The sequence below is a fragment of the Lissotriton helveticus genome, chromosome 11 (genome assembly GCF_964261635.1).
Source record: "Lissotriton helveticus chromosome 11, aLisHel1.1, whole genome shotgun sequence".
NCBI lineage: Eukaryota > Metazoa > Chordata > Amphibia > Caudata > Salamandridae > Lissotriton > Lissotriton helveticus.
The window spans coordinates 714751168-714823256 of record NC_136072.1 but is presented as its reverse complement, the minus strand read 5'-3'; the positions used below and the strand labels follow the sequence as shown (position 1 = coordinate 714823256).

The following is a 72089-nucleotide window of genomic DNA, read 5'->3' as shown; positions in this document are numbered from 1 at the left end:
GCGTGCAAAGACATAGTAGTTCTATAGTTCCATATATTACTTTCGGGGTGACTCAACTAGTCTTGATTGTTCAGCCAATAGCTCTCAGCATTCTGAGACTTGCTGACCACTGCTTACAATGGGTAATGTAAAAACGCACGTCCCAGTATGCCTTGCGCTGTTTGCTGAAGAAACTGGATTTTACGATGAGGTGGGGCCAGTATGCAATCATGCACTAAAAACACAGCGCAGACTGGACCACCAAGGGTTGATATGGGCAAACAGAAATCTCTTCTCTTTCATGTAATTTATCATGTACTGGACAGAACTTGAGCATAGACTGAGAGCTCTTGTATTCTCATATTGGGTATGAGTGGTGTACACAGTTATTTTTTGTAATGTTTGCATTATGACATTAGTAAGCTTACTGTTATGAAGGTATGCTTGTTTGCTCTCTGCAAAAGTGTACTGTTTAACCCATTTGTATGATGCTGTTGCTCTTTTGAAACCTGAGCACACTCTACTTTTCCACTGTCACCTTAAAGATTTTGGGGGCTTGGACAAAAAATATTTAGGGGACCCCTGTTTAGAACAATTTTAAATTGTATTACCCATTTTTTGCTAATTCCAGCCCTGTGTTGGCTAATAATATTGAATGATGTGTTAAAAAATAAGATAAAAAATACATAAAAGTGAGCTAGAGACAAAGCACTTTCATAGGGGGGCCCTTGGAATGTGGGGGTCCTGGGCAATTGCCCACTTTACCCATTCCTTAAAACATCTTTGTACTGTTCTGGGGTGCTCATTGACTGCAGTCAAAGTAGTTTGTTTGCATTATATTTGGCTGTACTTCCTATTGTTTGGTGGTCAACCATGTTGGTTAGTGGCATGTGGAGGTTAAAATACACTACATTGTTGTTTATTGATGGATTATGGTGGATGGCGGCAAATTACACACTGTTGTGTATCTGCTTTTCCTGTTATAATTAAATCCACATCTACTAAATGAGGTATTGGGAGCGGCTGCATACTGCTTTGATTTTGTACCAGCAATTTCATTACTTTGATTCAGGTTCTGGGTCCAAGCCTGTGTACTCGTTGATATGCGTCCGCACTTTCAGATAGGGTGCCTATTCCAAAACATGTTATTGTAAGCTCCTGTAAAAGATGACATCCATCCAGGATCATAGTCTTGTAGTAATTAATTAAGAAAAAGAGTGGAGCAATAAATACACGTGTAAAGGGCCCAGAGGAAGTGCTCCAACTGTCCCACATTCAAAGGCAAAGATTACAATATTTCAAATAGTGCATAGGATTAACCAATGGCAAGCATCCCCAACTATTACATCACGCTAACAGAGATACCCAACCATGACATAGAAACCCAAGTCACCACACCTCCCCTATCCTGTCAAATCGGAGAAAGCCTACAAAGGACCATCTATCCCACAACATATCCTGGGTGGACAAGCCAGAATTCGATCATTCTATGAGAAAGCCATAAACTGGATTATACGCGTCACCCATGTCCAATGTGACATGTGTGTGGGAGTTTTCCTTGTTGTCGTCCTGCATATGAGGGATATCATAAGCTTCGATGAAGGCAGTTTTCCACATCTCTGTTCTGCCGTAAACTGAGCACTGGAGTTCCGTTTGGGTCCAATTACATGCCACAGATTTGTGTTTATGAACCAGGACTACCAAGCATGCTGGGAGTTGCAGTCCTGTTGCAGTCCAGTTATAGGGTTGGCTGTGCAAGCCTCAGCTTTCTTAGTATATATGGCTGATAAAAACAGGAACTCAAGGAAAGGCACGACCTAGAGCCAGTTCACATCTAAGTAAGTCCTACTATACCTCATTCTTCTATATATATTTACATTAATCCAGGCCCAAATGAGACACAAAATTATTTCCACCCCCCCCCCCATCTCCAGAATAGGATAAGCGGCCATATCCCACAGATATCCATGGGCTAGACTGGGGCACCTTCCACTTTAGGGACTTGTGTTACATCCCTGGTACAAACAAGTGTTCTGCAGTTGTCTCTGGTGCTGGCCTAACCTAACGAAAGTAGCTATTGGATGTACAAATGCAAGTCATTGGAGAATGAGGAAAGCACTAGCGCACACCTGTTCGTGATTTAGAAAGCAGCAATCCAAGTTAGCGGTGGTTCATATGGATGTGTTCAGTGTGCAGCTCTGGCTCTTTAAATCCTCTCATTTTGCACATGTTCCGGTGCACAGCCAACCACACTGCAGGCATCTCTCAACGTTTAGTTCAGAAGGGATGTGGCAGCGTGCAAAATGCTTATCCCCAGCTTCAGCTTTTTGATAAATGCCTGTATAGCGCAGCTTATCACCCTAAAGGGTACCCAGGTGCTAAGCCGCAGGCATCAGTCAAAAAGCAAGGTCTTGAGTCCCTTCCTGAAGTGGGTCAGGGAGGGTGCGGTGTGGAGGTGAAAGTGGATGGCATTACAGGCTTTGGCAGCAAGATGGGAGAAGGAGCATTCTCCGGAGCGGCAGTGACGAATACATGGTATCTATGCGAGATGTGTGGAGTGGGGATTCCTGGTGGGTCAATGGAAATGTAGGCAGTAGTTCATGTCGGCAGGTCCTTGGTTGTGGGGCGCTTTGTAGGCATAGGTTAGAAGCTTGAAATTGCATCTCTTCTGGACCCTTTTCTATTTTACACATCGTTGAAATTTTCTTTTTTAACAGAGTCAAAATTGTAAGGGCCTCTTTCTTTTTGAATTCCAATATCGGGTGATATTGATAGGGTGGATTGATATATAGACACATTGGCTGGACTTTTGATGCCCTTTTTTGTTCACAGAAAGTATTGTGTTGTTGAAAGTTTCAAAGAGAATTTTCTTAATAGTGTGGTCAATCCCCTATGAAAAAACTTGTACATATTTATATATATTTTTTTCCAAAGGACCACCGTTTGAAGACGCACTCACAAGCGGTATAATCGTGGGACCCAGTGCTTCCTTTATTCAATTAACTTTAAAGTAGTCCTATACGTTTCGGATCATTGCGGCTCCTTGATCACAGGCAGTTCAGCATGTAAGAGTAAAAATTGTTCTTTAGAAACGCCCTCCATATATACTTGAAGTTGTAGTACATTCCCTTGGTAGGTTACATGCCTCCTTTGTTCCCCATTAAATACTTTAGTAAGTTTCGCTGCTCAATGATATTGTCGATATTGTTCATAGCCCTCCAGTCGGTTTTTTATCAAAGGAACACCGTATTGCGGTATAAGCCATTCGCCGCTTTTGCCAACAGGAGACTGTGCCAAGTTCTGTGTCTCCATGGTCCCCTTTATTTTCCAATGGGGTGTTGCAGTCTTCACGGCTCGGTCTGCTGCATAAAATGCTTTTTTTCCAAAGGACCAGCGTTTAAAGACGCACTCACAAGCGGTAAATTCACGGCACCCAGCGCCTCCTTTATTCAATTAACTTTAAAGTAGCCTTACGTGATTCGGAGCATTGCGGCTCCTTGATCACAGGCAGTTCAACATGGAAGAGCAAAAAAGTCAAAGGAGGCGTCGCACAGCATGATCTTTAGTAACGCCCTGCATTAGGCAGCAGGTGTTAGCAGCTTGTATAGCATGCTGGTACTTGAAGTTGTAGTACATTCCCTTGGTAGGATACATGCCTCCTTTGTTCCCATTAAATACGTTAGTAAGTTTCACTGCTCCATGATATTGTCGATATTGTTCATAGCCCTCCAGTCGGTTTTTGATCAAAGGAATGCCGTATTGCGGTATAAGCCATTTGCCGCTTTTGCCAACAGGAGACTGCGCCAAGTTCTGTGTCTCCATGGTCCCCTTTATTTTCCAACGGGGCGGTGCAGTCTTCGCTGCTCGGTCTGCTGCATAAAAAGATTTTTTCCAAAGGACCACCATTTGAAGACGCACTCACAAGCGGTCTCTTCACGGCACGCAGCACTTTCTTTATTCAATTAACTTTAAAGTAGCCTTACGCGTTTCGGAGCATTGCGGCTTCATGATCACAGGCGGTTCAGCATGGAAGAAGAAAAAAGTCAAAGGAGGTGTCGACCAGAATGTACTTTAGTAATACCCTCCATTATGCAGCAGGTGTTAGCAGCTTGTATAGCATGTTGGTTCTTGAAGCTGTAGTACATTGCCTTGGTAGGTTACATGCCTCCTTTGTTCCCATTAAATACTTTAGTAAGTTTCACTGCTACATGATACTGTCGATATTGTTCATGGCCCTCCAGTGGGTTTTTGATTAAAGGAACGCCGCATTGTGGCATAAGCCATTCGCCGCTTTTGCCAACAGGAGATGGCGCCAAGTTCTGTGTCTCCATGGTCCCCTTTATTTTCCAATGGGCCATGCAGTCTTCGCAGCTCAGTCTGCCGCATACATTTATTTTTTTTCAAAGGACCACCGTTTGAAGATTCACTCACAAGCGGTATAATCACGGCACCCAGCGCTTCCTTTATTCAATTAACCTTAAAGTAGCCTTATGCGTTTCGGACCATTGCGGCTCCTTGATCACAGGCAGTTCAGCATGGAAGAGCAAAAAAGTCAAAGTAGGCGTCGCCCAGCATGTTCTTTAGTAATGCCTCCATTAGGTAGCAGGTGTTAGCAACTTGTATAGCATTCTGGTACTTGAAGTTGTAGTACATTCCCTTCGTAGGTTACATGCCTCCTTTTTTCCCATTAAATACTTTAGTACGTTTTGCTGCTCCATGACATTGTCGATATTGTTCATAGCCCTCCAGAGGGTTTTTGATGAAAGGAACGCCGTATTGCCGTATAAGCCATTCGCCGCTTTTGGGGAGCTTTGTAGACATAGGTTAGAAGCTTGAAATTGCATCTCTTCTGGACCCTTTTCTAATTTACACGTTGTTGAAATTTTCTTTTTTATCAGAGTCAAAATTGTAAAGGCTTCTTTCTTTTTGAATTCCACTATCGGGTGATATTGATAGGGTGGATTAATATATGGACACATTGGCTGGACTTTTGATGCCCTTTGTTTTTCACAGAAAGTACTGTGTTGCAGTAAGTTTCAAAGATAATTTTCTCAATAGTGTCGTCAATCACCTATGAAAAAACTTGTATATATTTGTATACCTGCATTTTACTTTTATCATTAGTAATACAAGCATAGCCTTTTTAGATGTACAGGTCAACATAATTAATAACAAAATGACCACTTCATTACATCGGAAGGAAATGGCAGGGAACACATTATCACATGCGTCAAGCGTCACCCTCCGCACCTAATACAAAGCAACCCCTGATGGGAGCTGCTTCGTAGTCACAGGATTTGCAGTGAGGAACAGGATATGATTGATAAACAGATGGAATGCAAACAGCTGTTTTTAGATAGAGGTTATACCAGCTCCTCTATTGAAACAGCAATTGTCAAATCTAGAAAACGCTGTAGAAAGGAAATCATGCAGGACAGAAATAAATCTCGAAAAAACCTCACAAAACTAACGAGGTTAGAAGTGATGGACATACTGAGCCTACAAGACTGATCCTCACTTATTCTAGACAGGAAAAGCAGTTGAGAGCCTTTATAAGAAAAAATTGGCCAATTGTGCATGATGACCCAGTTATTGGGGCACTGCTCCTGAAACAACCAGCAATAACATACAGAAGAGCAGCTTCTATGGCCAATGCTTTAGTTAAAAAGAACCCGGAAGAACAAAGGAAAGCGGGATGGCTGGTAGCAAGGAAGGGTTTCTTTAAATGCTCCAGCTGCAAAGCATGCCATTATGGCTCCAACAGAACCACATATCAGTCTGCTTTTAGTGAGAGGACCCTAGACATAAAACAGCACTTGAAATGCAGAACTGATTATGCTGTTTATGTCTTACAGTGTAGCTGCAATTTGTTATACATAGGCAGCACCAAACTTTCTGTCCACAAGCGCATATTACAGCAGATTAGGGCTATCAACAATAGTGACCTTAGTTATCCCGTGGCGAGACATTTTAAAACTCATCATGAGAATAGTTTGCAACACTTGCAATACTTTGTCATTGATGCAGTTCCGCCCCAGAAAAGAGGTGGGGATCGGGAACTAAAGTTGAGGCGCTTGGAAACGAAGTATATTCTGGAGCTTGACAGTAAACAACTAGGAGGGCTTAACACAAGGGAAGATTTATACACTTATTTTGATATGGTGTGTGTCAATCCACTCCTGGTATAATACTTGTCTCTCTGTTACTGTCTGTTCTTACTCATTTAATCTGAGATACCATTAAGCATTAACCAATTTTATTATCTTAAGGTGAAATGCTTTTAATTACATGTATTTATGGATTTTATAAAAACTTTTATTAGATTTATGATACTATAGGAATTTCATTTACATTGTTTTATGTTGAACGTTTAGGAATTGAATTGTAATTATTGATAATCAAAGTGTATTTATATATATAATATTTAAATACAAGTCTTACAGTTCAAAACGTCTTTATTTCGAAATTTCTTCATAAAAGACAACAATAAAATATATACATGGTACAGCATAGTAGATATTAATAGCACAATACATTCATTACACAGTATAAATACAATTAAATGGTATCGAAAGACGTTTCGTGGATCATAAAAAAGAAAAGAAGTTTCCATATCAGTCATAACTCATGGTAGTTTAAAACAATTAGTTCCTACAATTGACTTATTTATCATTTTCCACCAGGTAGTTGTCTTGCTCTAATGATCCAAGCCCATCCAAGGAATTTCGCCATACCTATGGATACCCACTCTGCACTGTTAGATCTTAACACTACCAAGGCTTCCTCACACTCGCGTAGATTGATCCTTCTGCAAATGGGTTGAAGCCATTTGCGATGGGGCGCGGAATAGGCTGGACAAGCGAAGAGCAGGTGGCCAACTGTTTCTTTTAGCTCACTACACCAGGGACAAAACATAGTAGATTGGTTACACCATTTGTTTGTTAATACCCTTACCGGTAATGTGCCAACTCTAAACTGGTGGTAAAGTTTCCTGTCTGCGCTTTTGGTAATATTGTCCCAGTAAGTCTCGGTATGAGGGGTCAGTTTATGAAGCAGAAAAAGTCCAGTCAAACTGGATGTCTGCGAAAGCAAAACGAAGTCCTCTATTACAGTTGTCCAAAAGAGTAGTTTGAATTCTTTTTTCGACGGGAATATCGGATTTCCGGGATCTGACCACTGTAAGTGAAGACCCATTTTATAAAGTGTGGCCTTCATAGTCTTGAACCAAAGTAGGTTACCTGACCCCATTATCGATCTTACATCCAGGATCTCATTGGCAAACATGGAGAGTTCTGGTGTAGACCAAATACGTCTCCACAGGGCAATCATCCTATATCGAGCCTGATTTTTAATCGAATGGCAGCCCATGTCTAACATAAGGGGGAGTGACGGTGTAGATTTTGGGAGCCCTATCAGGCTATGGAAAAACTTGTTTTGGATTTTATCTAAAGGGACAAGATCTACACTACCCCATAAATCTGAGCCATTGAGGATGGCTGAGCTAATTTTAGCATTATAGATTTTAAGTGCTGGCAAAACCCTTTTGGTTTGGGAGCTTCGCTGTTCCTTAACTAAGCATCCCGACAAATGGGCAAATTTTAGACAAAGTGCCTCGATCTGCTCCTTCCAGGGCAGCCTGTAGTCTATAACTACCCCTAGGTAAGTCATCACCTCTACTTGCTCCAATATAGTACCGTTCATTGTAACTTGACCCCTTATTGGTTTATTCTTAGTTAGGACCATAATTTTGGTTTTCGAAACATTAATTTCGAGGTCATTTATATTACAAAACTCCACAAATGTATTTATTGCAGTCTGGAGTCCCACCTGTGTTTTAGCCAGAATCAAAGTGTCGTCTGCAAAAATTAGGAGGGGAAACTTAGTCCCACCAAGAGCTGGCGCATCGGTCGGGGTAGCTGCTAAAAACTGCACTACTTGATTAATAAAAAGTAAGAACAAAGTAGGTGCCAAGACACACCCTTGTCTTACACCACGTGACACTGGGAAGGACTCAGTCACCTGGCCCTGGCTACCCCATCTAACTCTGGTGAAATTTTGATCGTGCAGTCTAATAGTTAGTTCGAGGAGTTCCAGTGGCATTCCCATTCGACTTAGGGCCATCCACATCTTCTCTCTTGGGACCAAATCGAACGCGGATTTGAGGTCCACGAACGCTGCGTATATGGTGCCCTCACCTAAGTACACTGTCTTCCAGTAAATCAAATTAAATCTTAGTACTTGGTCGACAGTGCTTGTACTTGCCCTGAAGCCAGCTTGCATCGGGGACAGGATGTTTTCGTCATTCATCCAAGTCTGGATTCGAACTACCAGCATTCTAGCCATGACTTTCTGCAGGGCATCTATGAGGCTTATTGGGCGATAGTTCCCTGGAATGGTCTTATCGCCTATTTTGAATACGGGAAGGATTTCGGCCCCTTTCCAGGAATCGGGTACCCTAGCACCTCTGGTGATGGCATTAGCCAGAGTAGTTATGTAGGGTACCCAATTATCCAGATCATATTTAAAGAGATCCGCTGGGACGCAGTCCATACCGGGTGCCTTGCCAGCTTGGACCAGCCTTAGTGCATTCACCGCCTCGTTTTCATTAAAAACTAGGGGCCCACTAATTGCAACCGGACAAAGTAACATATTATGCGCCCCTGTATTGTTACTTTCCATTGCCGTGCCGCTGAACTGGGAAGAGAAATACTCGACCCAGTCTTCAGCTGTTACATGGTTTGCTGGGATTTGCAGGTCTCCTGACCCACCCCACTTCACTACCTGCCAGAATTTAATCTGGTTAGAGGACATACTGGCCTCATAAAGATCCCACCACCGTAAATCGTCCCATGAGGTCTTTGCACACTTTAAGGCCTTTTTGTAGTTCAGCCTTTCCTCTTGGAAATCCACAGTTACTCTAGATTTAATAGCAGCAATCAGGGCACTATGGGCTTTACGGCAGGTTTTATCATACCAATTGGCCCCTGTGGGTTTTCCACCTTTCTTCACTACAACACCAGTTTTTGTAAAAAAAGGTTTTTAGTTTAGCAAAAAGGGACTCGTGGATTGTACTAATTTGCTCCAGTGAACCCGATTCGTCAAATATTGACCTTACTTTTATAACCGCCTCCGACACCTCATGAGAAATTTTACCAATGGTGTCTGGGGCTACCAGGATCCTGCACCAGCGAACCCTGCGACAGTCATTTGTAAGGACAGTCTCTGCTGTAATGCAATTTGTTGCATTTTTATTAAACAGATCCCCATCAATTTTCAGATTAATTGCCAAGGGGTTATGATCACTTACAGGTCTCCCAATGATTTCCATATCCCCTAATGGTGACCAAAACTCCATTTTGATTAAAAAATAATCAATCCGACTAGAACTATAGCCATTATCAAAGGTAACATTTCCTGCTAAGTCGGATTTTGACCGTCCGTTTGCTGCCCTTAGACCCCACTCCAAACACAAACCAAGCCACTGCAGAATGGCCTCAGTAATCTTTTTGACTGGTGGTATGACAAGGCTGGGAATATTCCATAACTCATCTACCTCTCCATAGCAACCGTCATCCAAGCAGGACAGAGGTTCAAATGTACAGTTTAAGTCCCCTGCCACTATAACACACTTGTCTCTGCCAATCGTGTTCATTGGGATCTCTAGGTCCACTAATATTGCAGGGCTCTTTCCTCCAGGTAGTCCCCTTGCATAAATATTAATTATATACAGGTCCTCACAATTTGCTCTACTAAGTTTGAGCCCCATAATGTCAACATTTGGGGTAAACAGCATGAGGGGCCCAAAGCAAAGTGATTGTCTAATCCAAACAACTAACCCACCTGACGGACGTCCCTTTGTCCCCTTAAGGGCTGGTTTGAAAAAGTTTAGATATCCTAAACGAAAAACTGCCTCAGTTGACCAACTTTCTTTGAATATTAGGATATCGTATTGCTCTATGAAATCACCCCATTCAGCCCCATTCAATTTCCCTTTCAACCCCGCAATGTTCCAGGAGGCTATCTTAAGAGAGTGTGTCTGAGCAGCTAGTTTGTTTACGATAGAGGCAATATGCCCCCTGCTACTCTCTTTTAGTAAAAAGTTATTTACACAGCCATCCACCAGGTTAATGACGGAGGGCCCTCTCCTTCTAATTCCCCTGACGAAACTTCTGCAACAGTTAAAATGCCTCCATAGGGGCCAGTCATCTTATTACCAACCTCTAAAGTCAATACCTCTTCTTGAACCTCAACCTCATCTATTTCCAATCCCACATCCCAGTCACCACCAGAAAAATCAGACTTCCCATTCCCACAATGAGATGACTTTTAATTCAGTACTTCATCATAAAAGGGAACTTTGTCTGGGGTAGCAAACATACCCGTACAATCTTGATTGGCCTCTAGATCAGGGAACTGAAAGACGAGTCAATCATTACAATCCAACCCCGAATAGGGGTCATACAGGTTTTGCAACGGGATGTTCCAATACTCGTTGTAGTTGGTGTAATTGGTATGATTATTTGGTGTGGGGAGGTAACTAGGAGGAAGACAACGTGGAGAGAGGGGGAAAGGAATGTTAAAATTATTTACTGGGCGGGAAAAGAGTGGTGTACAATTAGCCAAATTCTGAGAGTGTGTGTTTCTACTAGATCTGGTATAGGAAGGGGGTCTAAGCAAAGCCTCTGGATAAAAATAGCTTAGGTTTCGAGTTGAGACACCTCCTTTATTGTTTCCTGGATACCAGTCACTAATGTGTGAAACAACTCTGTGGTCCTTAAAATTAACGATCACAATGTCTTCATCGATATCTTTCGGACGAAGACCCACCCAATTACATCTTCTTACCGAGATAATATCTCCGTTTAAATGGGCCGGGAGGGGTCTATTAGATCTCAACCAAAAGATAACTTTATTTTTCAGATTTGCATTGAGTTCGCGATTTCCACCTGAAAGCGGCGGTACACCGGTTAAAAGGATCACGAAGTTTGCCGACTCTGGCGGTAAGTCCACTGTGGACCTACGGTTTGCTCTTTGGGTTATGGTGTTTGTTTTAGTTACCCCTGAGAACAATAGTTGACTTGGTCGTAGGAGGAGGCGGTTTATTGGGAACCAACGGTGACTTCTTTTTAACTGGCTTGTGTACTGTTGTACGCTTAGTTGAGGTTGGGGGGGCACTTGTGTTATTAGGGGTTGCCTTTTCATTGGTTTTATAGGGTCTATTAGAGATCAAATTATTTGTGCTGGGCTGGCTATTTGAACAGGGCTGGTCTTTAGATTTCACAGGATCAGAATGTGTGTTCAAATCGGCAGCTGCCAAAAGGCACTCCATTTTTTCCCCCAAAATCCTCACTCTCTCCATGAGTGGGAGCATATACGATTTTAGAAGCTGGTCAAAGAGTTCGATTGTCTCTTTATTGGACTTAGGTGGTAATTCTTCGGGGAGGGATGGTAAGGAGTGGGTTCCCAATGAAACCACACTCACAGGTGGATCGATTAATTTGATTTTGGGACTTACTAAAAGGGGTGGGGAACTCAAGAAATTTAGGCTTTTTCTTTTTACCCGCCTTTACTCCTTTTTTTCCTTGGCGGCGAACGGAATGCCCTTTGTAGATTCAAGGACTTAGTTTTAATCTTGCTAGAAGTGTGTTTTAGAGTTGTCTCAATGGGTGCAACTATATCAGTTTGATGATTAGTCAATGTTGAATGGAGTTGCGGAACTATAGTCGGGGCAACTGGAGTATTTAAGTCAATAAGACTATTAGAGACAATGGGAGGGCTATTTATATTGTCGTCGCTATTAATAGCAGAGTGGGCAGGAGTTATGTTATAGTTTCGAAAAAATATTAGGGATGTGGTCGGTACTAAATAAATCGACATCTGAGACCGACCTACCAATACTGCCCGAATCTTGGGTAATAATTATATCTTGTTGGGAAGTCATTGGTTTCTTTTTAAATTTTTCAATAGAGCGACGACGCTCTGCACGTTTCTCCGCTAATAAGAGTTCTTTATCTATTTCCTTATTTGCCTTCACGAAGTATTTGTCAAGAGGTCCGAGAATCGAAACCCCGACACAAGAAGGTAAAGAATTAGACATAACTAAAGATGACCTTATCATGTGAGGCTCCCCGGAGATCGACTGACCTGAAACAGCAGTGAGCAGGGTATGAATGGTATGGATGCTAGAGACTAGGCCCAGCCCAGCCTCCTTCGGCCCCTGACGGCCACAGACGGCCCGCCCTTGTCCCAGGGCTTCTCCCGGTACGCTCCCGCGCCGCAGGAAAAGATGATTGTAGATGTAGGCAGTTGGTGGTGGGTGGGGCGGGGCGAGCAGGGAGAGCGGCCAGGTGACACAGGCTCGGGTTACCAGGGCTCCTGGGATATGGAGTCCCGGTCCCGACGCTCGCAGCCCTGCACACGGTTACGCATCCACAACAGCTTTCAGAGGTCCAGGGAGGATGCACACGGCGCTGCGGGACCCGCGGAGCGGGTTCCGCGAGGTTTAGAGTTTAGAACTGGAGTGCACCAATAGCAACAAGAACCACAGGTCCCAACAGGTTAGAAATAGCGTCCCGTATCCTATCGGCAAGCAAGGGCTTTTGAAGTTGGTGGTGGTGGGGCGGGGCGAGCAGGGAGAGCGGCCAGGTGACTCAGGCTCGGGTTACCAGGGCTCCTGGGATATGGAGTCCCGGTTCCGACGCTCGCAGCCCTGCACACGGTTACGCATCCACAACAGCTTTCAGAGGTCCAGGGAGGATGCACACGGCGCTGCGGGACCCACGGAGCGAGTTCCGCGAGGTTTAGAGTTTTAGAACTGGAGTGCACCAATAGCAACAAGAACCACAGGTCCCAACAGGTTAGAAATAGCGTCCCGTATCCTATCAGCAAGGAAGGGCTTTTGAAGTTGGTGGTGGTGGGGCGGGGCGAGCAGGGAGAGCGGCCAGGTGACACAGGCTCGAGTTACCAGGGCTCCTGGGATATGGAGTCCCGGTCCCGACGCTCGCAGCCCTGCACACGGTCACGCACCCACAACAGCTTTCAGAGGTCCAGGGAGGATGCACACGGCGCTGCGGGACCCGCGGAGCGGGTTCCGCGAGGTTTAGAGTTTTAGAACTAGAGTGCACCAATAGCAACAAGAACCACAGGTCCCAACAGGTTAGAAATAGCGCCCCGTATCCTATCGGCAAGCAAGGGCTTTTGAAGTTGGTGGTGGTGGGGTGGGGCGAGCAGGGAGAGCGGCCAGGTGACACAGGCTCGGGTTACCAGGGCTCCTGGGATATGGAGTCCCGGTCCCGACGCTCGCAGCCCTGCACACGGTCACGCATCCACAACAGCTTTCAGAGGTCCAGGGAGGATGCACACGGCGCTGCGGGACCCGCGGAGCGGGTTCCGCGAGGTTTAGAGTTTAGAACTGGACTGCACCAATAGCAACAAGAACCACAGGTCCCAACAGGTTAGAAATAGCGTCTTATCGAATTTTTATACAATAGTGGGTATCAAGTACCTCTTTAAAGTTCAACCTACCACTACGTCTGATCCAATATGTAAAAAAAATATTTTTGCCTAGTAGCCTTGATGACAATATGTATTGGAACATCCATTCGTTTTTGTACCTGGGACCATACTAGATATACCCATGATCATGATTACTTGGTCCTGGTCAATGATATAAAGTAATTTAGAAAAAATATAGTTTTTTAACACGGTTTATAATATTTTCTTGCACATGCATTTTATATATTTTAGCACCATTTTTTAACATCTTCCACTTTTAGGGCATACGTTTGGTCTACTTTTTTGAATATCTAGCATCCATCATATGGAAAAGACTATGTAATTGTTGTAGGGTCTCTTTTTTTCTGCATGGAAGTTATTATTAGTTAGGGATGTATTAATCAACTATTATATGGATATGAGGGTATCAGTGGCTTACAGTGTTACAAATAATTGAATTTTAAGATGTAATGAAGCCATGAAGATTGAGAAGATGTATTTGGAGTTGGGTTACAAGTTTAATAAGCATGTATGCATTGATTGACAAATTAATGACCTCCAACTGCTAACTTTTTTAAGCAACTATTAATTTGTGTTTAACTCATACCAATCCAGCATTTACGCATTTACTACCTAGGTCCTTTACATGTATTCTTTTTAATATTATGAATAAAGTTCACCATGTATTACAAACATTGTATTTTTTCTATGTCCATTATATCATGTGATTGGGCACTAGCACTTTAAATATGGTGACTCACAATGTAAATGCTGTCATGTGATCAGGGCAGAAGGAGCTGCCGAAACACGTCATGGCGGAGTGTTTTTACTTGCAATAAAGAAAAACAGCACTCACTTGGGTCCACTCTCGTTTGTCCACAAAACAGGATCAGAAGAGCGAGGATTCTTCATATTTGTATATATGTGTATGTGTAAATACAAAGGATTGCATTTTTCTTTTATTTTGTTTTAGGTTACCTTTGTGCCCCTAGTCCTGATGATGCCCAGAGAAAATGGGCTGAAACGCGTAGACCTTAGAAAGAAGCCCTTATGATTTTGACTCTGATAAAAAAGAAAATTTCAACACAGTGTAAAATAGAAAAGGGTTGAGACTCATTTTTCCCCTAATTGGTGTTGACAGAAGGACTATCTTGTTGATACGGGCTGCGAACCATATTTGTGTACATAATTGCTTAGCACAGCCCCCTAAGAAATTTGGGCAATAAGGTATCTGTGAATGAGACAGAAGATACTACACGATTGTTGATGTATGTTAAATGTATATGTATATATCTTTTCGTAATTTTTTGTATTTTTATACTTTTTTGCACTACTTTTTTGTATGTTAATGTAGATATTTGATCTTTTGTTGACAAATATATGCATAGAGATAAACATCTTGATCTCAGTCTAGTGTGAGTGCCTTTTCAATAAGATATATGTTTAGAGAGAATATTTCTCCCCTGAGGGAATAATTAAGGTTTTCTTTCAGGTACATCAATTATCTGTTGTTGTTTGATCAATTCCGCTACATCAATTTTGTTTTTTGCTGTTTATATTTCCCAGGTGTGTGTGAAGTAGTAGGGCAAACCCCCTTTTTTATTGAAACAAGTGTGTAGAAGCAGGCTGAGGAAACGGTGTTGACCTGAAGTTTCATGGAGAGTTTTCTGTCAAGGATGATTCTGAGGTTACGGGAGTGGTCTTTTTGCATGGTGAAGGGTCCCAGCTCCACTGGCCACCAAGGAGTCATTCCAGAGGGTGATGTGTCTTCCAAAGATCAGAACTTCAGTTTTGTCCGTGTTGAGCTTTAGGCAGTTGCCCTTCATCCAGGCAGAGACATTCTTCATACATTTGTGGAAGTTCATCAAAGGTGGAGTCCACTGAGAGTGAGAGGATGAGCTGGGTATCTTCTGCAAAGGAGACTATGTTGATGTGTGTGAATGGTGTCATGTAGATTTCGAAGAGGGTAGGACTGAGGGATGAGTCCTGAGGGATGCAGCAGATTGTGTACTTGGGTTGCAAGGTAAGGGGAGGGAGGCTCACTCTCTGCGTGCATCCTGTGAGGAAGGATGCCATCCATCTGAGTGCATCATCTGTGATTCCAATCTGGCATAGTTGATTGATTAGTGTGTGATGGGATACAGTGTTGAAAGCTGCTGGTAGTTCAGGGAGGATCAGGGCACCTGATTGTCCTCTGTCGTGTAGGGTGCGGATGTCATCTGTTGCAGCGATCAGGGCTGACTCAGTGCTGTGGTTGGCGCTGAAACCTGATTGGGAAGGATCCAATAGGTTGTTTCTCTCCAGGTGTTTGGTGAGTTGGAGCTTGAGGGCCTCCTCCAGGATTATGGCATGAAATGGGAACAGGGCGATGGACATATACAATCGACGCCCCCCCCCCCTTCCTACAAAGTTAAAAATGTGCATTAAATAAAAAAAGAATAGTTGATGTTCGTTGTTTGTTATTCGTATACTTATAGTTTGTCGTTTCCAGTTTAAATGCAATGCTGCAAGAAACAGAACTGCAAAGTTGTTCCAGGTCAAAAGCGCTGAGAGACTGAAAGTTTCACACTAGGTGGGGTGCATTCTTTCTGTGCAACTGAGATCTTGTTTCGGGTGCTTTCTCTGCTACCACCAGTGCTTTAAATGGAAAAATATAAGTGCAGGTAACTCATTAAATTGAGTTAGTGGTGTGGCTAGTGGGAGGGGTTAGAGGCGGAGCACGACATGATGATACAAAGACAATTCTATTGAGTATTCATTTTGGTGTGGTGTGAAGACTTGTTTGGAAAAAGCCCTAAATCATAATGGAAGGGGTTTGTAAACTGAGTGCAGCCAAGCCATCTATAGTACTATTAGCACTTTCATGCTAATAATCAGTGCGACCCAGGACCACCGAGACACTGGCATAGCATCATTAATAATGAGTTTTACACCACTTGCATGACAAACCAAAACATGTGTGAAATGTATCAATATACATAAAGGGGTTCACTCGTTACTTGAAATGAAGGACAAACACGAAATGTTAATGCTTCCTTGTTTTTGTAATATTTGCAGCTTCCTAATGTCATACTCTTCATACTTGCTTGCCTTAAGTACAATCCTTATATATTGTAGAGTGTGCACACATACACGCAGAAGCGAACATCCCACGCATTTCCTTTCAAACATCCCCTGAGTGTCCCAAATCTCTTCCTCTCTGATCTAATTTCTCCTCAAACATACACAATATCAGGCAAACATGAACACATAAGCAGACAAATACACAAAAGGCTCACTTCGGATTATTCCTTAGAAACTTCGCAGAACCAGCGACAGTGCAACTGTGAACCAGCGACAGTGCAACTGTGAACCAGCGACAGTGCAACTGTGAACCAGCAACAGTGCAACTGTGATTGACATAGCATAACCTGGATGGGGTCTACTCTGCACACACAGAAGGACGGTGAAATTCCCAACACCTGGGCATCCCGTGCATAATGGAAATGAGCCGCTGATGAATGGTTCAGCGGTGGCTCAGCTAAGGGCTAGAGAGGCGCTTTGGGTGTCAGAGTGCCCGACAGATCTGCTCTGACTGCCTCGAGCTCAGCAGCCCTAGCAGAAATGAGCTTACATTTCTTGAGTACTGGTACTCTCCTTGGTAGTGGAGAAGTGCCGGTACTCAGCTCGGTAGAAATGAGAAGTGCCGGCACTGTACACCTGTGAGCACCGGACCATTTAAAGCACTGGCTACCACCAAATGCATACTTCATGCTGTCATAGATATCAAATGACCTCATGTCAGGTGTCACATTTGCAGTCACACCTGATACCGTTAGGTGTGACAGCACTTCTGGCTTTAACACCAAATGAGATTTTGCATGCTGGGATTTTTAAACTATTAGAATATGTAATTGAAAACGGGATGTGCAAGAATGCAACGTGATGTTGGCAAAAAATTACCAGGACTGACTGAAGGTGTCAAATATGGTTTCGGAACTACTTTTCAGCTCTTGTACTGTTGCCGTAGTACCCTAATACAACCTTTTACTATCCCTAATTTGCACAAATCTTTTGACTGTCAGTAATCTCTTCGCATCTCCTCACTAAACGAGCAGTAACTAGCAATGTTAGCACACCCAGCAACAACTAGGTCCTAGGCTACAAATAACATAAAACCGCCGACATTCAGAGGATTTAACTCGCAAATTGTGCAGTACACATAACTCCAACCCTTACGTTTCAGGTCGGTGGGGGGGGGGGGGGGGGTGTTCAGTCCTACATGCACAGAAAGCATTCTGTTTTACAAAATCCACCCAAAAGTCAAGCGTCAAACTAGCTAGTTGAAACGCATGCATGTCCTATCTCCTCATTTCACCATAAAAACGGAAATAGGGCACCTTGAAATCTTTATTTGCTCGGATTAAACTGTTCCCGTGGGGATGGGCCATTAATTAATGCCTATGATTGGCGACGAGGCATGATCTCCGGTTCTCTACACCTTGTTGGGGAAGTGCAGTTTATCTGCCAGACCTACTTTAATTAATATATTTGTTAGAAGCTGGCGATTATCACGTGCATGGGAGAAATGGGACGGGTCCCACCACTTGCAGCTCGATTAGCCCCAGGATGTGTTTTTTTTTCAATTTGCGGCTCAGTGGAGAGTGAAGTTTTTGGGGTAGGTATTCTTGCAGCGCATGAATGAGACTAGCAGCTGATTGGCCAGGCTTCTGATGGGTGTGATACGTGCTGGGTACATAAGGGCGGACTGGAAAGGAGATCGGTCTTCAAACCCCGGGCAGCTTTAGAACTACTAGCAGGAGAGCTGTGCAGCTTCCCAGAAGAGACCGGGAACTCACAGGAAACATCTAGAACCACCCTCAGGGACCCTGCCAGAGAATGCTCCACAAGTGTGCCCTGCTCCTGCTGCTGGTGGTTGTGTGTACCTGCGCGGCCCAGGACTTCGAGCAGGATGTGTCCGTGAGCGGCCGCAGGTCGAGGGGAGGCGCAGCCCAAAGCTCAGGTAGGGGGCGAGGGGGGCACCCGCACGGTTCAGGGGAGGGGGATAAGGAGCAGCAGCAAACAGAGCAACTGAGAGAACAGAGCTCGGACAGGCGGCGGTGGAAGCAGCCGTCACGTCTCGCATGAGGGTGGAGGGGTAGCTGCAGCAGCAGCTAGAGGGGGGTGGGACAGAAAATGGACAGGGAGAACCGAGCCCGGGGGTCTAGCTTGGTTCTAAGGACTATGACGTGAGCTGAGTCATTCACATATTTCTTCATTTAAAATTGTGCATCGAAAGCCATTCAAAAGTATAACAGTGACGTAACAATTTTATGAAGCTATGTTTTAACCTGCAGAAGTGTTTCCCTTTAGAGAATTAGTTTGCATTGAATGCCATTTATTGCAAGTGATGATTTGCAAACATTATCTTGGAAACATGTATGCCCCCTAGCATAGGGCGATGCCGCTGGTGATTTCAGGTAAGACAGTTGTCGTCTGTAACCTATATATTTTCTAGGTAGTTGATATATAGGGTCTCTTAAAACAAATACTGGAAGGTTTTCTACAATGCACATCCTTAACGGGTGCATTTCAAAGTGCTCTCTATAACGTGATAATGGAATAGGAGGAAATGTGAAATAAGATAATTGCCTCGGATCACACATTTTAGTAAAGGAAGGAAGCCGGGATTGGTCTCTAGATAACTGCTTGTGCAATTAAGCCACCAGAAGGGTATCTCTCTATTGCTTTACATCAAAGTTTCGTGCGGTTTTTTTTTTCTTATTATTTTCTCGAGGAGCTACACCTGGACATTTATTTTGATAAACATACACATTCTTTTTTATATCGAGTTGAAATAAGACGACTTTGTCGTAAAGTTATCGACGAGGGAGGGTGGCAGTAACTACGTGAAAGCTCGGCTTGGTTTAGGCTCGCAGTTCCAAGAAGTCCTCGAGCTGAACCAGAGTTAGGCACCCCTCTCTAGTCTTCAGCGCCTCGCCCGCCTCTAAGCGCTTGTATGGGGCGAGGAGTAACACCGCACAACTCGGGGAGGAGGGGAACAGTAGCACACAGCTTCTGTAAGGTCAGGTGCAGCAATACACAGCGTGGGTGAGAGCCAAGGGATTAGCAACACACAGCTCGGGTGCCGAGACATGGCTGCACACAGCTCAGATAAACGGGCAGGATGGAGCAGCAGCGCTCAGGAAAGTGGCCACGGAGTGGCAGCGCACAGCTCAGGGGAGAGGAAGAGCAGCTCTGGAAGGGGCAAGAGGAGTAGCACGCAGCCCCGTGAGAGGAGGTTCCATACAGCACAGGTCGAGACAGGGGACTGCAGCACCGGCGTAAGTAGCTTGGTGGTTCAACAGTAACAGATGCTTATTGTTAGCCAACTCAATGGTACTCATGTTATGGACTTCAGAAGGATGAAAGGCTGAGCCTACCCGCCGGGATTTCAACCTGGGAGCATGAGGTCGAACACACGCCCCTAAGGTGGACGCCTTAGTCCACTGAAGACACCAGACCCGGCTGCCAGTTCCATAGAAAGACGGAATGAGATCCGAGCACCCTTGAAACCAGTAGTAGAGTTGGGGGGACGTTGTATGGATCAAGTGTTTGGCTTCATATGATCCATATTTAAGCGGTGACCATCGGCGACAGTCCAGGGTCTGGTGGGCAGGCGCGAGAGGTGTTGGGGAGTGGAGCAACCAATTGAGGGTTTCGGAAACAAGGCTTAGTACTCTGACCTCTAGGGACAAGACGCTGTGCGGGAGAATTAAGGGAGAATAACTCACGGCTCGCCCGGGCAGCGTCATTCATTGCCGAGATGTGACGGGGCACAGACAGTGCTATCGGTGTGTCTCCAAAGGGCGCAGGGTAACCAGGGTGTCCAACAATGAGATTCCTACGCCTGTTGCCAAATAAAGCTGTTGGAGAATCACCAGAGGTGCCCACCAGTCGATTCACACGCCTATGTTTGTAAAACACCCGGCAGCACCGAGGCGCTGTCCAGCACCGGAAGTACCCGGGTCACGTGCGGCAGAGGGCTATAGTGAAAGCACGTGTGTTGGCCGCACCCTCTGACACGCCCCGGCTCAAGTGCATGCTCATTACTGCAAGATGTTTCGGTGGCTTCAAAAGTATTTACTTTGGCAAGTGCAGCGTAGAGCTTGTCATGCTCTTGCTGTGCGGGAGGGGGGGGGGGAGCGTAGAGCTTGAGTCATGCTCTTGCAGCTGTAACTGTACATGATGGTGCACTTATCAGCTGGAAGCTCTTTTGGGTGGACAGTTACGAGGGGATCGTCATTTTCACTTCAACAAAATGCAACAATTTCACTCGCAGAAATTCAAACTGTCCATCATGGGAGGAAGCATTGATTGGCATGGGACATCCTTGGCGTGATTGGTCCACTATCCGGAGGGTAATTGGCCTTCAACATCCAACTGGCTAGATATGTACTCGTTGTGCATTGAGTAGAGCTTGTTCTTGAGAGAGCGCAAACTGATATAAATATATGAGTACATCACACTTACCTATAGAGAGCATAATTCATGAAGAGAAATGCCATGAGTGCTAATAGTATCTGAAATTATATTCTAAATGTATAGCTAATATAGAGATTTAAGTAGAAGTGGAATTAATACAGAAATGTGTGACATTATATGATTTTAGTAGACGTGATTATTTTGAATCTATGTCGTGTAGCTGTTAACATATAAGATGGTCTGTGGTAAAACGCAGAACGTGGTAGGCCACAGGGCCAGAGCTGGAGCTAAAAGGGAAGGTGTTTCTTTTCACGACACAGATTGTTTAACGTTTTTGGTCATTGCATTAATGGGCCATGATTTAGAGTAATGTTTCCTAAATAATAGAATAAGAGTTTTAACATGCTTTAATTAAATGAAGAAATTGAATGCTATAATCATAATGTGAAATATTGTAGGCCTGAAATGTTTTAGCATTGATTTACACGTACATGTCTGGGCTGAGAAATGTTGCAAGCTTTTTAGAAGTCTATGAGAGTTGGGTTCTTGGCGGCAGATATCTGTCTGCAACAGGAAAGGGGGGATCCAATTATAAGTGAATGAATAGAGGTCTGTTCAGTAGACGGCCCAGACATGGAGGAGGGTTCTGGAATGTTTAAGGGGTATCAGCGGGCCGGAGAAGAGACTGAGAAGCAAGGTCAACTCTAACGTCTGAGGCCCAATACAAAGCATCATGGAAAAAGCCTGAAGTTGCACCACGTGAGAGGCGTTTCGCAAGGGGCGTCTCAAATGTTGTTGACTATTTTGTATTAGGGACAGCACCCCTGGGTGGAGTTAGAGCAGAGACCTGAGGACCCTTTAGAGAGCGGATGGGTAGGCAGTGAGGGGTCATGACTGGAGAACTTTAGGTTTTCACCAAGAGACTTAGAGTGGGTGACTTCCCTTGGGGGTCATTCATTGCTGACACCTTTGTTAGGTTGGGATTTGGTTAAGTAGGGATACCATCTAGAACCGGGTAGGGACGCCTAACCTGTGTTTGTTTTCCTCCAACCTAAATGAAGGAGAGATATGCGTCTATGCTGATAGCTTTGCTATTTTTAGAACTTGTGTTAGTGATTTCTGTTGCTCGTCTGAGGGCTTTTCGAGAGCACATGTATGTAATTGGACCTGTGTATCTCGTGAATCTCATTCTGAGATGCTTGTATTTGCAGCTCATTATATCTTTACAATAAACTTTTGAAACCTAGAAGTTGTCCGTGATCTTTGAGAGTAGAGTCCTTTATTGGGTGAACTAACTTGCAGATAGGTGTACTGTTTCCTTCCAAGACAGGCAATAAAGGTTCAGTCGACCAGATCGAGGTTTGGATCAATAGATATAAGGTATCGATCAAAATCTCGCCCTTTCAGTTGGTAGCTATAGAGGATGGTTGCCTTCTTGAGGACGGTGACCTAGGCCAGGTTAGCTTACCCCAAGGCCCCTAGAAATCGATGATCGGAAGAACAGCCCGCAGATGAAGATCCGGATGACGTGAGACAGAAAAAGCAGCAGTATCGGTTGAGAGTGAGTATAAAGGGTTATGCGTGTTAGATTGCGGTGTTTTTGTATTGTATCTATGTTGTAATGTCTGGCGGAGTTGAATGTTTGTAGAGTGACTGTGGAACAGGTTGTGAGCGCGCGCAACCGGTGGAAATCTTAAGTTCAAGGAGAGCTTAAGTGGTTCGGGTGTATCGGACACCCAGAGTAATTGTCAACTAGTGTGAAGGGGGTCATGAGGTACCATTGATCACCCGAGAGACCGAGATAGGGGGAACGTAAGAGTGAGTGCGTGAGTAACGGACGCTGGTCGGAAGTTACTGTGTGTGTAAGTAACCTATCAGAGAGACGATAGACATCTCGTCAGTTGTGTTGACAATTACAGATAGACTGTGGACGTACAGTCGAGAGAAGTGACCGCTTGGTCGGAAGTAGTCATTTTTTCAGTGTATGAATGGGACGCATGCATAACCGGGAGACGAGTTGAGAAAGGAGGGGTGCTGCTGCGAAGCGGAGAAAAGAGACGTCAGGTGGTGTCGCGCAGTGATTGGCTGACAGGAGAAAGACCGCGCTGTGATAGGCCAAGCTAGCAAAGCCGCGACAGGATTGGTGGATTGTCATCAGGAAGTAAACAGAGTAGCGAGGCTGGATTTTGTGCGCATAATTATGAAGTGTTTTAAATGGTTGAAAGCGCTGTTTAAAAAAGAGAGGCGAGGATCGTATGAAGGGGAAGAAGCCCCGCCGGAGGGTACGCCAGCTCGTTATATGGCAGTAAATGTTGGGTTGCATACGATCCTTTGGATATCAGAGTGGAGTAAGATTACTGAAGGAAACGAGGAACTGACGTTCCCGAAGTACGGGACGTTCAGATTAGAGGTGTTACATCGATTGAAATCAGTCATGACCTCAAAGAGACCCTTGCCTAGACCAACCCAGTTTGAAGCCCTTGAAGCATGGCTTAGGGCAGCGCATGAAAGGAATATGAACAGACGACAAGAAAGGGTGAAACGCTCGGTAAGGGCAGTACAGGATGCCAGGTGGGATGCGGATGCTAAAAGATGGAGAGTGCATAATTTGGAAATAAATAAACTGTACCCAGTGTTAGAGGCGCCAGTAAATAAAAGCCCCCTAGAAGAAGATGATGAGAGCGAAACAGAGGACAGCCTGATAAACAGATTACTGACAGACAGGCCACCCCCGTATAATAGAGCAGGGGGAGAGGTCGAGAATACTGAAGGAGAAAAGGGGGGCAATGCAGGAGAGCATAGACCGCTTCCCAGTTCAGAGTGGGATCCTGAGCCAAAGAAAGAGTTGCTCCAGCCTAGTCAGGTGCAACAGGTAGTCGGTAGGTTTGTGGTACAAAGAGCGCCGGAAACGGAAAGCGCCACATCCTACCCATTACCAGATGCACTACAGGTACCTGTTACCATAGGTCCTATAATATCGATATATGACCAAGAGAGAGCAAAAGGGGAAGAACGGAAACGGAAAGACAGAGAAAGAGCAGAGCAGGCAAGGAGGAACGATACCACTAATTCCCCAAGTCAGATGCCGATACCCAGAGAGTGGAGCACCCCGATGCACACAGCAGGGGACCCAGGGGGAGATCCTGGGGGCCCCAGATGGCCAATGGATCTGAGGGGATCTGGACGAAAGTCCTTGCAAGAACTAAATGAGTACATGAAGCAGTGGGATGAGGCAGTGAAGGCTCAAAAGTGCATCAATGCTGCAGAAGCAGAAAGGGAAAGTCAGGACAGCAGAGCACGAACTCACTGCGGGGCTGGGGAGAGTAGCCCGGAGTGGGACTGTAGAGGGAGTAGGGGAGTCACCCATTGGGCCCGGAATGGAGGTAGAACAGACCTGGAAAACGGGGGCCCCGGGAGTGGAGGGGTGGCGTGCCCGATACTCAGTGAAGGGGAGAGGAGAGCGCAAGAGTACAGGAACAGCTTTAAGTGTCCACACTGTGTGCCTGGCACCAGAGAACAGAATGGGAGTTGTGAGAGGTCGCACCATAGTCCCTGTGATGACAGAAATGAGCGCAGCCCAGGGAATATGGGGAACCAGGAAGGATCGTATCGGATACTGAGCGATACGAGGCAAAGGGAGTGTAGCGACCAGAGGGAAAATAACAGAGAGATGTGCGGTGAGAGGAGAGAAGAAGACGAGAGTGGGCAGAGAGAGAGTAGGGATAAAAGGCCCGTGTTCCATCACCTTCCAAGATTGGATGGCCGAGCATGGGACCTGGAGAGATGGGAGCAAGGGAGGCCACCCATTAATTCTCCTGAGCCCAAACGCAGAGCTCGAAGTTGGGATGGGAGGGAGACCAGTGAGCCCCCTTCAAAAGACATATTGCGAGCTGAGATAAAAGCCAAAAGACTCGATGTCTCCAGCTTAAGGTCAGATCTGGATGACATGGTAGATGGTACCCTGCCTTTAGAAAGAATGGAAATGTATGAACAGGATGAAATACTGTATATGGCAAAGGACATCACACGAAAGGCGAGAGCAGTCCATGAGAAGTTAGTCGAACTAGCAGGCAAATATATGGTGGACTTGTCAAGAACCAAAGCATTACAGGGTAACCACAGGCTACATTACTCAGATCGAGATCTAGATGAGAGGAGAACGATTGGGCTGAAAACACACATAAGGGAACTGATTACTGGAATAAGGACATGGAGGGCACTAGATAAATGGGAAGAGAGGTGGTCCAAGAAAGGGACCGGCAGAAGAAGCATGATTGGTATAACACCAGGACAGCAGGGAATAGAAGCTTACCCTTTGCGTGAAGTTGCCAATGGGAGCTATGTACATGTCCCTTGGAGTAGGGGAGATTTAGCTGCTTTTACCACATCTTTCCCCAAGTTACGAGAGAGCCCCGTGGAGTGGTACAAGCAAGTCGAGAGGTTTGTAAAGATCTCAAAAGTCCTATGGATAGATCTGAACACGCTGTTTGACATTGTAGTACCAGGAGATCTGTGGACAGCATGCAAGGTTAGCGCTGAGTGGCCCACAACGGAGCCAGAGAGAGATGCTAGGACTAATGGGCCGTCCGAGATCGTGATGGCAAAATTCGAGAGAGTGATGACTTGGCTGAAAGAAAAAGTGCCAATGCAAGACATAGATTGGGTCAGAATAGACAGAACGAGACAGGAACCCAAAGAGACAGTCCATGAATATTACGAGAGATTGCTGAAGGCGTTTAAACAGTATAGCGGCTTGGATGTAATGGATCCAAAGGACATAGGGCAATTCGTGTCCAAGTTCGTCCTGGGACTGAGACCGGATATTAGTTTAATGATTCAGCAACACTCGATTTGTTGGCAAAGTAGACCCCTAGATGAAATACTGAGATATGCTAGGTACTGCTGCGATGAGGTAGACTCCAAGGCTAAGAAACTAAAAGAGAAGCTGATGGTGGTACAATTGCAGGCAGCAGGAAAGGGGGGACAGCAACAACAGCAGCAAGGGACAGGTACAGGAGGTAAGAAGCAGTACAGTCAGAACAAGGGTAATGAGGAGAGTACTACCTTCAGACCCAGAGTAGACATAGCTACCTTGAAGAAAACGACTAGGTGCCACCAGTGCAACGAGTTGGGGCATTGGAAACGCGAGTGCCCTTACAATGTGGAGATCGGAGAGCAAGAGATAGAGGAGGAAGAGGTTCAGAGCGCACCTATGAGAGGGGCGACGCCATACCAAGGAAAGGTGCTCAAAGGGGGGGGGGCTCCTCCCCGAGCCCAGTTCCCGCAACCTCCTCGAGTAGGGAGTATGGGTAAGACCTATAGACAAATGCCCCTGTTTGTGGAAGGTGAAGAATGCTATTATGTGGACCCATTAACCGGACAGAGAGTGGAAAGAGAAGACTGCACCCTTGGGGCAGCCTTAGAGGTAGATCAGAGGGGACCCTATGTGGAAGCAGAAGTAGCAGGGTGCCCTACGACATTTCTGGTGGACACAGGAGCCACTAGATCCACGATCAGATCAGCTGCAGTTCCAGACCTGCCCATGTCTGGAGAGACCATACAGGTGGTAGGGGTCGCAAACAGGAGAATAACCAGCCAATTGACAGAACCGGTACAGGTGAAAATAGGGAAGTACAGAGATGAGCACCAATTTGTGGTTTGCGATTCAAGTCCTGTGTGTCTGCTAGGAAGAGACCTGTTGTGCAAATTGAATTGTACTATATATTGTACACCCCAGGGAGTGGAGGTATTGACTAATGATGATGATGCAGATTTCAAAGTTGCAAACTCAAGAATATGTGTGGAGCTGTACCCTACTTTGACAGTGGACGAGCTTCCCTGGGATTTGAGAGAGACAGTGGCATCAGAGGTATGGGATTTCACTGGGGAAGAGATTGGATTAGTCAAAGGGGTGGACCCAGTGAAAATTGTAGTGAAACCGCATGCTGAGTTCCCAAGAACACCCCAGTATAAATTGACTCCAGAAACGATTGCAGGCATAAAACCCGTGATCGAGTCCATGATTAAACAGGGAATACTGAAAGAAATCGTGGGTAGTCCATGCAACTCCCCGATTATGGGTCTGCAGAAACCCAATGGGAAATTTCGGATAGTGCAGGACCTTCGAAAGATTAATAACATAGTCGTTTCATGTTGTCCAGTGGTACCGAATCCATCAGTGATACTGTTTCAGATTCCATTCCAAGCTGAGTGGTTCACTGTGATAGATCTTTGTCAGGCTTTCTTTTCGATCCCTTTGGACGAAGATAGCCATTTTCTTTTCGCATTTAAGCTGGAAAATCGCGTCCTAACATGGTGTCGTATCCCTCAGGGGTATACAGAGAGTCCATCGATCTTTAACCAGCTTCTGAAGAAAAATCTTGAAAGTCTAGTGCTGCCCCAGAAGTCAGTTCTGGTCCAGTACATAGACGACCTCCTTGTGGCGTCAGAAACAGAAGAAGCTTGCAGGGAAGACTCCATTGCTTTGTTAAATCACCTAGCTGCCAATGGGCATAAGGTATCCCCGGGAAAATTGCAGTACTGCCTGACAGAAGTACAGTACTTGGGACACAGAATTGAGAAAGGCAAACGAAAGGTGTCACCAGACAGGATAGAGGCGATCATGAAAATGAACGCGCCTCAGACACAGAGAGAGGTCAGGATGTTCCTAGGGATGGTGGGTTATTGCCGACAGTGGATCGTGAACTTTTCACTGAAAGCAAAGCCCTTGCAAAAACTGACGCACAAAGAGGTGAGTGATCCGGTACCATGGGACAAAGACTGTTTGATGGCATTCTTACAGCTGAGAGAGGACCTGTGTCGTGCTCCGGCATTGGGAATGCCTGATTACAATAAACAATTCTTTCTTTACTGTTGTGAGAGAGAAGGTTGTGCGTTGTCTGTGTTGGTCCAAATCCATGGGAATGCCCGTAGACCAGTTGCTTATTTCTCGGCTACTTTAGACCCAGTAGCCGCAGCGTTGCCCGGATGTCTCAAATCCGTTGCTGCAACGGGTGTCAGCATTGAGAGATGTGAAAATATTGTTATGGGGCACCCGTTAGAGGTGTGCGTGCCACATTCTGTTGAACTGTTGATGACCAGGACCAAAACACAGCATCTGACCAATAGCAGGCTCACGCGCTATGAGCAAGTTATTCTTGCTGCAGAGAACGTGACCCTCAAGAGATGCTCTGTTTTGAACCCTGCTACCTTAATGCCACTTCCAAATGATATTGATGATGATGATGAATATACAGACCATGACTGTCTCGATGTGACTGAACTATGCACCAAACCCAGACCCGACATCGTAGATGAGCCACTGACGGACCCAGATGAAGTTTTCTTTGTCGATGGCTCATGTGTAAGAGACGAAGTTGGGCAGTTGAGAGCAGCTTATGCTGTTTGTACAATTGAAGGAGTTGTGGAAGCTGGGTGCCTGGAAGGAGTAAACTCCGCTCAGGTAGCCGAGATTATTGCCCTAACACGTGCTTGCTTAGCAGGCAATCAAATTCGAGTTACCATCTACACCGACAGCCAATACGGGTTTGGGGTAGTTCATGATTACGGGCAGTTATGGTCTCAAAGAGGGTTCATGACTTCTTCAGGCTCTCCCATTCGCAATGGAGAGTTTGTGCGCTTGTTGTTAGAAGCATTGCAATGTCCAGCAAGTATCGCAGTTGTAAAGTGCATCGCACATACCAAAAATGAGGACTTTGTTTCGAAAGGCAATAGATATGCTGATGAAGTTGCGCGGTATTGCGCAGAACAAGGTTACTCTTTCACAGAGGTGGATGTGGGTGGAATAAATGTAAGAACTGAATTAACCATGATACTGGAAACTGTTGATACTTGGGATGAATTGTCAACCATGCAAGAAAATGCTCCTGATTCTGAGAAAGAAACATGGGAAAAGGCAGGATGTGTAATGGGTGAGACGCATTTTTGGGTCTCAGCAGACGGCAGAGCAGTGTTGCCCAATGAGATGGTGAGTCCAATGGCTAGACTCATACATGGTCCCGTACACTTAGGGAGAGATGCTATGCTGAGAGTGTTTAGACAGACTTGGTACAATCCTAAGTTTAGAATAGCAGCAGAAGCAGTGTGCCAGCGTTGTGTGACCTGCCAGCAGCTGAATGTAGGGAAAAGAACACCAGTTGCACTAAGTCACATAGGAAGGTCTGGAGGTCCATTCAACAGAATGCAGATAGATTTCATTGAAATGCCAAGATGCAACCGCCTCCGCTATGTCCTGGTGGTTGTTTGTGTGTTCTCCAGATGGGTTGAGGCATACCCTACACGTAGGTGCGACACCCTCACAGTGGCTAAGTTACTGCTTAGAGAACTTATCCCTCGGTTCGGGGTGCCGGCCTTTTTGGAATCAGATAGGGGAACACATTTCAACAGCGAGCTTGTGAAGATGATTTGTGTTGCACTGAATATAGACCAAAAGCTCCATTGCAGTTACCGACCAGAAGCCTCAGGAATTGTGGAACAAATTAATGGCACGATCAAGTCCAGAATAGCGAAAGTTTGCTCCTCAACGACCCTGAGTTGGCCTGATGCCCTGCCATTGGTACTCATGAGCCTTCGTAGTACCCCAGACAGAAGAACAGGGTTGTCACCACATGAGGTGTTAATGGGGAGAGCAATGAGACTGCCATCTATTCCAGCTACTGCACTGTTAAATATCACAGATGATATGATCCTGGACTATTGTAAGGGGCTGTCTGACGCCATGCGTTCTGTGTCCCTTCAGGTGCAGGCTGCAGAGGTTCCAGCGTGCCAGGGCCCTTGCCATGACCTGTATCCTGGGGACTGGGTCCTGGTGAAGAAACATGTGAGAAGAAGCTGCTTGGATATTCGTTGGCGTGGGCCCTACCAGGTCATCCTGATCACAAGTACAGCTGTAAAGGTGGGAGGCCTGCCCAACTGGATACACGCGTCGCATACGAAAAGGGTTCCAGCACCTCTGGAAACAGCTCCTCTCTCGGATGGACGTCCAGCTGAGGACCAAGAAGCCATAGAGGGGGCTAGCCTAGCTGTAGAGGTGCCAGTGGAAGCAGGGAACGAGTCTGACCAAGCTGAGGACGGTCAGTACAACAGCGAAACAGAAGACGCTACAGAAGGAGAAGACAGCTGGGAGTACGAGTCTGACCCTGACAGGTCTGAAAGAGAGCGAGAACAGACCAGAAGGAGAAGGAGTAGAAGGGCACGTGGAGAAGCAAATTGGCCGCAAAGAAGAAGTTCTAGCCTGAGGTCAACTCCAGAAGCAACCCTTCCTCCGATATCAGAAGACTCAGACCCAGAAGAAGGTGCTCAGGGCGCTGAAGCATCAGACCGAAGAAGGTCAAGAAGAGTGCGTGTGCCTAACAGAAGATACTCCACACCTGAGTGGACATATCTGGCGACAAATGTCTGTGAAACCGGAGACAGGGAGGATCCGAGCGGTGGTGGTGTCCAGTTCTGAGCCCATTATCACCGTGGAAATACAACTGTTGGTACCCGGTGTCGAACAAGAAGGGTCACTAACATTCGTGCTCCCCAGACCTCCCCGCCTCAGCAAGTTAAAACACATGTTTCTTACAGAATTGAAATTCCCCGACTTTGGTACCACGATAACAGCACATGAAGAGCATACTCTTCGCATGGAAATATTGAACTATGCTATTGAAGCTGCAACCACAAATCTAATAGTCGATTGTTAAAGGACTTTGTAAATAAAGCAAGCAGAAGAAAAGAAGATTACCTAGCGCCCAGGAAGCAGAGAATTTTAGGGAACCCCTTGAGTGGATGGAGAAGGGCTAGGGTTGTCTTTTGAACTGTGAAAGGACTTTTTTGCGAAAAAGGCTGTCAGCCTCCAGCTGTGTGGATTCTAAAGACAAAAAAGGATTGAAAGAGACTGTAAAGGAACGAGAGGAAAAGAACTTTTTTGCAAAGAGAAAGGGAAAAGCTAGATTGTCTGACGAAATGGAGGCCGGCACCCCGAACCGCAGAGCTAAATGTATAATAGGTACACTAATAGTAGGAGTGATAATATTAATAGCTTTAGTGGTAACAATTTCTTATGTAAAGGGACATGAGGAAGAGGTAAAGGTAACTGATGCGAATTCTGTAGTAACACTTACACCCACTGTTGCAGGTGAGAAAAGGGAAAACACTCAAGAGAAAGCGTTATTGGCTGCAGAAGCCCGCAGGTTACATGTAGACGAGTCCCAAGGAGACTTTAGGTCAAATGCTTATGCTAAACTTTTGTATGAATACGTGGATGCCATGGAGGTTAAGGATTGCTACGTCTGCATGCAGTTGCCTGCGTCTGTAGATGAAGGAATTCGATATCATCACCTCCCTCTGACATATGGCATTACATGTAGCTTATTGCTTAGTATATTTTATGAGAGAGATAGTTTTGAATACTATTTCTCCAATTATGATTCTGTGTTGCCAGAAGTCCCGAATTATAAGCAGATGAATAAATGGGATTACTGGAAGAGTGAAGACAGATTGGCCAAGTTCTTCATTCCTTGGATTACCTTAGATACTTCACATGCCCGTAGAAATAATCTGACATGCAAGGTGTCCGAAGTCGAGAAAAAGTTCATAGGGCAGGTGGATGATCGTTACAGGAGACAAAAGATTTTGAAAAAATCAGGACAAGGGAAATTAGATTGGACCGAGGAAGAGAAGTCACATAAGAGAAAGGGTAGTAGTGGTCCAATAGCTTTAGATAAAGCGCAGAAAGGAAAGTTATGTCCTCACCGAGCCAAAACGTATTATGAAAATGTATACGTGGGTGAAGTTGACTGTGAACATGCTTTTAATTTAGAGTACTACACTAAGGATTTCCTGAAGGGAATGCAAGTGATTCCAAATGTGTATTTTGTATGTGGAAGAAATGCTTACGTGAGACTACCTGACAACTGGTATGGATCATGTTACTTGGCAATTGTCTTCCCCAAAATATATCATGCACAAGACTTATTGATCATTGAGGGCCAGACATCATCGAGGGGAAGGAGGGATTTAGGTGATGCAGAAATGGTTGGAGATGTCTTTGGAGCTATGTTCCCTCTTTTGGGAATAATCCTTAATGATGTTAAAATTAGACGACTGGCAACAGTTGTCGACAGGTTGTCTGCCAGCACTGCTCAGTCCTTAATGCTGGTAGAAGGAGAGATGCAATCGATAAGGGCTATGGTTCTTCAAAATCGGCTTGCATTAGATGTCTTATTAGCAAAAGAGGGCGGAGTCTGTAAGGCTTTGAAGGTTCAGGAATGTTGCACTTACATTCCAGACCTTTCAAAACCCCTTGAGAAAGTTATTAAGAACATAACTAATATACACAAAGAGATCGAAGACTTGAGTAGAGAAAATGTCTGGGAAAAGGTGGGCCACGGAATGAGTACAGTTGGAGGGTGGTTTTCCACCTTAGGCAAAAGCTTTATTTGGTATATCCTAAAGCCTATCATCATAATATTGATCTGTGGGATAATATTGTGGGGATTGGTGAGGGTATTCAAATGGTACAGAGCAAGAAGGTCAGAAAGGGCCCAAAGAGAACAGTTGCAGAGATTGGCTGCCATACAAGATAATCAGTACAGGAGCCTGAGAGCTCTGGAAGCGCAGAGAATGCCAGCAATAACTGCAGTTTAAATGTTAGTGATGACCCCGAGAGGTCATCAAAGGGGGGAACTGAGAGAGCGCAAACTGATATAAATATATGAGTACATCACACTTACCTATAGAGAGCATAATTCATGAAGAGAAATGCCATGAGTGCTAATAGTATCTGAAATTATATTCTAAATGTATAGCTAATATAGAGATTTAAGTAGAAGTGGAATTAATACAGAAATGTGTGACATTATATGATTTTAGTAGACGTGATTATTTTGAATCTATGTCGTGTAGCTGTTAACATATAAGATGGTCTGTGGTAAAACGCAGAACGTGGTAGGCCACAGGGCCAGAGCTGGAGCTAAAAGGGAAGGTGTTTCTTTTCACGACACAGATTGTTTAACGTTTTTGGTCATTGCATTAATGGGCCATGATTTAGAGTAATGTTTCCTAAATAATAGAATAAGAGTTTTAACATGCTTTAATTAAATGAAGAAATTGAATGCTATAATCATAATGTGAAATATTGTAGGCCTGAAATGTTTTAGCATTGATTTACACGTACATGTCTGGGCTGAGAAATGTTGCAAGCTTTTTAGAAGTCTATGAGAGTTGGGTTCTTGGCGGCAGATATCTGTCTGCAACAGGAAAGGGGGGATCCAATTATAAGTGAATGAATAGAGGTCTGTTCAGTAGACGGCCCAGACATGGAGGAGGGTTCTGGAATGTTTAAGGGGTATCAGCGGGCCGGAGAAGAGACTGAGAAGCAAGGTCAACTCTAACGTCTGAGGCCCAATACAAAGCATCATGGAAAAAGCCTGAAGTTGCACCACGTGAGAGGCGTTTCGCAAGGGGCGTCTCAAATGTTGTTGACTATTTTGTATTAGGGACAGCACCCCTGGGTGGAGTTAGAGCAGAGACCTGAGGACCCTTTAGAGAGCGGATGGGTAGGCAGTGAGGGGTCATGACTGGAGAACTTTAGGTTTTCACCAAGAGACTTAGAGTGGGTGACTTCCCTTGGGGGTCATTCATTGCTGACACCTTTGTTAGGTTGGGATTTGGTTAAGTAGGGATACCATCTAGAACCGGGTAGGGACGCCTAACCTGTGTTTGTTTTCCTCCAACCTAAATGAAGGAGAGATATGCGTCTATGCTGATAGCTTTGCTATTTTTAGAACTTGTGTTAGTGATTTCTGTTGCTCGTCTGAGGGCTTTTCGAGAGCACATGTATGTAATTGGACCTGTGTATCTCGTGAATCTCATTCTGAGATGCTTGTATTTGCAGCTCATTATATCTTTACAATAAACTTTTGAAACCTAGAAGTTGTCCGTGATCTTTGAGAGTAGAGTCCTTTATTGGGTGAACTAACTTGCAGATAGGTGTACTGTTTCCTTCCAAGACAGGCAATAAAGGTTCAGTCGACCAGATCGAGGTTTGGATCAATAGATATAAGGTATCGATCAAAATCTCGCCCTTTCATTCTTATCCGGTTATTAAACAATAATCCAAATTATCTTTAAAATTGTATTTTTATTTAATAGTATGTGGGCCAGTGGTCTCACTGTAATGTCTTAATTATGACTCGCAACAAATCATGCTTATCAAAAGAACTAACACACATTTTAGCCAGCATTACAGCAAAGTGTAACACTTTCGTCCTGCACATCCCTCCAATAACATATGGGGACAGCTGCCTAGTCTGCAGGATCCCCTCAGCGCAAAGCATCATTGCTTGACCTTCCAGTCTGTAGGGAGTTCATTATGGATTGTATATGTCTAAGGCAGGATGGAAACTTTCTGGGGAGCCAAAGGTGGTAAATCATTTCGATTAAAGTAGGATGATTGGCAGTAGGGGTCGAATGCTTTTTTCATGTAATTGACTCATAGGAGCAGTTATTCACTCTCTTTGTTGCTTTTAAAGAACAAGCGTAAAGTATGAACCGTGAACTGAAGTCTTCACTTTGCAAGTTTTGCACACTGTGAAGCAAAGGAACAGCGGCAGTCCTAATGGAAATCTACTTGGGTTATACCGCAAGAGTATGTTTACATCTCATGAGCTTGGCACCTGGATTCTCAGATTCAGGTTCACAAAAATGATGGCAGATTCTCAGGCATATACACTTTCTTGTAGAGTTTGCTGCCTTTAATAAGACTTAATTTAAGCAATGGAGTGCCAACTCTCGGGCATCTATCGCTGCAAGTGTGGTGTAAGCAACACACCCCTGTTGTAAATTCAGTATTGTTAGAGTCCCATGAAAGGAGAGAATAATTTACTAGGATGAACTTCAGTTACTCGGTCTCAAAAATGGCTGCCCTAATCCATGCCTTGTGACTGAAGGTGGATCTAGCCTTGTTGTATCCCTTGTTTTTGGGCAAAACTGAGCACTGAAACAACCACAAATTATGCTGATGCAAGTGGATGGCAAGAGATTGGCCTTCCCAAGAGTAGAGCGGCTGCTGGCTACATTTCTTGAAGCAGAAATTCGCCTGATCCTATTGTTGCAGGTTATCAATGGAGAGAGCTTGTGTTTATGTGTGAGTTTCCTGAATGAGATGTTGGACAAATGTAGTTTTGCATGGGATTTTGCTATGAGTATTTGAGTTGCTCTTGTTAGTCTATTGAAAGCCTCAAGCTCTTGCCTTGATGAATTGCTGTACGATATTTAAACCTGTATTATTTGTTCACTCCTTGTGTTCTTTTTGCAGCTGAAGTGGTGCGCTGTCTAAGTAGTGCCCTCCAGGTAGGCTGTGGAGCATTCGCTTGCCTGGAGAATTCAACCTGCGACACTGACGGAATGTATGATATCTGCAAGTCTTTTCTATACAGTGCTGCTAAATTTGACACTCAGGTAAGTGGTTGGTCTTTCATATCCCAGTTTGAATTATGTGTATGCTGCACTCTTTAATGAGGATCCGCTTAGTGAACAGGCCCTGCTTGAGAGCGCTGACACGTTTAGCATGTGGAGGATTGCTTAAAACGAAAATGTCTGGCTTGCATTTAAGTCCTGAAAAAAACATTTAAAAGCCTGCGGAAGTGGAAAAAATATACATTTGATTACTTTCTGAAGAGAATACATCTATGTGGAAGTATTTAAGGTGTGAGTTGGGATACTTACTATGTAAAATAGTCTTTCATGGATTGCAATACATGCACTCTATAGGAGGTGACATGATCTACCAACATCCATTAGCGTATGATAGCGGAGAATTCTCTTGGGGGAGTCACAGACCACTCTATGTAGATTTTTAAGATTCTCTTAACAGTAGATCATGCAGAAAGCTTTGCCTACAAGATAAACAAAACAAATTATGCTTTATGTACTCTTCATGTACTTGAGTTGTCAGGAAGACCCCGCCCCAACCATCAAAGGTCACATGTCCATTAACCTTCATTCAATTGGTTTGCCCATCTTTAAATGCGCTTACAACCAGGATTTGTCCTGGTAATTGAAAGCGCACCTCAAAGCTTGCATCAACCTCAGAATCTAATAGTAGTAACTGCAGGCTATTGTTCCCTGTTTTAATATTTTCCTTGGAGCGAAGCCTCTTCCAAAAGGCTTATACGTTTGACATGTGGTTGCTCACTTTGAAGGACTCCCTTTAACTGGCTCTACATTAATGTACCATAATACCATCTCTATCCCTACAGAGAAACCTACACAGGCATACATTTAGCCAACCAAATTTCATCAGGTATTGTCTAGCCAAACTTGTACAAGGAAGAACTGAGTATGAATTACTGTAGCTATTTTAATAAGGCTATTGGCATAAACAGCGATAGTAAATGTGTTTATTGTACTAATTATAGTATTAATGAAGATCGATTAAAACCCACCTAAATCACCAGATGCACAAAATCAGAAATTTGCCATTCAGAACTGTTAAATCAAAACTATGGGTGTTCCGGTGGTACAATGACACCCTTCCAATATTTAAGGTTAACCATAAAAATACATTAAGCCTATTGTGACATATTACTGATTACTTCAAAGTAAACAATGAACCACTTGTTAGTAAAGACACTGTTCTATTACATCTTTTAAGATTGGGGTTTCTCTTGCTTAAATTGACTGTACTTCCTATCTCTTTCAAGATCTATTCTTCTTAAAAAAGCTGAAACTACCTTTCCCATACTGCCCACCCAATCGGCGACAGTGTGACTTTAACTATTTCTGGGTTGACACCACTTCACACTCATTGGACATGACTCGTCTTTGTGTTTTGTTTCCCCCTTTCATTTCTTTGATCCAGAGTTTTTGGCATTGGCTAGTAGATTTCAAAATTTTCTTCCAATTAAACCCACTTTTCTAAATCAGAAGCAATGATGGTTGGAACCTTAAATGATCTCCTTTGATTCAGCATCTGGGCTTAATATTGTAGGGCTGGTGTGTTTCATGAACTAAGTTTGCAGACTTAAGATTTTTTCCTCTAAAATTGTATTTGTATATGAAGAGTCAAATATCCGAAACATTTGGATAAACCCAATTTCAAATTGGAGATGGACTAAAGAGCACTAAAGGTAGATTGATTACCACTTTCATAAACCTTTCCAGTGCTTCCTCCAACCAGCTGGGACTTTAATTCCCATACAATACTATTAGAAATGGGAGTCTCTAGTTGGCATTGGCTTGCACTCTGTCGAAGTAGGGACCCTTCCTTCTAGTCAGGATATGCATCCAAGAATTTCCCTTCTCACCCCTGGTCAGCTTGGCATGAGCAGTCCCGTTGCTGGGGCAGCCATGCGTTTTATAAATATTTTAGCATAACATAATACTCAGGCTTATCTCAGAGACAATGTACAGCATTTGTATAAACACACAGTAACACAGAGAAAATGCTGCAAATGGACACCACACCAGTTTAGGAAAATAACCAATGTTTATCTGAATGAAACCAGAGCGAAACAACAGAAACATACAAGTAAATATATTTCTTTTAAAAGGTTCGAAACAGCTCAGTTCATAAAAAACTATGGATGCATCAAGTACAAGTTCAATTTATTTATGGTTTTGGAACTCAAATGAGATCCACATAAAAAGGACAAAAGATAAAAACATACATTTTAGTACAATAGGGTATGGGATGCAAATACATAAAGTCTAGTACAACATCAGGTAAAATCACTGATGAAAAATCATAACATCCATGTGAAATTTTAATATATATCTTAAAAGCTTTTAAAAAAGTTAAAAATTCTGTGGCAAAACATTATTTGGTGGATTATAAATGGCGTCTATAAATGCAGTGGCAGACAAAATGGATAGTTGTAGGCAGATTGGTCTCATCCACTTACGCCGATGTAAAAAAAGAGCTGGACAAACAAAGAGCACATGAGTAACATCCTGGATTGAATTATTACATAAATTACAGACTGGGGAGGAACCATACCATTTGGACAATACATTATTCAGTGGAAGAAGTCCCTGCCTCAATAAAAGCCAAAAACAGCGTACTCCATGGGGGAGGTTCCAAGTAATATAAGATTGTACTTTACTTATCAGACAGGAGTCAATAGCCGGATAAATGCCTTTCTTTGAAATACGGGCTTCACTGTCCAAATTTCCAGGTGGCCTGTTTCAAAATGGCCTTTAGCTGATATGGTGATAAAGTCAAAAGTACAGATTCGTCCAAATGAAGCAGGTCAACCGCAGTTCTAAATTTTTTTACAATTAATGATTGCTCCTTTAGGGTTCCTAATAATTCTTTCTGAATAAGAGATCTTAATGTACCAGGTTTACCCTTTACAAGGCTTGTAACCCATCACACTATCCCTGCAAGGCCCTAAACCCAACTACTGCGCAGACCAAATTCCAACCTAAGAGCGGCCACAGAACAGGCAGAGTTAACTGAGGTTAGATACCGCAAGATTTTACCTTCTGTTATATTAAAAAAAAACATTTTCCTAAGTCGAGTAGTTCGATACCGTACAATAAGGAAGCTGGGATTTTAGCACGGAAAACCTCTAGTAAGAATGCAAAGTGTCTTCTGCCTGTGGATCTATAAAGGGAGATTAAGCTTTTACCTTGTGCCATTGCTTTCCGAATATTGTTTCCTATATGAGCCTTGTCGCTTGAATTTCCACATATTGTTTTTCCTAGGAAGACATATGAGTTTACCACTTCCAATTTTTGTCCACCTACAGACCAGGCATAACTCCCATACTTCAACTTTTTCCTTCCCAACATGCACATTACTTTACTTTTAGACACATTTATCTTTAAGTGATGGGCCTCTGCATATTCATGTAATACCTGCAGACGATTATTTAATCCCCTCGGTGTTAAATCCAGTATTAATATATCGTCAGCATATAGCAAACAGACAATCGATTTTCCCCCCAATAATGGGGCGATACCTTCACTTAAAGACAGGGCATAGGGGAGGTCAGATATATATAAGGAAAATAATAAAAGGGCCAATAAACAACCTTGATTTAAGACGTTTGTCGTAGTAATAACTTGGGATAGACCTCTTTCCCCTCCCATCAAGACTCTACACCAAGTGTTAGTATGGAGAGCTCAAACTAACTCCAGAAGGGTGGCCGGCATGCCAACGTCCGATAGTTTCCTCCACAGCAAAGGACAATCTACTTTATCAAATGCTGTGGAGAAGTCTATGAAGGCTGCATACACTTTCCCTCCTCGGACCGTAACATATTTTTCAGTTATAACTTGCAATGCCGTTAGATTATCCATGGTTCCATGCCTTCGCCTAAACCCAGTCTGTTCAAAGGGTAAAATTTCACCCAAGTCCACCCAATCATTAATCTGCTTCAAGAGGCATTTGGCGAAGACTTTACCTACGGCATCTAAAAGTGCAATTTATGTGGAGCATCGCGGTCTCCCTTCTTGAAAAGAGGGACTAATATACTCCCTTTCCAAGATGGGAGAACGGTTTTGCTTGCAGAGCAGAATCTAAACACCGTAAAAAGGATTTTACTCCACATTGCACTATTTTGTTTTAAAACTGAAATTGGAAGCTCATCCGGACCCATCGCCCCGAAGGAGCGCAAACCCTTGATGGCCAATTCTATATCTTTTTCAGAAGGCGGTCCATATGGTAAGAGGTCCTCATTTGCTCCACAATCAACTACAGTTCCGTTACTTGCGTAAAGGTTCTGGATATAACCAACCCATATATGCTCCTCAATAGCTACTGGAAGTGGTCTAGATCTAACTCCACAACCCTCCCCAATGAGAGACCAAAATGTTCTTACTTGACCTTTAAACGCAGCTTCCAGCAATTAATTCATATACTATCTTCTCTCTTTTCTCATCTTAACCTTCACCCTAGTCCTCCTTCTCTTTAGTAGTACAATTCTACGATATCTTTCAGAGGAATAGGTCAGATACTGTTCCCTAATTAATTTATTTATTTCAATATTAAGTAGACGTAGAGATCTGGGATATGGATGCATCACTTTTAGCACACAGTACCTGGGATTTGCCAAAATCAAAGACAAAAACAGGCATTGGGGAGGTGAGGCACCGGAAAAGCGAAGTGATGCATCAGTTCCTTACTCCCAGAAGAGATGATTCAGAGGATTCTTGCTGTCAGAGGAAGTGGTACATAGGTTCCTTACTGTGAGGTAAGGTGATGCGTCTATTTCTGGACACGCGGCCTTGGTTCCTTACTGCTGGGCTGCGTCAAAGAAGAACTGGTGCACAGGTGCGATGCGTCAAATCGGGGCACACTGGGTTGATGTGGCAAACGGGCGCCAAGGAGATTTTTTTTTCCAGTCGTGTGGCAGGTGACGCATCCATTTCTTCAGCCGCACATGAGGGCCAGTGATGGAGTGTGAATAGGAGGAGGGTCTCAGACATCAGAGACATGGTGCTCAGATCTTGGGCTGCAATGCTCTTTGGCCGCACTGAGGCAATGCATCAGTTTGTCACCCACACAGCGATGCTACAACAGGAAAAACAGTCATTAAAGGTCCATACATGCATGGGTTTTCTTCTCTACTTTGAAGCAAAGCCACAGAGGGCCCAGAACTGGAATCACTTGGCAGTTTAGAATTCCCAGCAGAGAAATTTAGGGGCCCAAGATAATGTCTTTAAGGGCCCTGAGACTTCCTAAGAGGAGGCAAACACACACAAGCCTTTGAAGAACCTTAGTAATAGGATACAAAAAGAAAAGTCCCGTCCTTTTACTGTCCAAAACAGAAGTAGCAGGCCAGCACAACATAGCAACAAGCAGAGTGACCGTTCCCCCTCGTACTGCTTATTTAACTCTTCTTCTTGGCAGAATCTCCTCTTGGTCCAGAATTGTTCTAAAATTTAGGCCTGGCGAAGCACTATGCTAAGCTCGCAAAGTTTGCCCAACTTTGCACTACGCGAGCTGCACGTAGCACAATGCGAACACGCGTAGTAGTGCAGCGGCCATTTTTTGCTTGCTCGCGGTCCTCAACGTCAAGTTGGCGACCGCGAGCAAGCAAAATGACATCCTGGGGAGACTTTTTCCTCGTTTGCGATCAGCAACATCAAGTTGCCGATCGCGAGCGTGAAAAATAAACCACCCTGCGAGATTCTCAAAGCGGGGAGGTCTGTTTTCTCATTGCGAGTGGTCGCGTATGCTCGCGACCACTCGTGATGAGAAACTACCAGTCCGCGTTGAGAAAACTGCAGCTCGAGGAAAAATCTCCTCGAGCAGCAGAAAGCTACAGCTCGCACTGTGCAAGATGCCGTTTTCCCAATGATTGCACAGTGCTGGATGCTTGTCCGCACTGTGCAATAATTGAAAACGGCATCTTGCACAGTGCGAACATGCTACTAGGCAGTTCGTGTAGTACTACGCGTAGCTCGCGAAGTGCACTTCGCGTAGCTTCGCGCAGCGCTACTTCGCAAACTACGCCCAGCCCTACTAAAAATGTGGCATCACAGGTCAAGTACTTCTATCCATTTCTGCCTTTTGAAGTAGACAATCTTCAAAGGATAGTCTTTTTAGTGCACAGGATCCTGCTTTTTCCTGATCTGGCTCCAGACACACTATGGTGGTGGAGAACGTTTTGTGTCAGGATATGCACAGCTCTATTCAGGTGTCAGTGACAATTCCTCCCACCATTCTTGCTCAGGAAGACCCAATAGCCTGGTGATGGGCCATCAGGACATGCAGGGCACACCTCGGCTCCCTTTGTGTGACTGTCTAGAGTGAATGTGCAAGCAGCCCAACTGTCAGTCTGGATCGTTTTTGGCCACTATAGGTGTGGCAGGGTATACTCAGACATGAGTCCCTTGCTCACTGCTCCATCAGGATTCAAGCAAGCCGGGCCGACGACGGCTGAAATGCCAGAAACCGGTCCCCGGAAGCTTGTCTCCTTTCTGGTGAAGAATTGGCTTGGTAGTTTGGTCTGCCCTGTTCCCATGATGCACTGGGCCAGGGACAGACTAATTTGCATATAGCCAGGTTCTGAGCTGGGATGGGGCAGTGAGCTAAATAACGGTGATGGATCAAGCCCTGATCTTTGGACTGGGTAAGAGTGGTCTGCTTAATTCAGACACTCTGTTCATCACCACCCCCTTTTCTGGATCGTTTTTGGCCACTATAGGTGTGGCAGGGTATACTCAGACATGAGTCCCTTGCTCACTGCTCCATCAGGATTCAAGCAAGCCGGGCCGACGATGGCTGAAATGCCAGAAACCGGTCCTCGGAAGCTTGTCTCCTTTCTGGTGAAGAATTGGCTTGGTAGTTTGGTCTGCCCTGTTCCCATGATGCACTGGGCCAGGGACAGACTAATTTGCATATAGCCAGGTTCTGAGCTGGGATGGGGCAGTGAGCTAAATAACGGTGATGGATCAAGCCCTGATCTTTGGACTGGGTAAGAGTGGTCTGCTTAATTCAGACACTCTGTTCATCACCACCCCCTTTTCTGGATCAACTGTCAGTCTAAAGCAGACATTCATTCCACATGCAGACAGAGACACAGAATGGTAAAGCAAGACAATGCCCACCTTCTAAAAGTAACATTTTTAAATACACAATGTAAAAAACACAACTTCACTAAAGTATGTATTTTTGGAGTTTGGGTTCCCTGAACTCAAATTCCAAATATTTCTCTTCCCACAGACACTGCAGTGATTGGTCTGATGCATGGTTACAGGGCTACTCATGTAAGTGGCACAATCAATGCTGCAGGCCGACTAGTAGCATTTAAATTACAGGCCCAGGGTGCACACAGTGCACTTTACTAGGGCGCTTAACCGTAAATCAAATAGGCCAATCATTGGTTACCATGTAACAGGGAACAATGGTTCCTGTGGACTATGTGTATGATATATGATAATTGAAACGTTCCATGGCATATATTCATGGAAATGAAATGTCAGAGAAAGAATCAAGGTTATAAACACAATAATTTACCAGAGGTACTTTGATTAAGCCTTTACTCTTTGCATCATAAAAACAGACACAGTGTAGTCAGTGTCCCAAGTGAACTAGAACCTAAAAAAAGGGGGGAATGACAGTTGCTAACATATAAAAATAGGTTTTAGTTTGTACAAAACGACCACAGGTAAGTGTACTAAATGAGTTAACAGTCTTCTAACACAATGATAAAGACTGAGAGTGGTTCATTTGTAATACGTGTCATCAGTGTTTCGACCCCAAGAGCACTTAGGGGGTCTCATCAGGACCAAGCAATATGGAACTTCTGGAATGAGAGCAATGAACTGTCAGTGTGACTGGAGCACACCCAACAATGTGCGGCTCAAGACAAGTGTAAGAAAAACAAGAGTTATTCACAGAGGGGCCCAGCCAGGAGCCCAAAGTGAGAGGGGACGAGAGTGCGGACAGTCCTATTTTGTATGGGTGCGGTGTCCCATTCAGTGGTTTGTGCACAAGGATTGTGTCAATTATCCATCGAATGGGGAGATGTTAATCCATGTACAGGATAGATCATCTGGTTGATAAGCTGTATACCAGGATATAGGTATGTGGGTCCATGATACATCGACTGAGTATCGATAAGGGAAGCCGCAGGACGAGGCAGCCGAAGTCAGCCAGTCGGAGCGGGGAGAGGGTGAAACAATACGCCCTTCCCCTTAGAAGCAGTCACTGGCACATGTGAATCATGGATTACCAGCCAACATTTACACAGGGAGTAGTGGCAGTTTAGCAGTGATCAGCAGTGGTAAAGTACCCACAGTTCCAAAATCAGCCAAAACGATATGCAGCACACAGTCAAAAACAGGAGGTCAGAAGAAAAAAGAAAGGGAAAAACCCGACAAATATGTCAGTTCAAACAGATACTATTCCTTATAGGTATTGTTCTAAATGCAGATTTTAATCTAGTGAGAAGTGGGAGAGCAGTAGGGCTATAATATTTGTAATAAATATCCATCCGTACAAAATCCAGCGCACATGCTTTTAATAGCAGCCTGTATGACTCGCTCTATTGTCCTGCCTTGCTTATAAGTATTTAAAACAGTAATTGGCATACGGTATCAGTGATATGGCCATTTGCCATTGATAAAACATTTATAATGCCAATGACCTCCATTCTTGCTATATTACTGTCTGTTACTGTAACTGTCAATGGTTCTTATATAGCACCTTATCACCACAAGGTCTCAAGGTGCTTGCTTTGGGAACCCGTCCTGGCTTTTTCCCTGTGAGAACCCGTACTGGGCATCCCCAAGGTGAAAGCCAGGCATCCCGCCGCGGGGGGGGGGGGGGGGGGTGCGTAGTGGAGATTAAGCAAGCTATTGCCCAGAGTCGCAGAGTGTGAACCCGTGATTCGAGTAGGCACCGAAGCAAATTATCGAGTCTGTGGACATTTGGGCTCAAGACCCTACAGCGTCGGGAATTGAACCCTGGTCCCAGGTCTGACCTCTGCTTCAGGGTCTGCCTCTTCTAACCAGTGAGCCACACTTCTCCACTCTAAGGTTTACCATGTGGCCATTCTTTTAAGCGTTCTTCCAAGTATGAAACACTCTTTGCAGACATTTGATATTCTATAAAAAATTAAATCGTCATCTGCATACCAAAGCACAGATATTCTGAACATTCATGTTGGGGTGGCATGATGGGAGTTTTTTATTACCAGAAACAATCCCAAAAATTGACTGTATAATAAATGAACAGTGGCCTAGTACATCTCCGCTTCAGTTTTGGTTTGTCTTTTAAGAATATCTACTCCGATCCCAGACTTTTGATTTGTTTACATGTAGTGGAATATCAAATTGGAATCACCTATAAAAGTGGATTCGAAATTCCCCAATTCAAGAGCATTTGGCAAACACTGGATGTATTACCCTTCAGTGGCAGCTGCTATAGGTCTGTGGTGGTGGGGTTGGCAGTAGGGGGGTTAAAGAGAAAGAAATAAAACAGCACTTACCTGGCCGCCGCCTCTCCTCCGCTCATCTTCGTCGAAGACACTGCAACAGGAAGCTCTCAGTCTGTCCCCGCCAATCACGACGCTACTGTTGCAGCCTTGTGATTGGTCTGAGCACTGTGGTCCAGTGCTCGGAGTGGGAGTCGAAGCCCAGGCATGTTCTCTGCCTATATTCTCTGTAATGCAGCCTGGGTGGAGAACATGCAAAGTGAGTATGATGGTTTGGCTGGCTTGAGACGGGTGGCCATATCCTCATGCGCACATACCACTCCTCCCCCTGCTGGTTGACAGCAGAGTTACACCCTGCCCATTAAAAAAAAATGGGCCAGTACCGGAAAAATAAAATGATGATATTATTGAATTTTTCATGTGGAGCAACGCTCCTCCGTGGAGGAGCCACAGCTGTTAACCTTGTCAAATATGGCCGAGTAGTCTAGGAAGCATAAGTAAAGTTGATTGACTTCCATCCATCCTTCCAGCATATTTGCGCCCAGGGTATTATCTTTGATTTTCCATTCCTGGTGAAAACTAGGTTGGCAAAAAAAAAGAATTAAGCTTCTTGAACCAAGAGTTTTAATTTCTAGATTAGTGTTGTTGCGTATAATTTTGTTATAACGAGGTCCTTAGTTCAAAAACGATTTTGGGACCGATTTATCAAAAATAAACCCAAAAAACTAGTATTATTTGCATACTACTACTAATTTTGCCAAATTCCGAGAACTGACAAGTATGTGCTTGGAAACCTCATTGCTGAAAATCAGTAGATGTAGATTTAGGGCGCAGAGTTAATAATCCCATACACAAACAGTTGGGGAATTTGTTTATGTGGGGGGACTCCTTTCCTACATTGTTCTCAAATGTGAAGTTGTTCAAGACCCTTCCTCACCTTAGTTACACAGCTTACAACAAACAGTTTTTTAAAAGTGTGCATGAGCCGTTGGGTTGGAATATTAATTGCAGATATTTGTAAATATCTGGTCCACTGCATCTTTATAGTTGCTCTCCACACTTGCAAAGTGTGCTTCCATTTTTGTGCCACTTATTGGATTTTCCGATGTAAGCGACTTTTGCGTCACACCTTGTGTTAATTTAAATCTGGAACTACCTGACATTCTGGGTGCAGGAAAGATTTCTGCTGGTTGTTGCAATGTTTCTAATTCTATGCTATGACCAAGTTGCCAGTAATTGTACTGTATCATTTACTGTGTGAAAAAAATTGACTTTCTAGATATGAAGCTTCCCCTCTAATATTAGGGCACATAATATCAGAAATATCCAATAAAGCTAGTAGCAAGTATATACCTGTGAGAATGTAGGGCGTGATTTATATTTTAGTGGATGGGATACTCCGTCACAAACATGATGGATATTCCATCACGGCATTACTGGTATTATAGGATATAATTAAGGCTCCCTGTTTTCCATTTTTACAGATAAATACTGACAGAAAACATTTATATTCTTGTCTGTCTTTATTTTTAAATGTGGATAAAAATGGAAATTGGGTTGCTTTTTGAGTAATTCTAAATACACTCTGCCATGGCTGCCAGGCCCGTATCTGTGTGGATTGATAGGTAAGGGGGTTAAAAAAAAGGAATTTTAGTAAAGAGGCTTAAACTGCAGTGGATATGCACTAGGTTGATACTGAAATTTTCATAATTTCTTATAAGTGCAATGATTTATCTTCAGTGAGCAGTGAGTGTTCACTGCATTGAAACCTGGCAGACATTCAAGCATGAGTGCATATTTATTGGTTAAATAAATGTGGAAACATAACAATTTCAGCTACATTTTTTCACAAAACCCCAAATAAATATGGATAAATAGATAAAATTAACAAAAAAGAAATTTGGATAAATACAGACGGAAATGTAAAAAAAAAATACCATAAAACCGGGAGCCCTAGATATAATGCATTTGTGATAAGGTGAAGGGGCAACTGTCACACTTGTGGCCGAGTATCCTGTACGCCAAATGATAAATTGGGCCCTTAGCTTTTGATTTGTGTAAAATCAATCTGCCACTGCCCTACAAGTACTAGCATGATGAAGTTCATTGTCACTAATTTTGACTGTCAACTGGTGCTTGAGTGATAAGTTCAAAGACTATTTGTTATAATGGATGAAAACATCTGACATGTACGTCTTTGGGAGTCACATTTTCTTGAAACCAATGACTCTGAATGGTCCAATAATTCTGGTAATATGATTAGCATCATGCTAATTTAATCGTCTTGAGATGGACCATTTTCTGTTGAAGTTGTTAGGTTACATGTCAAATGGGATTTATTTACTAACCGTCTAATTGTGTCATTCTGGGAAAATTTTAGGTGGTCTAGTTTATATGATCACTTTTAGAAGCTTGATAGTTAAGAGCCCATACACATACTTCAGCCCTAATAACACATTACATTTTGCCGTACTGTCTAGATTTGATCCAAGATATCTTTTGATATTCTATAGGTAGAATGGTAGTGGTTGATGACTCTCCTACAACTACACTCATGGGCATTACTTTAAAATTGTGTGCTGCTCCATTATACTGCCTCAATATAAAGGAGCATACGATGTACTCCAATCTGTTAATGGCCTTTGTAGTGATGGATTCTCTTTAGTTAGTGCATCTTAAAGATATCCTTCTTAGTTGAAGCTGTAATAGTAACAAATCCATTGAAATTTGCAGTAAAATGTGATTGGCTTTCACTGACACTGCATTTGGATGATGTCTACTGGAGCTATAAAGGTTTCTCTGTGAAGTGCATAGCATTCAACACTTCTGTGTTATAGATGGGGGATCGGGGAGGACCTATCCTTGTTCAGTTCCTAATTGAAAAGGAGCTGTCCAGCCTGAAAGGCTAGGCCAGAAATATTTTCCATGGGTTTGAAAGATCTTTAAGAGTTATGGAAGAGGTCACCTAGATGCAACTGCGTAGTCAAATGTTTTTGCCATATATGACCATCTCTGTATGGTAGGCCATTTCTGAAAAATAAGATGGCAACAGAACTCCAGGGCATATGTAGCACAAAGACCCTTTTTAGAACTTTTCATCTCATGGTGGATGATTCAAAGGCATATAATTCATGAGTTGGAATGTGAAAGATGCACAGTGTCAAGTAATCCTTACCTTATTTGTGAAAAGTCGTAATGTTGACTTTGCAGCCAATCCTTGTGAATCTATGTGACTATACAAGTACGTTTTGGCCATTGCTTTACTGAACATTTGAGTAGATTAAGCTGTGAGGATGTCTTATCGTAAGTGATAATTAAACATAGCCGTCAGAGGTGGTGAGATGCAGGTCAAAGTGACACAAATCGCTATTCGATTCTACGCCACGCTCAGGCTTATTTGACTGGCAAGGTTTTCATCAATGAAGTCGGTGCTGTAAATGTTAGTATTTTTGTTATTCTCACTTTGAACTATGTAGTTAGCCATTCTTCTGACTGAAGCATATGTATATACTGATTTGTCCCATCACTTCATCAATAATCCAACACTTTAGCCTACGTTTAAATAGCATTTCTTTAGTATTTTGCTGGAAAATTTCTGAGCTTTAGGAGTTCTTTGGGGACATCTTGGTCCATGCTTTCTACAGTTTTTGCAAACTGTAAACTTGTTAAATATTGACTTTTACTATAGGCTGGGCTGTACTGAGGAACCAAAAGCAGCCCAGGAAAAAATGCTCACATCAGCCTTCTGCCTTTGTCTCTTCGGGAAATCTCTCACTTTCCACCCTCTCTCCTCTCTAAACACTTTCACGCCCATGACTCTGATTGTGGACCCTTTGTGTAGCTTGACTGGACTACCCACAACAGTTGAACTCTGCATCTAGTTTTGAGTTTGTAAGCTAGATGCGGCTATCTGGTGTGACGTTTAGACATCCTGTATGCTTCTTGATATATCATGGGGGGAGAATCTACATGAAATTCTAATTATTCCGAAGTCTTAATCCTTTTACGCAATTAAAAATAACCCATGAACTGTAGCTTTGACGCGAGGCCCAAGCAGGAAAGATTTTACCACTGAAACTGTGAAAATGCCCCTGTTGTAGCAGAAGCAACCTACATAGCTGGACTCTTGGGCCTTTGTTCGAAGTCACCTCCTAATGCCATGGGTGCTGGTAACAGAAGTAACCGTCCCCATAGGAATAATGAGAACCACAGATCTCAACCTTCACATCGAGAGTGTGGCTGTTAAGAGAAGATGACCTCTCTGGGTGACAGTCTATCACTAAATGTGGAGCTAGGTATCGGTAACTATGGGTTTGGGAAACACTTGACCCAACTTTTGGGGCATTCAACATGAGGGCCTTCGTGTTTTTGGCTCAAGCTGTGAGAATCTAGATCTGCTAATGCTCCAGAGATTCTGGGTACAATGGAATCTGCACTAGCACCCCTTCCTGCTTTTATCAGCCATGGGGCAAAACCTGCCTTTCTGCTTGAACAGAATAGTTTTAGCATGATAGGCTTGCCATATTGGCTCGAAGACCAAATTCCATCATCATATATGGCACATTTGTATAATGTTTGTTATTCTTGTCGGGCTCCAAGATACGTAACAATTCGTTTTTTCGATAGTCGTCTCATTTAATTCTATAAAATGTTTAGAAGGTATTTACGTTTGTTGGTTGACATGTGCTCATTTTACAGGGAAAGGCGTTTGTTAAAGAAAGCTTGAAGTGTATTGCCAATGGAGTTACGTCTAAAGTTTTCCTAGCAATTCGAAGATGCTCCACATTCCAAAGAGTTATTTCTGAGGTCCAAGAGGAATGTTACAGCAAGTTGGACATATGCAGCATTGCCAAACGTAACCCGGAAGCAATAACCGAAGTGGTGCAGCTGCCTCATCACTTCTCAAACAGGTAACTCATACTTTCAACTCCTCCGGATGGGATCTATCAGTGACCATCCTGGCGGTAAAGCGCCCATTGAGGATAGGCTACTACTTGGTAGCAGTTCCCTTTATAAACATTATTTGGGCTAGTGTTTAGAACTTTTTCGTATGTGAAACCTAAATAGGGGCTTCGATTAATTTCTGCAGTAAAGGGGACTTTTTGCTATATATATATTTATAATGGAGAATTCATTGATCTATAAAAAAACAGAGTACCTTCTCCTGGGTTCACTACGACACAAATAGTATTCTTATACCATTCATGAGGGCATTAAATAACGGCGCAAGGGGTTGCAGTGTTACACCAGTTACCAAATTTACACCTTTATGCATATGGTGCCTGAAAGTATCAACAATGACATGAAACAGTGGTATTTATAAAAATATTGATCAATCATTTATTGCAAAACAGATTAAAAATAAATAATAACATGTACAGGGTAAATGCCCAACTTATCGTAAGATTTTTAAACAAAAACATACATCATACTTAAAAGGTTGCTATTATAGCAATGTATTACACAAATATTATATCATCATCTTTACAATAAAACATTTTTTTAAAAAGAAGTTTGTCATGGGAACGAAAAGTGTCGACGCGGCGTTTCGGTGCCTCTTTATTCTGCACCTTCTTCAAGGACTCGTTCGCAGTTCAAATCTAATCCAGGTTCTTTTTTCCTGGTTGTATTTCTTATAGTGTGGCTGAGCACTTTTTTCATCCACTCACATTATTCATCCCTTTTTTCGTTTTTTCTTGTAAAAACACCTTTGATGAGGCGTCACTTGTTTTAGGAAAAATGGGGGACACGCTTCAATCCGGTCCACCTTTTCTTGATCTTATATGAGGTTGGGAGGATGCCTCTGGGAGCTACCTTCTGCTTGTTTCGTCAACCACTTGCTCTTTATGGTAAAAACGAAATTGCTTGTGTTTATTTCCTTTTCCTCATTGGTTCATCTTAGTGGGGCTTTTTTGACACATTAGCGGTCCACTCTATAAATGGTAGCTGAACTGCACGGCGTCCTCCTCCTTCCCGGGCTCATTTGGAATTCATTGATCCTCACTTTGATTTGTAGTAGAAATTGTATTTGTGCTTTTCATGGTGCTGCTCTAGCTATACTGCAATAGGCCTTGTCTAGCCCTTATCAATTGAGGAATGTTGTCAAATCATAAATAAATACACTTTGGCTTAATTTCACTTGACCCATGAGTGTATGCATTAAAGTGATAATCGGCAGCCACTGATGTCTGAAGGAATCCTACCCAGACAAGTGCAGAATTAATTCCAATCTGCTTTTCAGGCAGAACTTGTTTCAAGCTGTAAGAAGCAACTATATATTGCATCTGTGGCTGCGTTTTGCCTCTGTAAATATCCATGCAGTTATTGAGTATCTGGCTTATTTAGCCTGCCCTTCCGTATACCTTTTGTCACTCAGTAAACACTGTAGCGTTACATTTCTATGATAGTCTGTATAGAACACAACACTAACATTTATTTATTTATATATATATATATATATATATATATATATATATATATATATATATATATAGATATATATTAATCTCTTCATGGTTTCTTACTAACATAAATAAAAGACTGAACTACAGTACAAAAAAAACCGAGTTTACACGTTTTGTGAAATAGTAGGTGGTCCTTTTGCTTTCAGTTGCAGGGAAAGGGTGGGTAAAAGACTGCTGACGTAAGTAATTAGTCAGTTGGTTTTGCTGACTACTAGCCATATTAGATTAGTGGATTTAAAAAAAAAAAATTATTGAGCAGAGCATAGGGTTCATAAAACATTGTATACTTGAAAAACAGTTAGACAGCTTCTTAACTTATGCAGCAAATATTATAATCATTCCAAAAAAAAGCAGAGTTAAAATTTTCATAGCAGCAATGAGAAAGGAAAAAAAAGAAGTTTCCTGATATGCCTATAGTGGAAGATCAATAAAGTGCAAATACAACTAGACCTACATACATTCGACATATAAAGTACAAAGTGTACATTTATAAACAGCTAATCCTATAGTTATCCAAAAAACTAGACCTACATTCATTCACCATATAAAGTGCAAACGTGCAAAGTGCAAATTTATTAAAAGCTGAATCAACTAGTCCTATAGTCATTCATGAAACAAAGTGCAAAATGCCATTTATCTTTAAAAATAGTACCGAAAAAAAGTTCCTACTACACCTAAAGTGTGGTATTTCTAAAGTGCTAGTGCTCTATTATTGACCACTTCCTTCATAGCTGCTAACAAGCACATGGCCTAGATACAACTAATACCCCTGAGGAATGGAATTTGATAACAAATTTGAATATATCCTAATAAAAAGCTGCTACATTAGTTTGCCACTTCCAGTATTATGATCCCCCTTTAATCTTCTCTAAATAATTAAAAAACTTCCAACTTCTTTAAAAAAAATGTAGTGGCTTCTACCCTCCCCACGTAGGCTTTCTCAAATTTTCGGGTCCTTTTCATTTAGTTAAGCCATTTCAGATGGGAAGGGGCCTCCCTGGATTTCCAATTTTGTAGAATTGGGGAGCGAGCTACCAAGCTCGCAATACATATAAAAGCTTTTTCGGGTTCGGATTGAATTATATCCCCTCTACAGATTCCGAATAAGGCAACTTCGGCCTCAAACGGATTTTTTTTTCCGATTGCTTGCTCGATATCTGAAAAATGTCTCCCAGAAAATCCTTAAGCCTAGACATGAGAAAAAAGTGTGGTGCCACCCGCATTCCTCATCTGTTTGGCATCGGAAACACTTGTTCTCTACTCCCGGGAATCTTTTACTTATAATAGCCGTAGTTAAATAAGCGAGCCATCGCGATAAAAAAGCCACCCTTTTATAGTTGGCCGCACGTAGTGATTTACTACCTAAGTGGCAGACTGTCTCCCACTCCTTTCCAGACAGCCTACATGCAGTCTCCCGAGTTATTTTCTCTAAGTGATTGTTTATAAACGGGGCTTGTCCTGATATATGCAACAGCCTATACCAGTTTCTTACCCCTTTTATATTTACCCCAAAGAGGGCTACCACCAGAGGATCGGGGGAATCCAGTATACCACTATATTTTTTCAGAAAAGAGACAATACGTAGATACTCCAGAAAGGTCGGCTTCCGATGGCTAATACTTCATGCCAGGAGATCGGCCTATTTTGTATTATAAAATGCCTTAGCTCAGGTAATCTACAACCTTCCCAAATATTTATATGCCTTGATTTTAGCTGGAGACCAAGACTGGCACATTCTCTAATTTTTAAGTATTGGAGACGCGATGAGCTCGCTCTTCTTTAAAAGGACTGGAGTCTAAAAAGGTAGTCTTTTAAAGTTGTATACCGTGTTTTTTTTGTAAGTTTTGAAGTTTTTAAAAATACTGGAGTTAGTGATCCAATTTCTTGTAACATTTTATCTAAAAAGAAGCTGTCACTAGTAAAATCTGATCCTATCAAGCCAGAATCTAGATGCGAAAAAGCTGCCTCATAATATGTTCCTACATGCGGCACTGCTAGGCCCCCTTGATCTATCGGTAGCTGTAGCACATTCAATTTGACCCGTGGGGCTTTCTTACATAAATAAATTGCCTAAATATGGTATCAATTTCCCTAAAATATGACTTGTTAACTTTGATTAGGACATTCGAAAACAAGAATATTAGGAACGGGAAGTATAGACATTTTAATTAACGATATTCTGCCCACTATCGATAACGGAAGTAATGTCCATTGCTCCAATAGCTTCTTAATCTTATTCTTCATTCTCAAATAATTGATGAACCTGTGCAGAAACATATATCCCGAGATACCTGATCGGGGCAGCTTTTATCGCTTGTTGTTTTAGACAGGGCGGAAAAGATCAGCATTAAGGGCGAGAACCTCTGTTTTATTTGCGTTAATTTTGTACCCGCCTATTTTTTTCAAACTCTGCGAACTCCCTCAGAACTCTATCTAAATTCCCTCTATCTGCAGTTAAATATAAAATAATGTCATTTGCAAATAATGTGAGTTTAGCCATATCAGGGATCGGAGACAGAATAGCAGCATTGTTCCGTATCTTTAAAACCAAAGGTTCAATAAAATAAGGTAAAAAGTAAGGGTGAAATTTGGCAACCCTGCCTGGTCCCGTGATTCATTTTAATGGTTCCCGCACAATTTGCATTTACTATAATCTTGGCTTCAGCCCCCTGGTAGATATTGCGCAGCATGTCCACCACTTGTGCGGGGAAACCCAAACCGCCCCAAGGTAGAAAGCAGGGTTTTCCAGTTCACTAGGTCAAAGGCTTTTTCTGCGTTGACCATTACAATGCTTGCCGGAATCGAATTTGTATTGATATAATCCAGGGCGTGTATTAAGAACTGGGTGTTAGTTGCCATTGATCTACCCGCTATAAAGCCTGTTTGATCCCTGAGTAATACCTCCTGAGCGGCCTGTATAAATTGCTCCGCCCATCCCTTCATCATAAGTTTATAGTCTGAATTCAATAGGCTGATAGGCCTACATGAATTCACGTCCTCCAGATTTGTATCTTTTTTAACAAAAGAAACAATTATTGCTTCTTTAAAAGCAACTGGAACTGAGCCCCCTTCTCTGGCAAAATTAAATAACTTTCTAAAAGGAATAGTAAGTTCTTTCAAGAAGACTTTATAAAAATCGATTGGGAAGCCATTCTGCCCGCCAATCCTATTCTCTGAGAGTTTTGGAACATTCATATTTATAAAATATTCCTGAATTAACTCCTCCTCCAAAACAATGCTCAGTGGAGTACAACTGGCGAAAATGGTCCATGAAAGTTTGAGAGATGTCGCTACTATCAACTACTTCTAAACCAGTCAGGGGATCTAAGATTTTTGATATTATAGCTGATTCTTGCTTTTTCCTGGTGGTATTTGCCAAGAATTTGCCAATTAACTGGCTTTACTCATAAACCCTCTGTTGAAATAATTGCAAGTTACATACTTCTTCTAAGATAAAAAATTCTTTCAATGCTATTCTTGCCTGTTCATACTAGAGTTGAAGGGCATATTCCTGATCCAATTCTGCTTGTAATTGAGCTATCTTACCCCTCGGTTTACCGAACTGGGCCACCGTGTAAGCTATTATCCGACCACGGGCTGCTGCCTTGAACCCTCCCCAGACCGAGAATGGGGTAGTGGTATTCTGATTAATCTGGAAAAATTCCAGAATCCATTCTCTAAATTCTTTAACCCACTCCTCATTTTGCAGAAGGAGACGGTCCAGCTGCCATCTGGGACGTTCCCTACTTTCTCCCCAGAGTATTACTTCCATCCCCACATATGCATGGTCTGAAAAAGGATTACATCCTATACCAGCTTCTTTAATCTGGAGGGATCTGGAGTTAAGAAAAAAATCTATTTGAGATACCGTTCAAAAACGGTGTGAACAGCAAGTATAAAATTCTTTATCTAAATTCATTTTGCTCCATTAATCCAACAGTTGGTATTCTTTTATAATAGCTCCCAATATTTTTTTTGTGTTTGGTTTTAATTGTTTTTTACTTTTATTTAAGGTATCCTTTCTAGTGTCTTGTATAAAATTAAAATCCCCACCCAAAATAACCTGTCCACCCAAAATAACCTGCCCAGAAGCTCCTATCAATAAATCATATATTTGCACCAAGGGTCCTGTATCATCTGAAATGGGACCATAATAGTTTATAAAATTAAACATCCTCCCCTGTAATTTAGCTATCACCCATATTCACCTCCCATGTATATCCCTATGGACTTGTAATATTTCCCAGGGAAGTTTCCTTGAGAAATAAATTGCTACACCTCTGACTGCAAAACCAGAGGATGCAAAAAACACTTTTGAAAAAACTTTAGGTAAAAAAAGTTTTGGAGAATTAGATCTCAGATGTCTCTCCAGGAGAAAAAGAACATGGGGATTTACAGAAGACAGTAATTTAATAAGCGCGCCATACTTCTTTTTATTCAATATTCCGTTTACATTGGCTGACATGATCTTGCATTTACTAGTTTCCATAATTAACTATTCTCAGTATATTTTTCCAATCTTCCTGAACCTTCTGCTCCTGCTCTTTTTTTTTCTGCTGTGCAACCCCCCCACCAAAAAGAAAACAACCCACCCCCTCGAGATGTGGAAAAACCCCTTGCAGCCATGCTATCCACACTCCGACCCCCCCATCTAACCTAATGAGTGTCATGAAATTACATCCGGAGTGTCCCCGCTGATCCCCGAACCCCCCGCAACATTTTCACCATTAATCAATCAGTTACGTGACCCGCTCAACATGTGTTCAGAGTAGAAAGGCTGTGTTTACCAAATGTAGATCTGGCAGGCAATCCCTCGTCATATAATCAGTCTACATAATCATAATGAACCTCTCCATCAGAATTTGGATCCCCAGTAGTACGCTAAAACCAATCTAATAGGCATCTGGACCAACCTACATGGGGGCGAAGTATATTGCCATTGGAACGTCGATCCATATATGATTAATCAACTACTAGATCCTACTGAGATCTTTCTGAAGGGCTTGTGCTTCTTCTAATGCTGAAAACATGAACAAAAATTCCTTTTCACTAAAACTCTGAGTTTCGACTGCTGCACAATTGATGCTTGAGCACCATGGGCTTTAAATAAATGAAGAATTTTGTCAAATTATTTTCTCCTCCGGGCAGCAACGGCAGTCATGTCGGAAAATATACTGCATTTACTAGTCTCTGTCTCCGGAAACTGTCTCTGCTGGAACGCCTTTGATAGAATTCTCTCCTTAATCCTGAAATCTGCGATGTTCAGCAGAATAGTTCTGGGAATGGTAGAGATGGGGAAGTGTTGAGCGGGGACTCGGTGAGCTCTTGTGATTGTAAGGTCGCCCTCAAATTCCGAGTGTACATTCTGTTTGATGAATGAGTTCACCCACTTGATTGGTTGGGTTCCTTCTATATCTTTGGGAACCCCTATGATCCTGAGGTTTGTCCTACGGGAGTGATTTTCAAGTTCCTCCAATTTGGCCTCAAGAAAGATTTTCTTTTTTGCCGCCTCCTTAGCTTATTCCATGGTCATTTGATCCTCCAATACAGAGATTCTAGCTTCCGCATCGTGCAAACTATTCGGAAACCCAGCCATTGACTCTTCAATTTTCCCCAATCTTGAGTGCAGGGCAGCAATCTCTATTTGTTGTGTATTTTTCATTTTGCGCATTTCCTCTAAGATTAAGTTCAGCATATCCCTGATGTCTAGCTGATACGTTGTATTGGTCTCGGAGCTTTGACAGACATCAGTGAACAGAGTATCCATATCTACACTTGAGGTTCCTGCTTTAGGATCTATCTGAACCAAAGGAATCGAAGGGGCCAATGGGACCTCAGATATTACTTCTCTTGTACTCTTGCTTAAGATAGCAGTCGTTGAAGCTATGTGAGGCCGTATTGGTGCCGGATTTGCCGGAGTCTCTATCGTGCTCTCACAACCTTTGTTAGGCACCTCCTGCAAAGGAAAGGAATTTATCCTCAATATTTAATTCTCTATTATGCTCAAGGGAAATGTGCAGGATGCTGCCGGGGTTTGTTCTTGTGCTTGAGCTTGTACTGATTTTTGGTCCATTTGCTGTTGCAGGGCTCCTGACCCACTCATTTCAGGAGTTTGTTGTGTTGTTCCATAGTCTATTGGAGCCCCCAATCTGGTTGAGACCACTTCTATATCTGATGAAGCACTCGGTGGCTTGGAGACTGAGGCAGAAGTTGAGGAGGAGGCATGAGGATTCAAAGATTTTGGGGTAGTTCTCTTTGTAAACAGGGGAAATTCCTTTATTTCTTTTGTGCCTTTCCTCTGACCATCTTTCACTGGACCTGCTAAAGTTGCCGCCGCCGTTTCTAGTGATTCTGGCTTAGCCTTAGCCTGGTGGACCTCTGATATCACTGTGTCGAAATGCCCCCACTTTGTAAGGGTACCGAAGGAGGAGGGGTGGGAGAAAGCTCGTCTTCTGAGCTTTCCAGGGTGGTGTCCGGGCCCATACAGGCGGAATTATTCCCCCCATCCTTTTCCTTGGCAGCCCAAAGCGCAGCTATTTTTGCCAAGGCTTGGTGAGTTTTTGCCTTAAGGCGGGCTGCAATATCGGCTTTGCTGGGCTTGCTGGCAGCTTTACCCTCTTTCTGCGGTTTACCCATTTCCCCTCTCCTCTCACTCCTTATTATGCAAGCTGTAGAACGATTCTGAATTGTCTTGCCCCCAAATGTCTTTCTTATCTTTTTTATTTTTGCTCCACTTTAACTCAATTTCCACAAGCGTAGCTCTAGGTCTCTGATCCTCCTCAGTCCCCCTTTCCTCCCTCTCCTCCACACCTCCTCACCTCCTTGGCAGCCTCAAGATACTTGACCCCAATTCAAATTCGGGGCTCCATTACACCTGCGGCGTGTTTCATTTCTTTGATGACTTTGCAGCAAGCGCCTTCCGCCTGTTACTTTTAAATCCGCATACCTGTGGGTGGTCACCTAGAAGCAAGAGCGAATGAACCTCTCTCAGTCCGAATCAAGTCACTCGTGCCGCCCGCCTGCCTGCTCCACTCTGCTTAAGCGGTGCGGCGCGGACTCCGCAGCTGTTCACTTTTGCCATCCGAAGCCGGTACCAGTCCGTCTAATCACAGCAGCCCGTCAATAATTCCTCTAAAAGTCGACCCAGGTCTGAGGAGCAGGAGCGCAAATCTTCAGTGCATTTCCACCATATGGAAGCAGTGTAAAACCTCTTGCGTTCAGCAGCCCACATTGGATAGATCACGCCAGAGACAGGTAGCTACCTCCATTACTGAGGGCAGGATAGCGGGATCGCGGGTCACCTGAGGCTACACGGAGGTGTGGTCCTCCGTAGCCATCCCCCAAGAAAAAAAAGTATTAGTGGATCTTGAAAAGTTTGGAATTTTTGACACCAATATTAGGATCACATTGTAACAAGCCTTGCGAAATATATGAAGCAGCTTTAAACTCCATTCGCCTGGAAGCCAGTGCAGAGATGAGTGAAGGAGATGTGATCATTTTAGCCTTGTTTCAATAGATTCTAGGGCATAGAAGCCTGACCTGAATACTCAAAAGCCCTCTTCAGTGATACTCTGCAATCCTGCTTTTGTTACTCCCGGCCTGTATATCTGTACAGCTTCATGTATAATTAGGAAATTGCGATCCCTTATAAGGATCACCCAAATATAATCTGTGGTAATACACTGCAAATATAGCAAATTGAGGATTGAAGAATGCCAAATAATCTATCCCCCAATAGAATGATGACACTGCTTGCATATCCAAGATGTGTAGAAATAAACTGAATCCTACTTACAGGAATAGAAGATGCATCAGCCAAGACTACTCTGATCGCAGAACATGAGCAAGACATGCTTTTTCTCACTGAAACATTGGGGAGACTTTCAGTTGATAACTCAATTTAATGTCAAAAGGAAATCTGATGAAACTGAGGTCCTTTTAATTCCTCCCTATCTCCTTACTCTTCCACAACGCTGCAATCATGGCTTGAAGCAATACATGTACTCCTCTTAAAGCCATCCAGTGATAAATATGGATTTTGTTTGGTCTAAGATCGTTTTATTTTAACCTGCATACACATTATAGCCTGCCACACAATCCTCATGCCCTAGCTACGGGAGCTTTTATAGAGATCTGACTTTTCTGTGGATTAAATCCATTATTCCAGCAGAAGGCTTTAGAACAGTGATGAAATCACTTTGGCGCCCAAGCATTGTGCAAGCAAACACCTTATTGATGAATACCCCTGCATTCATCGGTAAAAGCAGCGACCAATAAACAATCTCTCCAATCTTAATTGCTCTCAAATGGAGTCCCAGAGAAGTCAGAGACTCTGCAAATTAGCCTGTATTATGTATACAACCTATCCTGCAAACTGAGCATCTTGAGGTTCATGATCTTTGAATTGTTGACATCCTTCTAGTGGAAACCCCACCCTTCAGGAAATCATGAACATTAAAGCAGACTTTTTCAGACAGTATTCCAAAGTCTGGAATTTCATTGCTCTTTCACCAGAACAAATTCCTTCTATATTTCCTTAAAAAATAAGGCAATGGTTTACTGTTAACCGCATGCGCGCTAGCAGTTTTCCCGCTGCGCGCTGCGATTTAAAAAAACCCGCGTTACGTGACGAGCTCAGCTCGTCATCCGCTTAGCGCAGGTTACGCCCATGACGAGCTGAGCTCGTCATGAGCGTAGAAGGGGTTAATGAGTGAAGTGATTTGAAATTGTTCCAACATTTTGCGTATGCATGTTCCAATTTTCAGTATTTGTGCCTTTATGAATATCCTATGCTCTTGGTTAACACTTCTCATTTTACTGTACTAGCTTAGGAAATTGTAAATATTTTATATCCCGTATTTTGTTCATGCATCAAAGAACGATGTGATAAGCAATTTAGTGCTGGGTTTTTTCTCTAACCCTATCCCCCCCCCACATTTAAAAAAAAAAAAAACATCTTGTATCTTAATTTAGTCTAGTTGTGCTAGAAAAACTTATATATAAGTAAAAAGGCATATTCATTTCGCTCTTATCTCTGCCTAATGATCACTCAGGGCTTTACTATTCTGCAGAAGGACAGAAAATCAATGTAGAGATATTATGATGTAACATACAGTGGTCATATCAATGGAGAACTGTCAATACCGCCTTATCAATTCTTTTAAAAAGAACATCTTAGCATCAAATCCACAAGCACTTGTTCTATCAGCAGTTGTCTAAATTATGCAGGTGGATACAACCAAACCTTTTTAGAGAAGTTGATTAAATATAGAGCCAAATGAAGACTATCATCTAAAGCATACTTACTGCTGCTTCCACTTTAATTGAAATAACTCCCCATTCCGAGCTGAAAATAACCTAATTCTACAACTATTAAAAACACACAATATAGTAGCCAGTCATGACCTCATCATTTTGACTCCTGAACTCTAAGATCTTGGCAATCCTATTTAAATTGATCAATTCATGTTCAGATCTGCTTATCGATTGCAGTTAATTAATCCATCCCCAATCTTGACTCAAATCCTGATCTACAGCGGGTCAGGAATATAAATAAATGTCCCTTTGATTCTTTGACCATCAGGATTGTGGATTCCTTAACACACCAAGTTGAACTACACTGTTTCTTGGTCTTGGACATTATGACCTTAATGCTATCTGGTAATAAAATATTGTTCTTTTGCACATCTTAAATATATACACCAGTTTTGTTAACTAAAGTAGCGAAAGAACCTCTGTCTTACCTTTTCAAAATGTCAAATACCTCAGCAAAAAGCTATACACTAATCTAATAACACGAAAGTGAGGTTTCTAATAAAGATAACTAAATTGCAGAAAGAAAATTATTTAATGTATAAAATCAGTTTCTCCTGTCTCTTGGATAGCTCACGGAGTGGTTGAAGAGCTGAACCGATCTATATCTAAACAAACAGTCTTTTCATAGCTTTGATCAATATATTGAATGATGCTAGATATAGTGCTAGCTAAGCGAAGGCTACAGTACCTATCAGCAGCATCATACTTTACAGCTTAGACCCATGATTTGCCATTGGAATCCTAGTGTTAATCATGCCAACCAAGCTTTTTAGAATGCTGCCCAGTTTCCTAATTAGTAACAGTCTTTCACTTTCTCGTCTTGCTGTTTGGTGTCACTCAAAAATAGTATGAGCGCTTCATCCTATTCCATCTGATTTTTGGAGCCCATTGGAAAATTATTAAATTCACTCAACTTATCTTTCCACCTTTATGGATGGCACATGCATAGGGTCATTTATCAACATATCTCAATCATCTTCTGTAATAATTGGTTTACACGTTTCAAATACTAGATGAGCAAAGAACTAAAACAGAACAAATCTTAGTTCATCATAGTTCTGACTCTAACATTGACGCTGTAAAGTCATGGCAGATCCATACATACGAGGCTGGCTTTCATACTGAATTAACACAAGGCCACTCACATGGCCTCATCCCAGATAAAAAACAAACTGAATTTGGGTGCTCACCTTAAATCCATAGTTAAATGGTCCATAGTCTAGCTATGACAATGCACAGCAATCTAAGTTAATTTCTAAAAAGAACTAAAAGAAGTCGCTGTGGTGCTGATCATTTCTCATGTAGAATATCGACTCCTCACTCCTATTGACCATAGCGCGATTAGAAACTGCTCCTGAATGGCAGTTTCACATTGTGGCGAGATATTTTCATATAATCTAAGAAATTTGACCATGATATCTCTTTACAAACTTGGCTCCGAATCTGCTGCATTGAATTGAAACATGCCTCCTTACCTGGTTTGAGGATGAACCCAATTGGGGAGAAGCCTATTGGTTGGTACTACTGTAGGCAAAGATCTGGGGTCCCTTCTGCTGTGTGGCAGCAGAATGCCGGGAACAATTCTGCAATCTTGACACTGATGTGCAGGCTCTCTGAACCGGTGGTACAAATGGTGCTCCGTGGGGCACCGTATCCACTGGATGTGTGGCACATCTGGCGCTTCCCACAAATAGCTCGAACCATGGCCATAACCACCTGGATGGGCTGAGGGAGGCTGTATCACCCTAGTTTGCAAATACCCATCGGGCTGGTTTATTACTCTACCTGACGCAGCAGAGTCTTTAAATGTGAGAAGGGATCAGTTTCTTCAATATGCCAAAACTGACTCTACCTAGACTCTTGTTGCACTGTTGACAATGGCAGGTGGTTTTATAACTCATATCTACCATGCTGTCTTGGGTTCAGGTAACTATAACTGCTGAATTTCTATGGTTTTGTATGTGTGAAATCTGAGCCTAACTATAACGTCCCTATAACCTTTGTTTTTTTTTCAGGGAAAAAAATATAGATATATTTAAATTTCTGTAACGCAGTGCTCTTTAGCAATTGCTCTTGTGCCAATTTGTATGTGTTTATATTATTTGGTATTAGCGGCAGGTTGCACAAAATGAAGGGGAGGCACTATCAAAGTTGGAAAGACTCTCTCAATATATCACTTGGATAATCTGAAACTAAGCGAGAAATTCCTTGGAATGATTAGGCCCCTGATTGTGGTTTTATCCTCCCCCTTTTCCTGGACTATGCTATGTCATTAACTGGGGCGCTTATAGTTAACAAATAAAATGTTTGTTAGGGACTTTTATTTGTTTGTTATTATTATACTTGCCTTGCTACCTGACATAATGTGACCAGCAATGCTGGATTGAGTGGCAATGAAGGAGTGTGTTGGAGGGGGGGGGGGTACAGCTATCTTTGATGGTGCATTTTCTTCTGTTTCCAGTTAGTTATTCTGTCCTAATGTTCCAATGTTTCCGGTGTCCACAGATATTACAATAAGCTTCTGAAAAGTCTTTTGGAGTGTGACGATGAAATGGTTGGTGCCATTAAAGACAGCTTGTTGGAGAAAATTGGGCCAAATATGGCGAGTCTCTTCCACCTGCTCCAAAGCAATCACTGCTCCCAAGTGCATGTTCGTGGCGACTTTAACAGAAGACGTCCTACAGAGCACCAGAAGCTGAAGGTCTACTTCCGAAATCTCAGGCCTGAAGGACCATCCAACATGAAGCGTACTTCCTCTGAGGGTGTCTAATTATGAGGGGGAGGGAGAGAAGGGCTCAGAATATGGTGCAAGTTGTGTTCTCACCAAAGTAGAAACCTCCTCAGCTGAAGGGGAAAAATCACTCAATTTAAATTGCAATTAATTATGTTTTTAAGTAGGATGCATTTTAGTTAACCTTTACATTTTAATCGACTCCATTCACAATTCCCATTAGAATAAATGCATGGCAATAGGCATCCTTGCTCTCATGATGTACTTTCTGCAAGGGATGCACCAGTTCACAAATGCTCTCTGAGAAGTCAATTTTCGTTTCCTCGCAAATAGTTCAAGGAAAAACAATGGATTTCATAGGATCCTTAGTTCAGTTCCTGCATTTGCCATCCATGCAGAATTTGTAGCTATAATCACCCCCCCTCTCCAAATTCCTACATGTCCTTTGCAAACGAAAAAAATCCCTTTTACCACTGTGCTAGACCTTATAAAATAAGATCTGTCTGAAGTGAACCCAGGTCCTTTAACTTCTCACAAAGACTGTAGAGGTCTGAATCTACCCTTCTTCTTGTAATGCAATACTGGTGAAAGATGCCACTCAAATCTTGGGCCCATATCTTTGGAATGTGTTGGTGTTTATAGCTCTGTTCTCAGCACTCTGTCTTCAAGAGCAAGTTAGTTTCACCTTTTGACAGCATAATAGCTGACAGAAAATGTATAGCACTTATTGACCAAACATTCCTATCTGCAAGTCTAAGCTAACCATGGAAAGTGCCTCCATTGTAATGTTCAGTTTATTTTTTGTAAAACGTATATTCCCTCTTTTCAGTGGTCATACTCGAAGAGAGAGAGCACAGTATTTCCCATGGCTTGCTGCAAGCATATGACCATCTTGTCCCAAATTATCATAACACAAGCAAATGTGGGTGCTTGCCTGATACCACCAAAAGCTTCCTCGTAAATTATCATCGAGTAGTCCATGGTGTCAGTTTGCTTGAGCTGAGTAGAATTGGCATTGCAGATGAAGTCCTCTAACTTAATGGACAGCAGATGCCAGGGTAACTTAAACCATTATGGTTCTGCCTAATTATTGTGTATATCATGTGTCTCCCTTCAAAAGTATTAAAATGTGGTCCTTTTTTTAGACCCAAAAGAATGTGGGGAATCCAGCCAACCCCACTACACCGCTTAAAGGTCTTCACAAATCTTCCAATTTTTCTACAAACATGAAAATGAGAGGACTGCTTGCTAAGCACCCTTAGAATGCGTAGAAGGTAATACATGCGTAGGATGTGTTCTCGTTGCTACGTGACACACCTTTCCTTTTGGCGTTCTTGGTCCCATTATTACTCCCTGATTATGATAGACTGTAGCAAACAGTCAAATATCTAAAACATCCCCTCACATCTGCCTCCTCCCTGCTGCAAATATAGTTTACCTTTCCTAGGTTGGAGAGGATTCATTATCACAACTAGTATGCAGTTTATACTATACAAAGAAACTGGATGTTCCTGAGAAGAAACTGTAGTTGGATACATGTTGGTCCATGCAGGCCAAAGGCTAACATGGGAGATAAGGTTGATCCTGGGTAGATGCATAGCTTGTGTAAATTGATGCCCTCTGATGTATCTTTTCAACAGGCTAAAGTTTGGTTATCTGCCATGATCCGTCTTACATAAAGTTATGTTAAGGTACTTATTGAAAGGACTTCAAAAATGTGTGGAGGGAATGGGTCTAGTTCCTCAAAGTGTCATGAACATTTCATTCTATTAATGTAAATAGAATGCAAGGAGCCCCTGCACGCAAGGTGGGGAGTATGTATTTCGCTGATCAGATTTACTTTTGTATATGGCTCCATATATCTGCATTGTAAAGCACATCTTCCTCCTTGTGGCCTTTCTATATAAGAAGACTCTTCCACAGAGATCTGCCCATGTACTGTAGAATGGATATCTTGACGTCATGCCTCGCATGCGCTGCACAAAGTTGCCTGTCGCTGTACTGTAACAAATGTCAAAATGCTGCAAGATAGAACTCTTCAGCCGTTTGATGCTTTACCTATTTTCTTTTTTTTGTGGGGTGAGAAAATGTAGTGGGATGTGTTCAATGACTTTTTGCTATTATCTCCTTAGTTCTCTATTTTGCTTTTACTTTTTTGTGCACACTAATTTAAAAGGGCTTTTGGGGATGGTGTTGCGTAGAATTTCATGGTTAATGGCACTTTGTAGTAGAGTATTTGCATAACCTGTCCTTTGTTTCGCTTTTGTGGAGATGTGGAACATCTTGCGATATTCTTCTGGGAAATACAATTACTAATACATTTAGAGGGTAAGGGGTTCAGCTGCTGTTGCCTGTATGTCTGCAAAACTGTGCTGACTGTTGTGTGAATTTTAAAGGCCTTATGTGTATTACCCAGTACCTGCCAACAGCTGTAGGTATTATTAGCGAGCACAGTGTTTCCTGTTTGGGTTTAGGTCCAGCCCAGTGCAGTTTTTCTTTCTTTCTTTTATAAATGGTTTCTTAAACTGCAGGGTAAAAGTCATGTACTTGCATTGATGTGCCTGCAAAACAGTGAGCATTAAAAATACAGACCTTTATTCTAGGTCAAGTGTCGATAGTGTACTTGCAACCTATTCTGGCAAAATAATGTAGCACTAGCCAGTGACAGGAGGCAAATATGATATATTTCAAACAGTAATAAACACGAGACAAAAAAAATTATTTTCAGAAAAAGCTAATCTTCATCATTTCCTGACTGCGGTATAGCAGTGTTGGCAAATGTCCTAGTTACTTTCAACAATGCAAGCAAAAGTTAAAAAACAAAAACAAACACCTCAACAGCGACCACAGTGTTAAGACTGCATGACTGTAAAGCATTTAGTCATGGAGTGTTTTTCACAGTGTTAGTTACTTGAAAATGTCAGTATAGTGCATGATGGGACAGGATAGGTGCCTGAGTTAGCGGGCACCGGGTTGTTGCCTGGAGACAAAGGAAGTGGCGGCTGGTATTTGAAGGTGTTTGGGGCGAGGGCGTGGATGGGGGGAGCAGGGAATGATATAAAAAAAATACACTTACCTATCTGCCGCTGCCACCCCTGTCGCCTCCTCTAGGTCCTCTTCCCCACTTCCAGGGCAGGAAGCAGGATGCTCCTGGCTCCCAGCCTCCCGATAGCCAATCACTATGCTGCAGTGCAGCATTGTGATTGGTCTGAGCGGTGTGGATCGGTGCTCAGCCAGAGAATGGGAGGCTGGGCATGTTATGCCTTCATGGTAAACATGCAAAGTGCGCATGAATGTTTAGCTGGCCCCAGAGGTATGGCAAAACGTTCATGCGCACTTTAGGGAGTTCAAACCACTGCTCTCCTCCCCTGCTCTGTCAGCAGAGCAGCCCCGCCACACTCCGTCCCAGCCGCAATGCTGCCACAACAAGGAAAAAAATAAAATGATAATAACTTAGAGTATTTATCATTCTATTTTACCTTTAGTGAGACTGCTTTTGCCGCCACTGGATGAAGAATATGTTCCACCTGAAAAGGGAAGCAAGTTTAGGACCGGCTGATAATCAAAAACTAGGCCATGAAATAAGCAAGCAATGGAAGCCTATATTTTACTGTAAAAATGAGCTGGGGGAAAGGAAGGGGTGGCTCTTCAGTCATGTGCAGAGGGGGCAACAGAGGTATCTACTGCACCTGAAAAAGAAATCTGCTAACTTTGTGGGGTTAAGGGGGGCGGGGGTGCTGAAAGGAAGCCATGGTGGTGGGCTGAAAGATAGGTTTCCGGGATCTCTCTGCAAGTTAAATAAATTAGGTTTGGAAATAGAGCAAATATCAGATGAAGGGGTCCAGTTAGTTGAACAGGCACAGTGATTAGACGATCCACAAATGGCCTGTCTTTGCCATTGGGTAATTTTGGTCGTGCGAGTGCATTTAACCTCAAACACATTTTTCTTCATTGAGTGAATATACATTGTGTTTGAGTGGAAGTTCGGTTTCCAGGCCTTGAAGCAAAATCAACTAGTGTCTGGTTTAGGTGGGGGACAGGTGTATCATTGGTGAGCAGGATATAACCTGTGCTGAATTGGAGATCTTTGATTATATTTTAGGATGGGATTTTTGAAACTGATCCCATATGCTTGCAGGGTGATGCTTGATTTTCAGACGTCGGTTGGAACCACAGCTTTGAAAAACAGTTTGTACCAGGTTTATTTGTTTTTGCAATCTTTAGCAATATATGTTTTTACCAAAAAGCCTTTAACTTCATTTAATGCTGCTAAATAATCGAAACAGGGCACGACATTTTTGCTGCCCTTGGAATAGCAACCCAATGATTATATCACAGTACTGTAAAAGGATGTTGGGCTGTCCTGGACTGTTGATTGCTTTTAGATTCGCAAAAAGTCTTACTTTACCCCTGCTGTTTTTTGGACACTCCGAATGTCTTTGAGGTTGTTGCTGATTGGAGACAACCACAACTTGGTTTTACATTGAAGTCGGTCACATGGTGCTGTGCATATATTTTCCATACACAAAAGGGAACGTGTGGCTCAGATTTTGTTAAAAAATTCCCTGTGGTGTTAAAAGCAGCATTGCTGTAACCAAAAATGTCACTGCGTCAATCTAGGAAAGCAATCTGTGTATTTTAGGGAGTGATGCCTTTATTACGACAACGTGCAAGTGTGCAATAGACTACTACCTTTTCAGATCACATACCTGTGAACACTTATTCAAAGATTCTACCACCTTGACACTTAAATACATTGTAGCCATTGCAGTGCAAGCTATGTTGGTTATGTCAGTCGGTGCTAGAGATGTCCATATGTGGTGGGCTCAACAGGCATTGGCTAGCTGGAAGAACCCACACCTAGTTGCCATTCTGGTCCTTGACATGTGCATACCAAGAAGAATCATTTTTTTGATTGAAATGTAATCAAGATAAGAAACCGGATTAGCATTCTGGGGTATGTCTGCGTGCATTTAACATAAAGTATAACCACTTGGGCCTAATGCATGTCCTATGGTATAGGACCCACAAAGGGCATCTTAATGATATAATTAAGCAGTGTGGCACCTATAACATGAACAGCTTGGCGACTCTGCTAACTCTTAAAATAAATGTACAAAGGTGGGGTAAGTGTCGATATGGGATCTAGGATTGTAATTGCATTTTTTTAATCTCTTGCTTTTATTAGTGTTGTGGAAAGTTCTTGATAACCTCCCGCCACATGTGGTTACAACCTCTCGCACTAGTGCCATGGCTAAATCCTTCGCAGACCTGTTGTAATGGTACCATTGCATTAAGGCTACCCTTGGAAGTGATGTTTTATTCACGATTTGGGAAGATAAAGAACAATCTGCCTGAACTGCGATCACAAGATGTGCTACTGCACACTGGCTTGGCTGAGGGCAACTATCTCTAATAAACCATAGCAGAAAACATCCACAAAAAACTACCTGCAATCTAGGAATAACCTGCACAAATCACTGTAAAAACAGCAATTTTTAGGTCGTTTCCTCATTTCTTGGGGTCAGTCCTGTAATGATGCTTTAATACTGCACACTTTATAAGGGCGATTGCTGGGTCCAGCATTTCTGCACTAAGGGTTCCAAAGCAGTTACAATTCTGGCTCCAATAATCTGGATTTGACTCCAATTTATCTTAACTAGGCATTTACATCAAACCAAGAGCTCTACAAAGCGTATATAATAAAATGCACTATTACTGGTCAAATTCATGGTGTCACTACTTATAGCACACACCATCTTATAGCACAATATCGACAATCTGACCTAATGTCTGAGCTGACATGCAAACTCCTTCTAAGCCACTTTCACATTTCTTGACTGTTCACCGACCCTTGGTTCATTTCAAGAATATTTTTTTTCTTCTTCTGTATCCTCATTTAGTCGCCCCACCTTTCAAAGTAGCCAAACACTGATGATATTTCAACCGTCCAATGTTGGGCAGCTTTTAATTTTTTTTTTTTTTTTTTACACTACATTGCTTGTGATTTAGAAATGTGCTCAAAGCCAGCTGCTGTCAGAGTGACCGTGGGCTTCCTACGTGCATTCCTCCACCCGTCCACTTTAGAGAACCCTTGCTTCTAGCAAGAATGCTCGCTTCGGTCGTGATCTCGTGGGAGGCAGCTTTGATTCGAAGAACAAAATCCGCAGACTGATATTTTTGGCTTGCCAGTGCAAAGTTTTTAACCTGGTGGCTTATAATTTCCTTGAAATGACTCCAACTTTCTGTCTGTGTTTTAGTGCTGGCCAAAATGTATCATCACTTTAACTGGCTTGATCGCCGCACCTATAATATATTTACGTTGCAATATCTCCACATTATAATATACATTACCAAATAAAAAAAACGTTCGAGGTTTTATGTCCAATATATATTTATTTTCTTTTGCTGGGCTGATTGAAACAAAGGCTTTTCACACGACCGCTTGTTTTAATGTAAAACGGATAGAAATTGCACTGCTATAAAGGGACTCTTGAACACTATGGCTAAGTATTTATTTCATGTTTGTATATCTGCAGTACGGGGCATGCAGTATGTAGCTACTTTAATTAAGCCTTGAGCTAATTTGCTGCAGTTAAAGTAAAGCTTTTTTTGCAATGGACTGACTACTGCGCTATCATGAAATCAAAATTTCCAGATTTGAAACTTAAACCCACACACTTGAGATATTCTGGCAAAATTGTGTTTTTTTAGGCTTCTCGAGAAACATCTGGTTGCATAACTTTTACATGGAGATTTCTTTGCACTTTAGACAAAAAAGGTTGTGCCATTATATATATTTCCATTGTTTATTTATAAATTAATTATGTCATTAGTTTTATTTTTTTGTTGAGTACTGGAATAAACAATGAGCATTGCTGGCATATCTCATTATTTATTTAAAAATGTTTTTATTCCATGATGTGTGCGTAAAAAATGCATTTACATGACCATGATGAGAAAGAAATGCAAGTTATTGTCTTTGCTTATTTTTATAAATAAAGATGCCATGACGTATTATGAAGCCCTTGATGGACACCTACAGAGATTAAAATACAATTATCAACTTGAACCACGTGTTTTCTGTATTTATGTCTTCAACACAACCTTTTTACTGAAGAATTGACATGGTTTAATACTTTTTACTAGGTGCGGTATGTCCAACTTAAGCCCAGCAGAGCTGCTCCCAGGCCTAGTTTTTGGGATGAACACTATCTTTGTAATTGATTTCCAATAATTGTGTGCAAATTTCAGCTTGAAACTCTTGCATGGATTTGGCCCTCCTGGTCCTATGTTGGACATCCCAGTCATAAACCAGCACCAAGCACTTACTTTTGCATAGAAGGGTGTTCCCATTTAAAGGTACATGGCAGTTTTTAACCCCTTCGGTGCTCATGACGGAGCGGTTCCGTCATGAGCGTCGGTTGAGCTGTGCTCATGACGGAACCGTTCCGTCATGACCACACCCGTTTTTCAGAACGTTCAGCACAGCGCGAAAATTCGCGCCGCGCTGAACGGGTTAAAACAGAAGTATGTCTGAGATTGCATCAAAGTAATCGAAACCCCGTTCTTCAGAAAGACTTTGGGAAGTTGTGTGACTGTGTTTTTTTTCCTGATCTGATGCGAAGCAGTCCCACATGTTAAGATCAGCCCAAATGGGATTTTGAAAGCTGCTAGATTGCAATGGCTGTGCATGCAAGGTGAATAATTCTGCAAAGGGTTATAAAACAAAATGGCCACCTTCAACTTTATCAGTAATTCAAACCACTAATTGCCCATTGTCATTTAAGAAAGTGGTTTTAATTTTAATAATATGCTGATTGAAATACTCATTCTACTACCAGTGGCAGATAATCATTGGTAACCTGAGTACATGAGGTATCTTTAATCTATACCAGTTACCAACATTTTACATGTTGTATAGGGGGTTCCAGACAGCTGGGAACCCAACTTTCAAGCAGGTGCTATCGTGTTGACTGGCATAATTGTCTCTTCATTTTTATTTGTTTCAGTGCACGGTTGTACTGTAAATCTAACTGGTTAGACCCTTGCCATGGAGGATTCTCATACAGTGATTGTACTACCCACTATCATGCCTCAGTCTAGCTCACAACTCATCCAGAGGGAGGACTTGATTTAAATGTTTGAAAAATATAATGATTATCTTGATGGTCTAAACATATCATCCAAGAGGAAGAAGGCACTCTCGCTAAGCGCTCTGTTTCAAGTGGAACAACATGTGTCCAAATACCTCCAAGTGGCTGTAGCTGCTCAAAGAACAACAATTCCTGATGTTTCAAGCCTCACTGTAGCCTCTTTGTATACACAATTTGCCAAATCTGTCAACGTCGCAATGATGTGACAAATTTTATATCCATCCTCAAAGTTCTTGGGGAGATGATTGATTAATTTTTTAGCCAGGCTTCAAGAGTGTACAATAAAATGTCAGTTTCGACCCATGGCTGATGAGCTGATAAAAGATCAACTGATCCTATAATGTGCAAGCAGGAACTAGCAATCTCATGTTCACAGAAACCATTGTCCTAGCCAAACTGGTCGTGGATTCTGAAATCTTTAGGGAAAAGCAGAAAATGGAGCTTAAGAAGGGGGCAAATGTAGTGGTTACTAAGACGACCTCGTTAGGTGAGCGCAGTTGGGAGGAAGATCTTTTCTGTTGGCAAAGTGAAGTGAAAGAGATCGAACCAGCAAGCTGTGTTGCCCATCTCCACCGGTAAAAGGAGAACA

The 72089-nt window shown here is 42.8% G+C and overlaps 1 protein-coding gene across 1 annotated transcript; it reads left to right on the top strand.

Moving 5' to 3' along the window:
* Positions 1-18257: 18257 nt before the first annotated feature.
* STC1 (stanniocalcin 1) lies at positions 18258-66176 on the top strand. Its single transcript, XM_078666583.1, has 4 exons — positions 18258-18475; positions 35261-35403; positions 49533-49744; positions 63119-66176. Exons 1-4 carry the CDS (start codon positions 18352-18354, stop codon positions 63381-63383), a joined length of 744 nt encoding a protein of 247 aa, XP_078522709.1. The 5' UTR covers positions 18258-18351; the 3' UTR covers positions 63384-66176.
* The last annotated feature ends 5913 nt before the right edge of the window (positions 66177-72089 follow it).

Coding starts and splice junctions, on each gene's coding strand:
- STC1 (XM_078666583.1), top strand. CDS start 18,352: ATGCTCCACAAGTGTGCCCTGCTCCTGCTGCTGGTGGTTGTGTGTACC. Junction 35,404..49,532: donor CTGCTAAATTTGACACTCAG/GTAAGTGGTTGG, acceptor CTCATTTTACAG/GGAAAGGCGTTTGTTAAAGA. Junction 49,745..63,118: donor CCTCATCACTTCTCAAACAG/GTAACTCATACT, acceptor CGGTGTCCACAG/ATATTACAATAAGCTTCTGA.